The sequence below is a fragment of the Microchirus variegatus genome (genome assembly GCF_963457635.1).
Source record: "Microchirus variegatus genome assembly, chromosome: 4".
Lineage (NCBI taxonomy): Eukaryota > Metazoa > Chordata > Actinopteri > Pleuronectiformes > Soleidae > Microchirus > Microchirus variegatus.
In genome coordinates, this window is record NC_139805.1 from 22,298,685 (window position 1) to 22,370,773 (window position 72,089).

At 41.0% G+C, this 72,089-nt stretch overlaps 4 protein-coding genes across 4 annotated transcripts in view; 2 read left to right on the forward strand and 2 right to left on the reverse strand.

The window, feature by feature from the left end:
* pfas (phosphoribosylformylglycinamidine synthase) overlaps window positions 1-6,864 on the reverse strand; it is a gene marked incomplete at its 5' end in the record, with an annotated part of 13,191 nt that extends 6,327 nt beyond the window's left edge. Inside the window, 14 exons of the mRNA XM_083888485.1 lie at window positions 451-612; window positions 1,426-1,487; window positions 1,576-1,732; window positions 2,351-2,424; window positions 2,513-2,641; window positions 3,305-3,442; window positions 3,540-3,668; window positions 3,757-3,881; window positions 3,961-4,101; window positions 4,218-4,323; window positions 4,975-5,173; window positions 5,262-5,367; window positions 6,526-6,661; window positions 6,744-6,864. Coding sequence (XP_083744611.1) covers window positions 451-612; window positions 1,426-1,487; window positions 1,576-1,732; window positions 2,351-2,424; window positions 2,513-2,641; window positions 3,305-3,442; window positions 3,540-3,668; window positions 3,757-3,881; window positions 3,961-4,101; window positions 4,218-4,323; window positions 4,975-5,173; window positions 5,262-5,367; window positions 6,526-6,661; window positions 6,744-6,864 — 1,785 coding nt within the window. The remainder of the gene's footprint in view (window positions 1-450; window positions 613-1,425; window positions 1,488-1,575; window positions 1,733-2,350; window positions 2,425-2,512; window positions 2,642-3,304; window positions 3,443-3,539; window positions 3,669-3,756; window positions 3,882-3,960; window positions 4,102-4,217; window positions 4,324-4,974; window positions 5,174-5,261; window positions 5,368-6,525; window positions 6,662-6,743) is intronic.
* A 3,659-nt stretch (window positions 6,865-10,523) lies between these two features.
* On the reverse strand, window positions 10,524-40,813 carry LOC310925492 (importin-13-like). The gene is made up of 23 exons (XM_083887460.1): window positions 40,671-40,813; window positions 40,253-40,339; window positions 33,927-34,052; window positions 33,131-33,487; window positions 31,553-31,806; window positions 26,345-26,485; window positions 25,475-25,616; window positions 24,846-25,012; window positions 24,486-24,606; window positions 24,102-24,249; window positions 23,104-23,285; window positions 22,754-22,780; window positions 22,493-22,627; window positions 21,218-21,370; window positions 20,106-20,186; window positions 19,817-19,954; window positions 19,010-19,106; window positions 16,482-16,534; window positions 15,022-15,088; window positions 14,830-14,888; window positions 14,620-14,709; window positions 14,285-14,466; window positions 10,524-13,440 (listed from the first exon to the last, which is right to left on the reverse strand). Exons 1-23 carry the CDS (start codon window positions 40,689-40,691, stop codon window positions 13,344-13,346), a joined length of 2,925 nt encoding a protein of 974 aa, XP_083743586.1. The 5' UTR covers window positions 40,692-40,813; the 3' UTR covers window positions 10,524-13,343.
* A 2,099-nt stretch (window positions 40,814-42,912) lies between these two features.
* LOC310926401 (uncharacterized protein) lies at window positions 42,913-55,425 on the forward strand. The gene is made up of 5 exons (XM_083888522.1): window positions 42,913-43,031; window positions 49,321-49,554; window positions 51,113-51,628; window positions 53,503-53,660; window positions 54,863-55,425. The coding sequence occupies exons 1-5, from the start codon at window positions 42,947-42,949 to the stop codon at window positions 54,899-54,901; spliced, it is 1,032 nt and encodes a 343-aa protein (XP_083744648.1). The 5' UTR covers window positions 42,913-42,946; the 3' UTR covers window positions 54,902-55,425.
* A 13,180-nt stretch (window positions 55,426-68,605) lies between these two features.
* On the forward strand, window positions 68,606-71,389 carry mmachc (metabolism of cobalamin associated C; the record flags this gene model as incomplete). Its single annotated transcript, XM_083888601.1, has 5 exons — window positions 68,606-68,695; window positions 69,306-69,503; window positions 69,730-69,882; window positions 70,103-70,279; window positions 70,716-71,389. 5 exons carry the CDS (start codon window positions 68,606-68,608, stop codon window positions 70,896-70,898), a joined length of 801 nt encoding a protein of 266 aa, XP_083744727.1. The 3' UTR covers window positions 70,899-71,389.
* Between the last annotated feature and the right edge of the window lie 700 nt (window positions 71,390-72,089).

A 72,089-nucleotide genomic window follows, 5' to 3' on the forward strand; every position in this document is an offset into this window, starting at 1 on the left:
CGAATCAGGACAGAACAAATATTACCTAACAAATACAATTGCAGATATCCAGATATTTTTCTACCCCTCAATCACACACACACACTTCCTCATGATGCATTCATATGCTCTGCTCAAGAGAACGTGAAAAACTTCGTCTTCTTTTGATGAGCAAAAAGGACATGAAACAGGGCAAGTGTCCTCTGCTGGACAACAAGGAATTGCAGGCTGTATATTTTGAACTCAAAATGGGTTTTTATGTTCAAGTTTGGACTTCCCCACCTGGAAAGAGTTATGTGTGATATGCAAAGGTTTATAGGTCTGGACAATTTGAGGAAAATATCTAATTGCAATCTTTGTGACTTTTATAATGTGGTGAAGTATTAATACACGATGACACAAACAAAATATGACATCTCTATATTCTAACGATCATAACTTAAAGATGAGCTTGGTAAAAACGAAACGCACCTTGCCATCGCCGGTGATATTTCCCACAAAGTCAACCGGGCACTTCTCCCTCTGACACACCTTCTCCAGGAAAGGCCTGTCTGATGGGTGGAGCAGCAGGGCGTTGCTCTCTTGATACTCTGCTCCCCACAGCTCCAACACACTCAGAGTGGGGTCACCTTTCTACAGAGCAGAGAGGGAAGACAACAGCATAAGTATTTGTGTTCCTCAAGCCAAGATTTCATGTGACCATTTCAATATCGAAGGATCAATATCGTGCATTTCACACCTCATAATGTACCGTCATTGTGTGTTTAGACTACAGGAGTGACTGAGATGGGGGATCATACACACTATTACCGTTTCCATCATGGTACAGTACAGTTTGGTACAGTACGGTATAGCATAAAAGCCCAGAGTCAGACCTGCTCTTTTTTTCCTGCTCGATTTGTCTCAATAAGATGTCAAAGCTTTGTATGAGAATAGACAGTGGGCATTTACTTCAACTTCCATGGGATATTTGCAACCTTTGCCTAATCAGCCAAGTGGGTGGAGCCGATAGACAGGCTTTAAATTAAACAGAAAACAAAACAAATATGTACCGTGCTGCACCAAATTGAACTCGTTGGAAACACAGCATATGTGATCTTTCACAAAAGCCTCAAAAAAATCACAAACACACTCACAAGATGGGACACATTAATGTGTCCCAATGAATTATTCATTAAGCCTGGTTCTGTTTCTACAGGTTGACTGTGGAACTATTATTGAAGCAGTGCCATGCAGTGTGATCTCTGCCATGTTTTGTTCTGATTTGTCGAAGAAGAATGAAAAGGAGTTATTTATGGTCATGTTTTTCAGCCACAGTGACTCCAGCCTGGTCTCTGAATGACTAAGATGCTACACCACAGTGGGTCTCTTCGATTGCATCTTTCACACTTTTCTACTTTCAGAAAATCATTACATGTGATCTAAACCTTAGTGTTCATTCATTACCTTGAATCTGCTGCAGTAGATCACAGCTCCAGCTGGCTCACTCAGCTCCTTGAGCACATTTCCTAAAGAGGACGATAAGTGGTAACACTTAATTTTTTGTCCTTTTCGTTCAAAACAGTGCACTAATAAAGACAGAGTTGTGTTTAGCACCATTTCCTCCTGCCCCCTGATCATGAATACTGCAGACTGGATTCCCACTGCTTCTTTCCAAACATGCTCTGAGGGCGCGATTCATCTTCTGCTCCATCTCGGCATCTCCTCTCTGCACTGCACCCAGATCCCTCTCACTGGAGTTGTCCCCCTGGACCTACAAGAGAAACTTGTGTTGATTTACTCCAAATCAGCCTCACCATGTGGAATCAATGATAGCCTCAGTGTGGCTTAAAGGGACAGCAGGGACATGAGGAAAAACAGACTATAGCCACTCGACTCAAGGCTAAAATACCTTAAATATGTTCTCCACTTTATTTCCATGTTAGAAAGCCTTTTACAGTTAGAAAATAAAGTTTGACAACCACTCACTCTCCATGCATTTTTAAGCGTGGGGACTTCTCTGCTGCTGCCTCGCTTGTTAAATGTATGTCACTTGGATAAATCAGACTGAAGGATTTCAAGAACAGAAGTCACAAAATAACCTTCGTGTGCTGCGATGTAAAATCACAGATTTTCTCTGTGGACTTTGGGGAGAGGTTCGCAAAGCAACGCAGGGCCACTTTCTATTCGTAAAGGGCTTTCTAACAAGTCGCAGACATATTTTAAATAGACTTGAGCAGGTGTGGGCTTCGTTAAGGGAGCCTTTTAAGTGGCTTAAATGTGTTTCTCCTTGCGTCCCTGGTGGCAGCCATGTTCAGTGAGAGCCAGCTTCTGTGCAAAGGCGACACAATAAATGTATACTTCATAAAAACCACACTTTAAAAGCTCCTACTTGTACGGAGGAGGCTGCTCCTCCTCCCACACCGATCCTGTACACCGGTCCTCCAATCTTCACCACTTCCATTCCTGATCGATAGAGTACAGCAGAGTCATTGATCAACGTCTCCAAAAATAGCCTCTGCATTGATTAAACTCATTTTTCACAAAACGTTACCAGTCCGTGCTTCCTCTTTCTTCACGTGTGCGTCTTCGATAGAGCCGAGACCGCCGCTGAACATGATCGGCTTAATCCACTCGCGCCGTTCACCGTTGGCCAGCCGCATGCCAAAAGATCGAGCAAAACCTGAGAGAGGCACAGAAACAGTTAAGCAGTTAATGCAGTTAAGCAGCCAACTAAAATAATCTAACTAATGTAAACATATGATGTGTGTCATTTTACAAATAAAATACATGTTTTCCTTTCATATTCCCTCAATAGTTTGAAATTAAATGAAGTCTAACAAAAAACTCATATAGGGCTTTCACACCGACAGGGCTCTGTGCCGGTTCTGGTTCCCAAACCCAATTTGAACCGGCCAGCACATTCAGAGCCAAAAAATAACTGGTTCGGAAACCGGAAAAGTTGGTTCTTGAGGGAATAAATAAAATACCTGGTTCTTCCCTGCGAACCATGACATCACCAGTGGGCGTGTCATATTCTGGGTTGCGAAGACGAGCGGAAGGTAAAGGAAGTATTGAGATTTTGCCGGTGTTGTGCCGGTGTACTTCTGCCTGAGTAACGCGGATTAACATCCACCCACTTTGGTTCCTCTTAAACTGCTGGTTGTGGTTACTTTGTGGAAATACATTTCTCTGACATAGTATAAGGAGATTCTTTTGCACTATGAGTCAATTCTGTTCACTTGTTTTTAGTACGGTAAATAAAGTGTTGAAGAACTTCAGTATTTTACCCTTGGGTACCAATAAAGAAACCTTGAACCTTGATGTGTGATTCAGGTTGTCATACCTGACAGGACGGGTTCTCCAAACTTGTTGCCGTAGTCTGACGCTCCGTTGCTGGCCTCAATGGCCACTTGAAGAGGAGGAGCGAAGCTGGTGGGATATTCCCAGCCGTCTCCCTCAGACTCCCAGGGAAGAGCGTAACCTGGAGAAAACGACATATGTAGTTCAAAGCGAACTATACAAGGTTTTCTGCCTCACGGACAGCTCAGTCTTGCATGTTGTTGTTTGTTTAGTCTGACCTGGTATATGCAGATTGCCAAAACAGTATCCTGCCGTGCCGGCAATGACATGGCCTCCTTGACCAGCACTCTGGACATCTCTGATACGACCTCCTGTCCCTGTGGTGGCGCCACTGAACGGTGCTACACCTACACATCACATGAGATGGTAAACAAAACGTGACAACAAGAATCCGACACTTCCTTAGCAACTAAGGATAATTTTGTCTGTGCAGACCTGTTGGAAAGTTGTGTGTCTCTGCGGTGAAGATGACATGTCGTAATGAGGGACGCGTCTCATACGGGCTGGCTTGGGATGGATCTTTGGGGTAAACGCAGTCCACTTTCATGCCTTCGATACCACTGGACACACACAAGAACACAGTGAGAGACACACACACACACACACCATCTGTGGTTGCTGTGCTGCTCCCATTACTACCTGCTGTTGTCACAGAACTTGATGACGTTGTTCTGGTTGCTGTTCCGCTGTGTGTCCATTATGAGACTGAAAAGAGTCTCTTTCTGCTCCTGCCCGTCGATCACCATCCGTCCTCTGAAGAACCAGTGACGACTGTGCTCACTGTTGACACCGCGGCAAAGTGTTGAGAGGACAAAAACAAACAGGACGCACAGAGTGACAGGCAAGCACCACAAAGATGTCCTGCTAATACTGCTCGCTGCAGGCAAACCACCCACCTGTTGGACTGTGCCAGGTCAAAACACTCCACGCTGGTGGGGTTCCTTTTAACCCTCTGGAACATCGACGTGTAGTAGTCCAGATCCCAGGAGTCGAAGGCCAGACCTGTGTTCAGCACAATAGACACATGAGATTCGGTAGAACGCTTCTTTTTTTAACAACACCACAGATGTCAGCAACTGCTAAACATTAGCACACAATCAGTATCATACTTTTTTGAGTTGGTAGGAATTACAAATTAACAACTTAAATCCTGGTTCATGCAACATAATTGTCTGCCTCTAGAAGTCAGATTTTAGTTGCCTCAGATAAACAATAATGCAACTGCTTAATTCTCTTCCCGTTTTCATCCCAAAATAAAAGCAATGAGAACATAAAAGCTGAATCCTGACTTACTGACGGACGACACCACACGTCCGATATATCACTTTGATCAGTGTATACAGAAATAGATGGGAGCCTTGGTCTAATTTTGGGTTTCTTTTGGTTTCACAGCACTTCAAATAAACACCATCACAAGGCACATGCGCGCATGTGTGCGATAACGAGCCGCAGCATAGCCGCCTTGTGACATTAATCAGCCAAGTAATAATGTCATTCATCATGTGACATTACTTCCACCCGCTCACACACTGTGTACTCACAGAGAGATGCACGACTGAAAAGAGGCGTAAAGACGGAGGAAGGTAAGTAAGTGTGCAAAGATGGAGAAAAGCTCAGGCTGTGATTTAAGACAATCAAATAAGAGAGAATCACCCAGATCATCGTTTGCCTTCTCCAGCGCTGCACGACCCTTCCCCAGGATGTCCACCTCAAACACTGACTGTGGTTTGGTTTCCACGGCGAAGGAGGTGATGGGATGTTGGTAGATACACTCAGTCATGCTGTCATACAGACATGCAATCAGCTTTTTTAGATCTCCATTGAGCTCAGTGACACTGTCTTCCTTTCTGGGCTGGAGCAGAAAAAGAAGAAGGCAGAAGGTTTAGTGTATTGAAATAAAAAAAACAGGCTTGGGTATCTACCTTCTTGTGTGTGTGTACCTTGATTAGAAACCTGCGGGACAGCTCTACTCGTGTGACATTAGTGAGGCCAGCGCTCTGACAGATGGACACAGTGTTGGTGGACCAAGCAGTGGAGAAGTTCAACCTGAAAAAAAAAATGTAAGCTTTTATTTATCTGTAAAATGTTTCTTAGTTGAATGCATCATAGTCCTGTTCGCCTATTGGACGTTTGACAGATCAAAGAACATTATCTCATTTTGAGGGGACAGATTAATGTGTTTGACTCATAGTAAACACTGTTAGTCCAACTAATGTTATGAAAAATAATATACATATAATTTTTTTTAAAGGTCATAATGGAGACGGCAGCCTCCAGGGGTCAGTAGTGGGACTTCCACTTTGTTATCTGTGCTCACAAAAGTGAAATCTCATGCAGCCATCAATCACATTTGATTTTGATAGCTGCACCAAACTGACAATAACAGATGTGACAGTGACACAAAACCAGGTGTGAATATAGAGATATTTTTTCGAAAATAACTGAAAATAACTACATTATTAAAATATATTACAAAACTGCTTTTAGGGTAAAAGTACTGGAATTGTGTAAAGGATACATCAACAGAATTTAATGATATTTACAATAATGTTTTCATTATTAATTATCACTAGAAAATGAATGAACAGTTGTGTTTCCATTAAACATTTCCAATGATCCCGTTATATTACAAGGATGGAGTCTGCCATGTTGTGCCGCCATGTTTGTAAAGACAAATTTTGAAGAAATTGACAAATCAAACACTGGATCTAGGAAGGTCCTTTAAGAACTGGCAGCCACTGCAGTGTTTTATGTATATTCTGAAGGGAGGCATGAAGGAAACACACTGGTGTATTAAGTTGGATTTCGCATTTGCCTCAAACATTGTCAGTATTTCTGCAGTTGTATTCCAAAAGCCTGGTTTCATCAGGCAGTCCAGTCCAGTTTTTTCCTACTTTCAAAGGGTGACAAAATGCATAGTGTCCCACCCTTCTGTTGGGATACCTAGTAAAATAGTCCAATACCTAAAGGGTTGACAGAATGCCTTTGCAGCAACGGGAACAGGCTACAGGCTACAGGCTGTAGGTCACAAAACCTGATGTAGCTCTTGCCAGCCTACACATCCCAGAGTGGAAACTTAAGCAAGAAGATTTACCATTCCAAACTGTTCAAGCAAAGTTTATGCACAGACCCTGTTATAAAAGTCTCTCTTTATCACCGTTATCACCGTAAAAAAAACTACAGAGTCTCAAGTTGCAACAGTACCTGGGTCCAATCTCCACCAGTTTCTCCCCGCTGCCTTCTTTGAGGTTTGGTTCCTCCGACAGTGGCTCTGCCTGCAGGAGAGGACGAAACAGCCAAAGAAGAACCCCCTTCTGCTCTGTGCTGAGACTCTCACAGCCTGCAGTAGAAAGCACAACCTTATTTTATTTATTTTTTCCTTTTGCCGTCTGCAGCCTCAAATTATGAGCTGGAACACTCACCTGTCAGCTCAACATTGAAGCACAGCTCAGTGGTGATTGACACTTGGGGGTAGAGCTTGGCGGCCCGCTGTAAGGCCCGCCCGTTCACTGCTTCATTACTGTAGAACCGCACCACAGCCATGACTGATGGAGCAAGGGAAAAATTTATTAATTTTCATGACTGAGGAATTAATAAAAATCAATCTCAAAATGTCACAGACAAACCGGTATAGGCGTCATTTGTCAATGAAATTGATCGACTCGGTTTAATGAGTAATGGACGACTCCGTCAGAGATCAAGACGTCAACAAAGGTGATCAATAAAAAGTGAGGACTCGTGAATTTTTTCTATGGTCAAATCAAACCAATAAGCAACCTGTAGGAAATTACCACAGACAATATGTTCAAAACTTCTGACTGAAAACTTAAATTTGTAAACTGTTGACTCCTCCCTTTTAAACGAGTACACAGTGACTGTGTTTGCAAGAACAACATTATGTTTTTAACAAGTCTGACTGTGCAGATGTGTGCGCTGATGGCCAGAAGGGAAGCTACAGTAAATATGCACGATACTACAGTCTAATACAAGAGAAGATATTATGGCTAAAATTCTTTTATTGCTTGTGTCCCCTCTGGCTAGGTTAGTTCTTGGTGACAGCGACAACTTAGGAATAGTCACATAATCACTGAATTAAGTTTAATTATATTATTGTCCAAACAAACAGTTTATGGCTACAAATAACAAATACTTCCACTAACATTTTATACAAACATTACTTTCTTATAATGTATAAGCTGTTTTTACCAACAAAAAAAATTTGGAAAATGTCAACCACTGTTTCCTAGCCACTGTCCTCAAATGCCTTGTAATGTCGACAGGCCAACGATGATCAGTTTACTGTCACTGCAGAGCAAAGAGACTACAAGATACCCACACGTAAGACCGTCAAATCAGATCGTTTTCAACCCTTCAGGCCTAATTCTGTCGTTATAATGACACCCAGTGACAAAATCACCCTAATAACAAACTAAACTAACCTGACCCTAACTATAAATCGTTGAAGTTGTGAAGAAAATCCTCTTCACTCCCTCAAGTTTACTAATCAAAATGAACAGTCTTCATACAATTAGAAGTGCAAGTATTACACACACACACGATCAGGCCCCTGACAATTGGGTCATTGATTGTTTGCATGTTGGAGGTCACACACTGCATGGTCAGGAGCTTTGTGTTAGACCCTAACCACATGAAGACGACTGATGAGACTTATTTGAAAACCCCATGTGCTTCCATTCATTTCAGGACCTAGCCTTAACCTTAACCACAGCTTAAGAAATGTAAAACGAGGTTTGGTTGAATTAGGTCAACGATAATAGAAAATGTGTTGTATTGAATCTGTATTGACTTCCATTCATTTCAATAGCATAAACAAAGAAAGCCTCAATTGTAATATTACAATGATTTTCAAACCCAGCAACAGTTAACCTTTAACTTTAACCAAAGCCTCAGAAGTCTGCTTCATTAGCACCACATGAAGACTCCTGGTCCTGACAGGGTCAGTGTTTACACCTGGTCACAGAAGACGTCACAACAATGCGTAGAATACGCACGCCGGTGCTCGCGCGCACAAACACACGTACACACATTGGCGTGCGGTAAAAAAGTAAAGTACAAAAAGTTAAAAAAAAAAACACTAAGGAAGCAAAATAGTAACTTTGTGTCTAAATAACTTCTACTAAAGTTAGCGCGTTAGCACGCGTCTCCTGCGTCTTCACTCTGAACTGCTTCACACAGAAGACGTCAGTCATGCTAACTTTTACAACACAGATAGATTTAGCAGAAAGTTAGCTAAGTGAATAACATTTGCTAACTTACGGAAGTAAACGTCAGTGACGAACTCGTTGTCGAGGACTGGGGAAGTGGAGCTCTGGGTCCTGGAGAAGCTGCTGTTGCTGCTGCTGTGTGAACTGGAGGAGGTCAGAGGTGGAGGACGGAGGGAAGAAGGATGGTGTTTTACTACTTCTTCACCCACGTGTGAGCGGCGAGCTCCGACTGTATGCGCATGCGCGGGGCCTGCTGCTGCTTATTAGTACACAGTCCTGTGACAGGAGGAAGAAGCCGGAAGAAAAAAGGTCTTAAATAACAGATGAGGAGAATTCTTATGTTTTATTAGGGTGTTTCAAACACACATTTACATCTCTTTTTATTGTATTACAGACACATGTGTATTATTATAATGGTTGTGACACTGATAGTTGATATAATTCAAATGTTATCTCCAGTCTGCATCAAACTAACACATTTGACCTTAAGTTCCAGCTTTACAGCCTGAGGCGAACTAAGCAGCTGTCCTCTGGTCGTCATGGTGCCTGGGTCACAGCCACGGCATGCATCATTAAATACATAAATCCTACTTGACGTGAGGGTCTAAGGATAGAGGGTGTCACTTGCTGTACACACTGTAAAGCCCTTGGAGGCAAACTCTTGTTTGTGATGTATAATTAAAATTGACTTGACTTGGCAGCTGTGCAGGAAGCTTAAAAGTGGGTGAAGAACAGCCAGACTCTGCTACCAGGTGAGGTTGTTGAATAGTTTCACGTCACAGATCATAATCCACGCCATTGTAAGACTGAGTGCAAGAAGGTCTCTTCAGATGGGGTTTCAGGATGTGCTGTTCAAGAAAGAAATGGGCAATGTTGAGGTCTGTAGATGCAGCAGTGGTCAGACAAGGATATTTAATAACCAAGCTTCCTTCCCTTTGAAATTGAAAGATGCCCAGCAGTGCCATCAGCTCGGAACCGCCAGAAAACTGAGGGTGACCCTGGTACATCCATTTACTGCTCAGAGAATACTGGTCAGATGTGGTCATCATGGAAGAAATGCATGAAAACACAAGAACAGCCTGTTCTTGTTGTTAACAAGGGTGTAGACACATGACAGCAGGTTCTGCAGGTACTCTGGACTGATGAGTCACAATCTGAAATAGTTGGCTGGAGCAGAAGGCAGTTTTATGACAAATGTCTGGACTGCAGTCTGGGATTTGGTCAGGATTAATTGTGTCCTTCATGCTGAGGGATACAAGCAGATGCTTTTCCATCATGCAGTACCACCAGGGAGGAGTCTGATCGGCCCCCAAATTTACCCTGCAGCAGGACAACAACTGCAAACAGACAGCCAATGTCTATTTAACTATGAAAAAGAACAAGGAGTCCTGAAAGTACAGAGACCTGATCGCAACATCATAAAGTGTCTGGGAGAACATGAAGGGACAGAAGGATCTTAGCCAAACCTACATATGTTTGCATTTAGACTCATTTAAAAAAAACAGAAAAACAATTATTAGAATTTATATTTATGAAAGCATTCCTTCACACTTGCCCAAAACCTTTGCACAGCGCTGCGCCTGCTACTATCCTGTGCATTTATACATGCATGAACAGCCTTTTTTAAAAATCACCATACCTGTTTTTATTCATCGCTGCAGTTATTCATATATATACGGCCGAGTCATTTAATGATCTCAGGCAGTATCACTTCTCATAAGAGCTTCAGCTCTGCCGACACCAATGGAAAAAGTTCAAACTCATTAAAAAAAAAAAAGTCCTAACTCCTACGCAACCTTTTCTCAATTCCATAATAAAAAGTCCATTTCACAAAATGTATAATATGACAAAACAAATAAGTTTTTAGGTCTCTTCTTGGTCTGTGATAGTCTGCACTATTTCAGGAGCTTGGACAAATTAAATCAGCAAATGTTTAGACAGAACAGACACACAAGACAAGAACCAGGAGGTGCAGTCTTAGATATATTTAATAAATTAAAGCCAAGGTACAAAAAAAAACAATGTACATTTCATATCTCCCTCCCCTCCGACCGCTCCTTTCTTTGACCTGACGAACATTTATTTTATTTCTCACCTCAGAATGAGACCACATTACAGACACAGAGGAGATCAGTGTTGAACAGCCAGTCGTTCATAGTTCAAATCAGACTCTGTGACAGCGCAGCTGAGTTTTTGCCTCCAGTTTTCGTTCAAAAATCATGCCGTTGCAGTGTCTTCCACACTGAATGTTTGTCCCCAGAACCCCTACCCCCTCAAAACACACACATGCTACATGTCTGCAGGCACCTTGGATAAGACAGAAGGATTAGACTGAGATTAAGTTTTTATCAGAGACCACACAGTACGTTTTGATGGTGAGTGTGGTTAGATGTCGCCTGGTCCTGCTACTCCTTTAGACTGCGTTTTTTAACAGCCGTTGCATCACTCCATCAATAATGTCTCCCAGCTTGAGAACAGAATGTTGGTGCCGATTCTTGTTCGGAAATGCCAAATAACTTTCTCAGTGACTAAACTCTAATCCTTCTTGGTCCTCTCCAAAGCAGGGACACAGATAAATAAAAACATTTTGGGTGGCTCGATGACAAAAGCAGGAATATGACCGAGATGATTATCCAGATGAATGGGCGTGTGTGTGAGCGGTGATGAGTAGAAGAGCATCCAGTGAAGTACTGGATATGTGCCTGATCGGCCTGTAACAGTGATGAGTATAGTGTGAGGAAGAGGAAAATGACAAACACAAAATAGGGGTCTTTGTTTAAAAAGATAAGAGGAAGGATGTGTACTGTAGGTCCAATATAAGTGCACTGAACAAGTGAAAAAAGTTACATCTGTGCACACACACAACCTCTCATACAGGTATGAACACACGCATACACTCAAATACAAATAAGTGTTCAGCAATTACTGTTAATATTCACAACTTGATTAATATTTTTGCACGATTACAGTGACTAAGCAGTCCAACGCCAGGATTATTCATCCTCTCGGTTTCAGTCCTGTGCCTTCTTCCAGCTGCCAGCTACTATCGTCCTCACTATAGGCAGTCCTGCTTTACCTAAGGGACCACTGCAAAACAACTACTCTATACAATCCAAGAAGACTGGGCGGGAGTGTGTGAGGTATGGCCCTTTACACACAGAGAGCTGTTTTAGTCCAAGTCATAATCTTAGGTTTGTTTCCGCCAGTCAACCCCCTCCCAGAGAGGCATACATAAAATATGTTCATGATAATTTGGCAATACCAACTTCTTAGTGGTATTCATAGGAGTAAATATTCATATTAAAATGGTACAATATGCAACACTCAGCCTTAAGTCAGGAAACACATTTTACCCATGTATATCTACAGGGCAGTAGAGTCCTGTCCTGTGTGCTCTGGTGTCTTTATCGGGTCAGTTTTGGTAGCTAGGGCGCATGTTGCCTTTAAAAGTCCAGTGTGCAACATTTACTTCTACTGATAAATGTGTTGATGTATGCTGAAATAACAATCTTTTAGTTTTCATAGCTTTTACAAGAGCCTTTTATGTACTTGACGCAAGGGCCAAGTTTTACAGACAACACCATCTTGTGCCACCATGTTTCTACAACCCGAACGGACGGGAATGTTATGTTTTGAAGTGCAAACTTACTACACAAATGAAGAGCAGCGCTGCCCACATAAACCCTACGTATACACCAACAAAGAGTTAAAAAGGAAACGGCAGAGAGCGAATGAGTGGAGAGATGTGAAGATTTGATCTGATCTGCACAGGGGAGGTGACCAGAGTCTTCCGTTTGTTGCAATCTGCAGTATCACCTTTAGATGTCACTAACTCCTACACACCGGACCTTTAAGGACTCCTTGAACCACTGGATTCGTTATGTCTGTGTTTTCTGAAAGGTTTGCATTCAGGCCACCCCAAGCCCTAATAACACAAGTTAACAAATTCCACTTATAGGCAGTAATAGACACTGCAAGTAACAAGCCAAGCGTGAGTGGCAGAAAGTAGTTTGCAGCGTCCAGATGAAGACAACACCCCAGGTTTTTACTACCAAAGAAAGGCCTTCTCTTCTTGGATTCAGTTACTTGATTAATTCATGGTAAATGTTTTGTTTTTGTGTACATGATCACCGTCACTATCAAATTTGTTTCAGTCTGACATGCTGGCTCATCGTTTTGCATTTTGTACCTTTTTTTTTGTTCCTGCAGAATCTCCTCCTAATATTGCTTCTTCTGTCTTCCCATTAGCAGCAGCAGGACTGTCAACCACCTTCTTTCTATATGCGTACATATACATTTATATACTTCATTTGATTCAGCTTTTGAAAAATAATGTCAAGTTGCTACGTACGATACCACTACCATTTCATATGGATGCTAATCACCAGGAAACGACCTAGGGACCACAGGAAGATCTAAAAAGGCAGAACAAGACAGAGAAGGAGGCATGAGGCAGCATGCTGGGCGTGCTGCTCAGAGCTCTTCCAAAAAGAATAAAGGCATTGAAAGAAGGAGAGGAGTAACTATCAACCTCAGAGGAGAAAGCAAAGATCGGGCCAAGAGGTCAGCCTCCCGAAAGCCACCGAAGGTTTAATATTTGTCCGTTAATCTGACGGCAGGTCTGTGCGGGAATGGTTCCATGTCTTGTCTTGTGGCAGGGGCAGGTAAATCTTTACAATCATTTCATGGTTTGCGTCACTGACGGTGTTGGTGAGAACTGTGTTGTTGTGGCATCCAGCTGGTTTGCACTGAGGGCAGAGGTCACGTTTAGGTGAGAGTTCAAGGGCAGGTAGAGTTTCAGTATTCAGCAGCGTACTCCGTCCCGTGGAGCCCTCTGCACAACAGCGTGAACTCCTTCACCATGTCCTTTACCCTCCTTTTATTCACTCGTTCTCTGCATGACAGATGGAGGCAAAGAGGAGAAAATACATACCATTATATAGTATATGTGAAATAATGATGTGGTTGACCAGTTAGACTGACATCTAATCTTCTATAATGCACATGTTCCCACCTGTGGGGCCTGACACCTAATGAGGAGCCTCAAAGCGCCACATGGGGTTGCGAAGCCCTTCTGACTTTGACTTTTATCTTCATGTGTGAAATATATTATAGGTTTATTCATTAAAAACCGTTCAAAAGTTTGGGGTCAGTGAGAAATGTCCTTATTTTTGAAGGAATGAATGAATATAACATTAAATTAATCAGAAATACACTCAAAACTTTGTTAATGTGCTAAACGACTATCCTAGCGGCAAACGTCTCGTTCTTAATGGAATATGTACATAGATGTATAGCGGCCCATTTCCAGCAACCGTCTCTCCAGTGTTCTAATGGTAAATTGTGTTTGCTAATCGTGTTAGAAGGCTATTGGATGATTAGAAAACCCTTGAAAACCCTTGTGCAATGATGTTGGCATAGCTGAAAACAGATTAGCTGGTTCTTTGATCAAAGCAAAGTTATTATTTTGAATAAAAATCATTATTTCTAATCTTGTCAATGTCTAGACTATATTTTTTATTCATTTCGCAACTCTTTTGATGAATAAAGGTGGGACTTTAAATGGAAAACACAAACAAATTGTATCGGTGACCCCAAACATTTGAACGGTAGTGTATAGTATAATGTTTCTCCTGCTCTTAGTAAGTGCAAACGTGTGAGGGGGTCAGCAGGCATCATCAACCATCAAGAAAAAATTATTGGAAACCACTAATCTAACAGAAGGTGCAGCAACATACCGGAGTATCTGCTGTGAGAAGTTGGCCTTCTGTAAAGCTGTGACTCGAGTCGATGGGAAATCTTGAAGCTGCAGCGCCTCCTTCAACCACACGACAAGCAGAGAACAGCAGTGCTTGTTCATAGAAAAGAGCACTTCAGCAAACTGGTCCATCAGACTCCGAGACGCTCCACCACCGATGCCCTGGAGAGAGAGAGAGGAGTGGGCTTTTTACATCAGGGACTTCATTACGACGGCAAAGAAAGCAAAACATTTTGGAGAGCGATTACATGGCAAACTGCAGCGACAGCAAAATGACACATGAACATTTCTGCGGCGTGATGTGGTGCTTCTCACCTCCAACAAGGCCTGCACCAACAGCTTGCCGTCTTCCTGCACCACTCTGGCCAACGGAGGCACATCTGAGCAGCGAGATAACAGCTCAGTCTGACGCAGAAACACAGAGAAATCCGAATGAGTCATTCACATGGCAAGTGGTGATTAATATTTGAATGTCTGCAAGGATTTCACGTGTGTGTGTGTGTGTGGGGGGGGGGGGGCACTCACAAAGAACAAGCACGTCGACTTGACTGTCGGAGATTCAGGGAATTTGAGTGACAGAACTCCTAAAAGGTGGGCGAGGAAGAGACATAAATAGTTTGTCCTTTGTACTGACAGGCACACATTTCACAGGAACTGTAGCAAAACTTAACCAGTACAGTGTGTGTAGGGTGTGCTTGTGTAATCTAACAAACTCACCACAGTGGAACACTGCTTTCACGTCAAGACTCTCAGACAAGAACAAATCGGGCTTCCGTTTGAGGGCCTAAGAGGCAGATAAAGGCATTAAACAGAGCATGTCCTGGATGGCCCAGCCCAGTCGGTACTGCTTCACCACATTCCACTGCATAAGCTCCTTCAGAAAATACTGCTATCAATGATACCAGCTCAGCCTGGTAGCCGGATCTGACAGCAACACAGGACTGAGGCCAGATCTGCCTACCAGGCTGTAAAGTGCTCTCTCCGTCTGTTTATGAAAAATTATATCCAAACTCATACAGAGATCCTCCAATGCAGAACTCAGCAGGTATAAGAAACAAACTGCAAAAAATCAAACTCTGAAATCATTGGAAACTTAAGTCAAACTAAAGACAATGATGGTTTTGTTTTTGTTGAAATCAGGCTAAACTTAAAACATTACTTTTCCCTGTTTTTTTTTTGTTTGTTTCTTTTGGCTGACTGGACTGAATATGCAACAGAAGTGTGTAAGTAATTAACATGTGCAGATAAAGAGAAACACAACTCATTTCATAATAATGAACTCATTCAGGATGGAAGAGAGGAAAGAGGGAGAGAGGGAGAGGGAGAGAGATGAAGGTCAGGTCTATCCAAAGACAGAAAACAAAGGAAGAAGAATGAAGACGGAAGACAAAAATATATCAAAACAGAAGAGCCACTAGCCAATTTGGCAGAGTCGATTAATATTTGATGAATATTAATTCATTTGGGCTTTGGCTCTGAGCTGGAATGACTTTAGGGGAGTGGGTTTCTGAGACTAACCAGTCACCTGATACTGTTACATCAACTTCTGATTGTGTTGAAGGTCTGGTGGGCTAATGTGTTGTGATATTGACTGTGCAGAAAAATGTTGCCAAATTTATATTGTTAATATAGTAGGCGGTGTGTTAATATGCTTTCTGAAGCACGTTCAGCAGTGTAATAAACTATTATTGCAATAAATTGAAAGATGTGATGTGATTTACGAGAGTTTACGCGCATACTGAGAATATTAAACCACACAGAAATCGATTGGCTCATCTCTCAAGAAGATGTAGTTGCTAAACATAATTTTACAGACCATTCAAAAGATTTGCCTGTAATCAATCATTTATAATTTGGCGAGGTCATCAGAAATGTAAATAAAAGCTAAAATAAAACCAGCACAGGAGGTTGGTGCTATGTTTAGTGTGGCACGGTGACTGTTGGAATCAAGAGAGTTTGAGGAGAGACAGGGCATCTCATTTTCAAACATTCCCCTCACGTTTCATTCCACTGCCGCATCTATGTGATGGGACTTCTTCTTGCCCAGTAACAAAGGAGAGAAAGAGACAGAAAGAAAGAGAGAGAAGAGGACAGAAAAGGAGAGGAAGGAGAGAAAAGGAGAGTAAGATAGAGAGAGAGAAACACAAAGTGAATGAAATAAGAAACCAAAAACACACCTGAGCTTGGAGTTGCATAAATGAATCAACAATATCAGGATGATCCCTGGGTCCTAAAATATAATAAAGATGAAACTTAAGAAATCATAAGAGAATAAGAATAATATACAAACAGCAACTGAATAGATTCAACAGTCATGTAGAAATCAAAGAAAACTCAAAAATATCTCATCGAAATAATTCTCAGGTGAATAAGGAACAAAGGGGTGGTGGGGGGGGAGGGCATATGAAGCTTTGGCAGAGTCTTGGAAGAACAGACCAACCAAAAAAAAAAAACGAAAAAACAGGCAGAGGACAAAGACATGGGTCTGTTTGGAGAGAAACAAAGAAGTAACGAGAGAAAAAGAACAAACCTAAAGAAACAAAAGTGGGTTTGGAGTGGGAACCCAGGAGGCACCTCTGTTACTGTTACACTTTTGGAGGAAAAGAGGCACCAAACCTAAATGAATCCCCCCTTCACATCCCCCCATGAGACAATGCTGACATCTTTGTGATCAAACAGCAAACACATTTCCTTTAAGACTGAAATATGTGCCTCAGGGAGAGAGGTGATCATCGAGGGTTCACTCAGAACTGGTCAATAAGAACCTCTTTGTTTATAACCGTCGGTTTGAGTCGCACTTAAATAGGAGATTCTGATATAACCACCTCCCTTATATGCTGGACACAGACTACAAGACTTTAAAATGTGACAGGTTACAAGTTATGCACAATTAAAACACACAATTCTGTTAGAACTTTTTCTGTTACCGAAGAATCTGCATTGAGATTCCTGTCTTTCAAACATTGGTCTAAGTTTGATGTTAGAGCGTCTCCAACAGCAAACTCATAGTCAACCAGAACAAGTGTCCTGTAGTGAGCGCCCAGCGTTAGCTGTTCCCAGACTCCAAACAACTCAATACCCCCCTCCTCCAGCCCTCATCCACAGACACACACAACTCCTTCAGAGAATACAGGTCTTATTCAGAGGGCTGTGACGGGGAAGTGCCACTTCAGTCCAACCACAGCTGTGTGGAACTGGCCTGGACTGAATAGGGCTACATCTATTACCACTATGTTTTTGTTTGAAAACAGCATTTCCAGAAAAGGAGTAATCTGAGCTGATTCTCTCCTGTGCACTCATTTGCTTAGTTAAAATAAAAAAAATACTAGTACTGAGAAAGAAAGATGTAAAACAAGGTCAAGGATTTCTGGTATTACACCGATGATTCAACAATGAGGAGAGGGTGAATCTGAAGCTGATTGTGAAGTTGTGGCCACTAAGAACCAAGCAGGTAATAAGTGCTGGAAATGCATCATCATTAATAAAGGACGACATTTTGCCTCTGAGTTCACAAACTAAAATGGAGACGGCAGCATTCTAAAATACCAAGATAGTTAACAGAAGGTGAAAGCAAGGTTTAGACTAGGCAACACATATTCACCATTAACTAGGTGCTTACTGACATAAGTAGAATACTAGCCCTTTATTAGTAATCATTAAGTGTGTATTAACACCTTATTCTACCTCTATTATGACACAAATTAAGATTTTCCAACATAAGGTGTTAATACGTGCTTAATATTTACTAATAAAGGGCTAGTATGCGACTTATATGCATGTTAGTAAGCGCCTAGTTAATGGTGAATATGTGTTCCCTAATCTAAAGTGTTACCAGTTTATGATTAGTTTAAGATGAAAATGGAGTAGCATGTAGGTTAGCCTAAGGTAGAGGTCTCTGTGCTTAGTGCTGTGACTGATAGTGTCTATAATGAAGGGCACCTGCTCAGAAAAAAAAGAGTTTAGAGAGGTAGGAAGGAGAAGCAGCCATCACTTAATCAGTCAAAGCAGGAAAGGAAGAGAGGAAAAATGGGACAACACAAAAGGAAAGGAGGGGAGGGGATGGGAGGGAAGGGAAGGCAGACGATCCCGATACAAGAGCTACATAAGCCAGGTGTTGTAAATTAAAATGTGTCATCTTCTTGATGTCCATCTTGTGTTAGTTTGGCGGACGGAAGACATTTTCATGCAACAGTAAATTCATCCACATCACTGTCCAAATAAAATAAAATAAATAATTGGTATAAGCAAAAACTAGGCTGATCAAGATAGTAAACATGTCATTGTAAACGTTTAAAGTCAAACCGAAATGGGCTTAAAATGATTTAATCAATGATCACTGATGAAATTATCATGAGACTTTGTCTTCTCAACACACCGAGCAGACAAGACCACTGTGTGTGTGTGTGTGTCCACCTACATTAAACAGTAACAAGAGCAAAGGTTTAAAGGTTGAATGGACAGCAGAGTTCAATGACCTCTAACCTTTGCCTGTTTGTTGCCTCCAGGCTGAGCTGATTTATTAACTGAAAACGCTGCAGCACTTCAGCTAATTGGAGTATATCCCACTGTCATACACATAAAACACACAGAGTCACGCTGCAGTCGAAACATCAAGTTCAGACCCTGAGAAATCAAATATGATCAGAAGTATTTCAACCACCGACTTCAACAGAAAACACAGCCCCACCACTGCTGGACCCCCTACCTTGCTGGAAGATGGACAGCGTTACCGAGGTAACCAGCTCAAACAGAGCTTTGATGGGCGGGAAGTGGTCTGTCTCACTAGCAAATATATGCACCATCTGAAACAGCAGGACATCATATCAGACACTCAGTATGTGAGCATGCACACACATGGCATCAGGTTATTATGGACTGTGGCGCGAAATCAGAGAATGGCTTCACATGAACAGCGTTAGTCTAAAGACACTGTGAAACAGTTGTGTACGTACAGCTGGTCAAATCCAGAATTCTCTACTGAATGTTTTCTTTGTGGTAATCGACTAGATATTTTACTAAAAATCATTAAGCCTTAGTGGAAATTGATTTATTTACAGTTATACTTTGGTCTCCTCACACTACTGACAGAGCTTCCTGGCTTAAGATGTTGTCATGTACATCCTAAAAGTCCTTGCTTGGTTGAGTGCTTGGTCTAGACTCAAATAGCACAAACTTGTAATTTATTAGTTTTATCTATTTGACTTTGGTGCAATTAGCAAGTTGGCTAAATTATTATCATCAGTGAGGGGAAAAAAGCCAGAGTCAAATTTTATATCTGAGTGATAGAAAAAAACCTAACTTGAATTTTAATTAAAGTTTTAATGAGTTTATGCGTCTAATCTATTTAAGTGAATGCTTAAAAACCAAGTCATGAACTAAAGCCATACAGAACTCCTTATTAACCTTGGATTCATTGGTGCACAGCTCATGAGTTCATATTGCATCCTTTCTTCCAAAGCCCTTCAAATCTCTCTTCATCTATGAACACACCACAGAATCCTGACGCGTGTACCTGTCGTGTGAGGTCGAGGGCCGGAGCCTGGGGAATGGTGCTGTACATCTGCCCGAGCATCTCACTGAGCTGAGAAACCATAGGAGCAAAGTCATGGAGCAGAGTCTTCACTGACTTCTCAAAGATGGCACACACAGCCTGAGGAGAAACATGACATCAGTTTCACTTGAATGTCGTCAATGTCGTCGTCGTCGTCGTCGTCGTCATCGTCATCATCATCATCATCATCTCTGTGTATGATTCATGTACAGAAGCATGTGTGGATGTGATCCATGTATTGACAACTCACCTCTACAACCTGCGAGTCATTGAGCCACTTGCTGAGGACAGTCTGTATGAGAGCGAAAACCTGCTGCAAGACCACCACCACCTGACACACACACACACACACACACAAACTTCATTTAACTTCAATAAAACAAACAGAACATACTAGTAATTAACAAAAAGTAGCATTAAATATTAGCATGTTACACATGTCTAATAGCAGAATCAGCAATTACTAAGCTTTTAAAGTGAATGTTTTTTTTGGTTTTTTTAATAATGGCCAATCTCTCTCACTCATAATAACCATAGCTTTCTAGGTGTGAATCTTTCAGAATCTTGTGATTTGTTTAGATTCTGATTCCTTGGGTCACGATTCAATCAAAAATGGAATTTCAGCTCAAAATGATTTCCGAAAAATTGATGAAGCTTGAAGTTGTGATCATTAAATCAGAATTAAGTGCTTGCAAAATTAGGTAGGTTAATATTTGGAATAGGGTACCATAAACAAGCAAATCCAAGAAAAACTAATTACATTCATTATATTAAGCATCCTGGGTATAACCTGAAAAGTTTGTTGTTTCAATTATAATGATAAAAGTGAAGCCTTTGTTTTCTATAATGCTGTAAGGTAAATGCAGGTGTTTTGAAATAAAACCAAAGCAATGTTTAAAAAAACAAATCTATTTTTGAAAGTTTTGAATCATCTTAGAATCTTTGAGGATAAGAATCATGATTTTATACGTTAATCTTTTTCCCAACTCTGGAGATACTCCATATTATGATATTATTACTCCAGTGCAGTATGTGTGAATGCAGATGATGACAGCAGAACTCGTTCTACAGACTCTCTGGAAACTCCCCTGCTGCCTGGTTTAAGTGAGCTCACAGCAGGAGAGACACTGGAGGATACACATTGAGTAAATGGGCAAGCATCAGACGTCGCCCTCTGGAGATTCTCCTGCTGTTGCGAACGTGCCTCACGCAGACAATCTCCTGCTGCCTTTGTCACATATGATAAGCAAACTATAAAGAATGTCCCAATTGAAATCTCTGAACATTGCCTTGAGTCCATGTCTGATAGCTAAAATCGCTAATAGTCTGTGTATAGCCCGACCCGAGTGTGCAGAGACTGACCGGGTTTGGTCCTGGTGGAGGCGGGGCTGTTTTGACAGGTGGCGCTGATCCTTCTGCCGTCTCATCGTCCTGCTTGCTGATGTCAAGTGTCGTGAACAGGTTGGACAACAGCCCCAATATGTGAATGATTGCTAATTTGTTCGAGGGATTAGGCTGAAAGAAGAAAAACAAACAGACAAAATAAGATTCATTATTATAAGTAGCTGGCAAATTAAAAAATTCATTGCCATTATTCATAGAAAAAATTTAATACTAATACTTAATCAACTAAAAATATGAAACAACACAATGGGTTGGTGTTGAAGCAGAGAGAACACAATGACTAATTTTTCTACCAGTGGCATCATCACACACTCACACCTCCCAAAGGTAATATCATTAATTAGGTTTTCTCTAGCAATACGTAATTATTTCTTTGTCTCCATGGTGATGAAACAAAGCTCAACTACTGTGAAGAGGACAAAGACGCTGCCACACCCTCTTCCAGCCACATCTGTCATATCAAATCTATTACCTTCATCACATTAAAGACACTATTACTAAAAACAGCATGTTGCGACTCCAGCAGCTTTTTTTTTGTCAACCCCCATCAAACATCACAGTCGCTCACACCCCAATGTCATGTAACCTGAAGGTCTCCCCACTAGGTGCCACTATTTGTTCTGCCCGAAACAAAACTCATGATTTCTTAGTCTGATGTAATGCTGACACATCAAAAAGCGAGACACAAAACAAGGAGCAGGACAGGGAAGAAGACATTAAAGAATGGATGACACAATGTGTGACTGTGAGTGTAGAACAGACACAGACAGATCTATGAGAAGCAAGGTCTTCATGGAGTACAGTACAAGGGATCAGGAGAAATTCTCTGATTCTCCAACTTCAATAAATATCAGTTTATTTTTAGATATGCTCAGATCCACATTTAAACTATCGACTGTGACAATCAAGCTCCAGGCTCCATTAGATCTGACATTTTAACAGGCACAATTATATTGTGTGCGCGCGTGTGTGTGTAGGCACTTTTTCATTATCTGAATGATTCATTTGTCTTGCTGCGGTGTGTGTGTGTGTTTGCATGAGGGGCAGACTGTGAGTCACTAGCCCATGGTGTGGAGTCGGATCCAATCTGGTCCCACAGAGAAATGTTCCACTGCAGTGACACCACACAGAAACACGTTCCTATTGGCCAGAGTACAACCCCCCCCAACCCCTTCCCCCCGTGCTTTTGTTGGTATAAAGTTAAGGTCACACATTGGTACTTTGCGCACATACCGTCTCATCCGCTAGCTTCTCCAGCTGCTGAATGTATGGCGTGATGAGAGAGTGAAGGTTTCTTAAGATGTCCTCGACGGGGAGAGCGGAGAGCAGGAAGCCCAGAGCCTGCATCAGCCACATGCACTGACTCGTCTGCAGGAAGAGACAATCCATACATAATGTGTCAGGCTACAAACAAGTTACATAATTTCCCCCTGCTTTTGTTATTAAATTGTGTCAAAACGGACAGAGAATGAATGTGAGAAGACAAAAACTGACCTTGTGGATTTGCTTTATAAGCACCTCCTTTAGAGAAAAAGAGAATTTGAGTGATAGGTCCATTATTATCCATTGTAAGTACAAGAAAAACAGATGTCCAAACATAACAGATAATAGAATAATTCAGCTGAAGCGATTTCAAAGAGTAAAAGCTGTTTTTTTGTAGAAAAGGAACATCATAAAAATCTAGTAAGTAAAAAAACTACAATTGTACAGTGGCCAGGAGAGCTCAACAAATCAAGAAAAACTAATTTCAGTATTTAATTGTTTTCTAAGTATTTGGTGTGCATTCAAAATGATAAATAGGTGCATATTTTTATTTATTTATTTATTTTTAAAGACAGACAAACCTGAGAGACAGCTACAATGTTGGTCGCGTATGGTGGCAGGTCATATTTGCATTCTCGACAGATCTTCTTCAGCGTAGAGACAGAGGACACAGAGAGGTCTGGGTTCCCTAAAGCCTGAAGAACCAACGGCAAAACGCTGCTGAGCATCACCGGGTGATCTGCCAGCCATTCAGCCAGAGCACCTATAGGGAGAACAGTTCAGATACCGACTGAGAAACCAGCTGTGTGTGTGTCACTGGACTCAAACACCGTCAATTGTACCTGAATTTCAACTGACAGAGAGTGAAAAGACCTGGCCCATGTTATTATGAGAAATGTACATTGCTTCATTTCAATTCTGTAACAGCCCACCACTGTCAAGCTGCTGTCAGTAAAACATTCAAGATATAGGGAATTCTAACGTAACTGTAACAGTATAGTATGCTGCCGTTTTCATGATCCAGCACTAACTGACAATATGGAATGAAAAAAACATAGTTCTGTTTCAGTCTATGATATCTTAGAAAATATGTTCATTTTATGGTTATAAACTGAAGTTTATTAACTGCTCACTCTCAGCTTCTGCAACCAAGTCCATTTAGATAATTAGCCATTTCACATTATGACAGTCAGGAGTTATTAACTCAGTGCTGCCTCCATCAGTAAGTGTATGTGCTATTTTGTGAATTTGATATTTACACCATGGGCTAAAAATGCTGATCTTATCAATGGAATATGGAGCAGTTTCCTGCCAGAAATGGCCTTCTAATGGTGTAATAACACATATTCTTCAGATAACGTAGACTTAAGTAAGAGTATATTTTATTAGGTGAGCCTTTTGCTTAAGGGCCATTGCTGACAGCATCTGTAATGAGAAACACTAGCCACAACTGGGCATCAGGTTCAAAGCACAAATCTTCCTTCTTTGAGGCGATGGTGCCCTGTGCCAACCCTACGTTCCACTTTTCTACACTTATAAATAGCACTTTATCTGTTAGGATAACCAGTATTTGTCTTACCTATTGTAAACATCACCGTGTCTGCTAACTGGACGTTGTTGATGTTGATTCTGGGGATGAGTCCTATTAGGCCTGGGATGACGTCAGAGTAGTTCACATCTATCGTCTCCGCTATGGACTGGAAGCCGTACAGCAAAGCTTCTGTGTGCTGGAGGAGGAGGAGAGTGTGTGTTAGTGTGTGGTGCAAACAATTAAGAAAAGCTGTTGTAAAAACAACAATCACAAGTGAGAAGTATCTAAAATCAGCATGAAAAACGATAAGATCATTTTTGTATACAGTCAGTATGATAATCTGAAAAATGCACTTCAATGCCCCTCAAAAGCTTCATTCATAAAACGGTTGTTATTTTTTTAAGTGCTGGATCTTGTGTGCTTCTCACCCACCTGCCATGACGTGGGCTGCTCTGCGTTTGTCAACAGTCGTCCCAGTTTATCATACAGGTTACTCAGCAGCTCTGCTCCAAGCATCTCATACACGTACATGAGAGTGTCTGAGATATCCACCCTGAACGACAGAGATTTGAAGGGTCACACAATCAAGAAAAAATAATCGTTCAGACCAGTGAGATTGTATTGCAGAAAATACACACACTCATTTTCTGACCTATCATCCTGTCACTGAGTCATTTCTGAAACACTCTGGCTGTCACTGAATCATGCACGGAACAGTGTGCAGCAGAAATTGTTGTACACATCAGGAATATACAGTTTCAGCCTTACAAACGCACACAGAACTACACACACCTGTAGATCCTGAACTGCTCTTTCTCATCCGAGGACCAGGATGCATACTCCTGGTCAGATGGGAACTGGGCTTTGTGTAGCAAAACGTCCACCAACTGGAAATACACCGGCCTGTAGACCTGCAGATAAACTGCCTGCTTATCCGACTCAAACGACATGATTTCATCCTGAGGAGGGAGAAGAAGAGAAGAAGAGTCTTACTCTTAGCATCTGTGATGTTTCCCAAACAAGGCTTGTAACTACACACTTCATTAAATTCTTCATTTTTCTTTAAAAACAACAACACTAGAATCATTAAAACATCTTTAAATTCACATTACCGGCTCACATTAACCAAGAAGCTGTTTGTGTTGCTTAACAGTAGATGTTTTCAGATATGCAGCTGCAATTTATTACTTTTAAAAGAAAGACAAATGCCAGGATTATTTTTAGACCATGAAAAAATGCATTCAAAACCTAAATTAAACTAAAAAACTATAATGATCATGTATATTAAGCTCTTAAACTGTGACATTTTACCATAATGAGCAAAGCTTATTTTGAGCCTAGCAAAATGAGTCAGAATTTTTTTGTCCAACTAGCACCTTGATATTAAGCAAGGGGAAATCTTGATTTTTAACATTCCTTACTTGAAGCGTGTACCAAAAGGTAAGTGTCAGGGAGCTAGTGGTTTCGTTGACTGGATAGTGGCCAGGAATTCCTGTACAAAACATGATCATGTTGACTAAAGCCAGGAAGCTTTGCCAGTGATCCACCTGCTCCAACAGAGTCCTGGAGAAAGAGGTGAGTGAAAGAGAGAGAAAACATTTTATACAACAGTCTGAAGTCTGCACACAGAGATGGTTGTTGTTAGGTCATTTTGGTGAGAGTGTTCTGTTACAGGATTGGGTAAAACAGTTTTTACATTCACTCCTTTTAATATAACTGAAATTAAGAACATAAGAATACCACCAAAGACTGATCAATACTTGATTTGAAAAATAGGGCTCAATTATAACTATAAAGCAAATTAGACACCAATCGCAGCCCTTGCCATCTCCGTTGTACCTTGACGGAGTGACAGACACTTAAAAAATATTTCGTGCAGCTGGAGACGACAGAGAGGCGACGCAGAGGGCTCTCCGTAACCGACGTAGAGCACTTAACGCAGGAGTATAAATTGGGCTTTTGTCTCTATTTGGGCCTGTGATGGACTGGTGACCTGTCCAGGGTGTACTCTGCCTTTGGCCCTATGTCAGCTGGGATTGGCACAGCACCCGCTGCAACCCTCATGTGGAGGATAAAGTGGTAGCAGATGAATGAATGAATATTATTTTCCTTTTTATTATTACTTTAGCAAACAAAGTCACATCTTCTGATACATTTTCTTTTGTGATTGGACAGTGTTCTGTAAGTTTTCTGAAGTTCTGCACCATTATATTTTGAAACCATAATCCAGTGAATATTCAGATAAGACTCGACTTAGGTAGTTTTCCAAAATTAAAATGATGTGCACTCACCTGGAGTGGTTCTCTCCTAGTGTAACAGCGATCCGGCAGATACCATGACAGGTCTCCATGTCTCCATTCTGAACAGCCTCTCTGAGCTGCTCCTGGAGGGCCAGCACTTGAGGCACCAGTTTCAGCAAAGTGTTCACATATCTAAAAGATCCACAGATGCACAAACACAGACAGAAGAACACCACAACTGACAGTTTAGAGTTCAGTTCATTTCAAGAAAATGTGTTGGAACCAGTGGTATGGTAAACATAAATCTGACTCACACTGCTCATAGCTATGTCGAAGTATTTATTGCTCCCTCTCAAGACAATAAGTGTTTATTTCACATCAAATCACAGTCTGTCAGTCTAACCTCTGATCCAGCACACCCACCCCTAAAAATCCCCACATCTTCTGAGGAACCAAAAAATTCAGAGCTGCTGCTCAGAGCTGCACTGCCTGTCAGATGTTATTCTGTCTTCCTCCCGCTGTCTCAGCCATCTTTATTAGCTCCAGCTAAAACACACACACACTAGAGTGCACACCCTTCAAAGCAGGCTCAGATCTAGTCATATGCCAGCATCCTCTCGTCGCCCTTAATGACGCTTAGTGAAGGGATGACATTTGGAGATGAAGGTCGCGCGAGCATGTGCGCCTGAAAGTCACAGAGGACACCGTGTGCATACACGAGTGATGTGAATTGTAAACAGTATGTGTGTGTAAGTCCCAGGGGGTTTTGTGGTATGGAAGTGGTGCTTTATGTTTTATGAGCACATCAATAATGACGCGAATCCACATTGATGAATATTCATCAATGACATTGCAAGGTTGTAAAATAGAAACTACTGCAAAGCCTCTTTATCACAAAAAAACACAAACACCTGCTAATCTCTCGTCTACAATGGGAAACAATATAATTGGCTTTCAATTCCAGGTAATACACAGGTTTTTATCTGCTACAGAACCCATCAGCAGTGAGCAGACTAATTGTATTCTCTCCTACTTTATTTTGGATGTCTAGTCACAGAGTCTCCACCTTTTCAAGCATGACATTACATATACAAGTGTTTAGAGTAATGTCATGTCCCCTAATTTTGTTCAGTTTGAAAGAGGAACTTTCCTCATTGGCAAAAAGGTCACTCCCTTATTTAAAAATAAATAAATAAACAAAACATACGCCTGCTGGTTTTTGTGCAAAACACATCTTTCCTCTGCAGTGAATTGTATTGTTTTAGTCATCAAAGTAGCAGGGGAAAAAGAACAGTCCACTTTTCAACTGTTCTACTCAATTGTTTCAGCGTTAATATAATCCCTTATTAAACAATGGTAGGTTAAAAAAAAAGAGGCTAGAAATAATGACGCAGATGTGCGTCCTCTGCTCTGTAGGTTAAATGCATCTCTTCCCACAGAACTTGGAAGCATTTATTACTCTAATTTCCCTCAGGTCCTCTTTTGAGCCGGGAAGCAGGATTTATGGCGCTGCCTTATGAAGCCCAGTCCCCCTGCTCAGCAGTCCATGCTGATTCAGCCTCCTCTGGAGAGAGCTCCACCCTGCTGAGATGTGTCTGCCCTCCATCTAATAATCCTGGACCTGTGTCTGTGCTGGCCTACATCCTCTGTGTCCTGCTGGGGGGGGGGGGAGCGACTATGGGGGAGCTACACAGACACTGACTGTCCTTACTGTAACTCAGAACGAGCATGTGTGAGTGTGTGTTCAATGAAAGACTGCTCTCCTGCACTCAGTGGATCATTCATTTTTAACAAGGATGTTTTGCAGATGCAGGTCATGCTCTCTTCGCTCTCGAAAAGAGGATTCTGTGTTGTAGAGGATATGATTATAAGCCGAGAAAAGATGTGTACGCGTTCCTCCGCTGCCCTCATAAACAGTGACATTCTGGTTGTTCAGACTGCAGTCTCCTCCTTTCTAACCCCCTTTTACTCCCTTGTCCTGCTCTTGTACGCGTTCTCCCTCCATCGTGCCTCCTCCTCCTTTCTTGCCTCTGCCCGCCACACCACCCCCCCCCCCCAATCCCCTCTGCAATTACTGCAACACTCTGAGACAGGGGAAATGGGTTGCCTGGCAACAGGATGCAGCTGGACCAATAGCATCCCCCCAAATGAGTTGATTGTAATGTGTTTAAACATAGGGAGAGAACAAGCGACAGGGAGGGGGGGATTAGTACTGATGGTTAGAAGAAGAGAGAGGGGAAAGGCAGAGTCCAAAGAAAAGATAAACAACATAAATAAACAACAAAGCAGGAAAAACAAAGCGGTGAGATATGACTGTAGAAAAAGGAAGTAGCGCTGGAAGATATGGACTAAACACCACACCCTGCAGACAACACCAGAGTGTCTGACTGTACAGATGTGCCCACTGCCCAATGTGTGTGGAAGTATGTGTATGTATCTGTCTGCGGGAGTGACAGGGAGAGAGAGTGAGAAAAAAAAACAGTCATGAGGAGCAGAATAAATCTAAGTTCTACTGCTCACATTACAAAAAGAAATCTTATCAGTTAACACTGTGCCACAAAGTGGGGTAAATAAATCTAGAAATTGATTACTGTAAAAACCACTTCCTCTTCCTCGCATATGCTTCAAACGCTGTTGTGCGCGATAATGGAGCAAGAGAGTCGGACAGGGGAAGAAATAAAGTGCTGCTCTTTTGAATTTTATTTGGAAAATCCAAAATAAAATCCTGAGTTTGCTCTTTATAAATATGCTATTGCATGTATCCTCTGCACTAATCTCATGAGACTTGACTGCGATAGTCTTGCATGGCCACAAACCGTTAGCTCAGGTGAAGCTAACTTTTGTGAATGACTTAATCATCTATGGTGTAGAACCACAAGGGCTTCCATGTACCACTTTTTCCAGATGCTTTGGGGTTGCGATTGTTGATCAGGAGAACAGTTAAGTTTGCTTGTGTCCACCATTGTCACCTCCAAACATAACACCACTGTTGTCTAAGTCAGAGGAGCTAAGAGGGCACGGATGCAGGCCAATCTGTGCTCACAGCACCCTCTGTTGGACAACCTGTGAATTCCATTAAAATGTCTGATGAATTTGTAAGCTGAATATTTTGAACTTGAACAGGTGTTTAATGTTTGAGTTTGAAAAATCACCTACGACTGTAATATTAGGTTGCACTGTGTGGTCATATTAAATGAAAGTGAATCAGTGTCACTACTTTGTGGTCAAATTATATTAATATTTAATACAGCACGAGATTAGAGACAAACATTTTATACAATTAGCAGCATTGGTTCTGTGAAATCTTCATAACCAAGCAACATTGATATGGAAACTGAAATATCTATAAATTAATCAATATTTAATTTTTATTTTCAAATCAAATTGAAAATTTAAAATCCCAGTCCAAAAACATGCAGATTTGGGGATTAGGCATATTGGACACTCTAAATTGACCATAGGTGTGAGAGTGAATGGTTGTTTGTCTCTATTGGCGTTTTTCCACTACATGGTACCGCCCTGCCTCGCCTCACCACGGCACGACTCGACTCTATTTAATTAACAGAGTCTATATCATTAGGCTCCGTTAATTGAAAATGCTTGTTTACAGGATCGTTCAGGACTTCCTGCATAACTAATTCACTGAAATACAGCAGCAGTGTTTGTGTTGCGGCTCACTGCTGGCAATCGCTGGCTTTCAGCAGTGCTGCCGCTAAATACTCATCAGTTAAATATTTAGATTTTATGCATTTCCTTTGCTAAATGTTGGTAGATTAACGCACATTTTGTTTATCGAGTCGTTTTAATTGATCTACAGTTAAGCTTTGTTCCGTTTGATTCTGACCAATCAGTGGCCGGCCGTCTGACGACGTCACACATAGTATCGGCTAAGCTCGCTTGGAACCTCACCAAGGCAGGTACTAAAAAAAGGACCATGTACGAGGAACTATCGCTAATGGAAAATCAAAAAAGCCATGCCGAGGCGAGTCACGCCATGCTGGGACCATGTAGTGGAAATGCAGCATATGTGGCACTGTGATTGACTATCTGGCGACCTGTCCAGGATGTGCCCTTTATAAAAAGCTGTGATACAGTGGTAGAAGATGGATGGACTCAAATCAGGAGCTTGTGAATTGGAACATCAATTAAGGCACCCAGCAGCAATACCCAGCCCTAATGCTCAAGCTATTACTTCCACGCCAACATCAAATATCCTTCAGCATTTGCTCCCATTCACTCCCCTCTCCCTAATAGGAGACCTTCATACACCTCTTCTCTCTGAAAAGCTGCAAAAGTAAGCACATCACACTATATAAAGATAATTTAAAAACTCTTGTTTTCTTAGGGATTTATTTACCTTGAAGCAAAAAAAATAATCAAATATACTATGTCTACTCACACGTAAGGCCACGAGTCACACAGTGCACTAACAAACAGAGGCCAAGTGTGTCTCAGGAGACTCCACTAATAAGGCAGTCGAGACGTTTGGGAGGATCTGACAAATGCACTGGGAAACATGCACACGATAGAGACCTGTGATCAGTTCTACACAAATGACACAAAAATAAATAAAAAGAAGAAATCAGATGTAGTGCAGTGTGTCCTATTAGCTCAGCAACTGGGTGAGGATGTTCTACCTGTAACTCCACCATCCATTAATCTTCCCAAAACCTGCTTGTTTGACACGACATCAGTGTTTAAAGTCACTTGTCAGCAGCTGTGCAGAGGTATGGAGGATTCACACCTTCCCCAACGTCCTACCTCCGTCTCTTTACATCATCCCGTCACCCCCCCCCCCCTCTCTCTTTCTCTTTCTACCGTTTTCTCGAGAGGAGGAGTAATGGGTGCATGCCGTGTCTGAATCAGCCAGGGTATGATGACATCTCTCCCCGGCTCTGTTACCATAGTAACACCAGCCAACCGAGAAATGCTGCGCTCTTCCCCCTGGCTGTCAACTTGCCCTGTATCAATTCCTCCTTCCTTCTCTCCATCCCTCCCAAACCGTCCTCCAATGCCTGTCTGTTTTCCTGCTGTTAGCTAATGTATATTTTTTTTAAACAGTCTTCTCCTGCTCAGTCATCTCCTGAACGTAACTTCTACATGTCACAGTATTATTACTATTACTTTCTTCTGCATTTTACTTTGGTGGATGCCACTATGAGGACCCAGTGACACACATTTGTGCAGTAAAAGCAGTACAGTGATTTGTTAGTTTATACATGAGGTTATTTAATGCAATTTCCATGACAGCACACGCACCTTTGGGAGTCGGGCTGTGAGATGGCATTGACTATTGCCTCCACTGCTGTGTCGAAGAGCTCAGGGTCAGGAAGTGCAGCGAAGCAGTCATGCACCAGGGCTTCACTCTCGCTGAGGGGAACATCCAGCAGCACCCAGGAAGACAGGCAGCGCAGCACACGAGCTTTCACTGCCCCGGGACTGTCCGTCTGCCTCAGCAGTTGCTGCAGTAAGGGACACACTGACCCCCACTCTTGACCCAAGGCGCACCGAACCTAGAGGGAGGATGACAACATGAGTTGGACTGCAAGTGTCTTTCTCACATGATGATACACTGTCTGTGTGTATGATGAGGAGACCTGTCCTGGGTATCAAGTTTTCAACGTTGGTGCCAATGAGCCTTTGTCAGAACAATATGAAACACTTTTTTACACCGTTCTTTTGAGAATTTAGCTTTCAAAACCTTGGAAAAACAGTACAGTACTAACATGGGAAACTATAATATCCATCCATCCATCCATTATCTACCGCTTTTTCCTCCACCAGAGTGTCGCGGGGGTGCTGTGCCTATCTCAGCAGACATTGGCCGATAGGCGGGGTACACCCTGGACAGTTCGCCAGTCCATCACAGGGCCACATATAGAGACAAACAACCATTCACTCACACACTCAAATTATTATCATACTGTTCACCACAACAATTACCGTGTTATTACTGTGTTCTAACGTAAAATGTTGCAATATAAACATATAATCCCATGCTCAATCTGTGTTTATAATGTAAATACCTAGTCCTTACCGTATATATTCTAGAAATTGTCTATAATGCACACGATACATTCTATTTCAATTTTTTTATAGTCTCAGTATTAATATCTTTTTATAAATATCTTTTTATATTGTACTTTTTTGAGAATGCACGTTTATTATTTATTATCCTTATCTTTACTGTCTTGCTGCAGTAATGGTGTAAATTTTCCCACTGCGGGACAAATATCTTATTCAAACTTTTTATCAAGTTGAGTTTTAGTTAATTTAAATATCAAGATAAAGATACCTATAATGGTCTGTATTTATAGAGCAACATTGGGTTCAAGTAATTTAGACTTGCAAAGCCAGGCATCCAACCCGTAACCTTCAAGTAGAAAGACAACACACTGTGCCACGGACCACCCATGATATTCATAAATGAGATAAAATATAATTTATGAACAAAGGTTTTCCAATAATATTGAAAACTAACCTAAAACTGGTCAAATTATGATTTGTATTTTTTGAGATTGATTACTTTATACAATATAAAGGACATTTATGGACCTTAAGCAGCAAATGCTCAACACACAGACACATGACAGGTTAGACACAGACATCACAATATAAGTAAGAATTTCAAAATATACAGATAATCATAACCAGGAAACAAGACTATAACTGGAACCAAGTATATGCTGCTAATTTGTGCGTTTTGGCCATAAGACGTGGCTGAGTAAGGTCTCAAAATGCTTTAAAGTTTAAAGGATTCAAGTAAAAATAAGGTATCCAAAGCTTAATCTGTGAATACTGCACAGGTGTGGGAGAAGCTGTTCCCTGCATACATACCTGTCCCTTTCTGTACTGTGGCAGGCGGCTGGTCTGGAATTCTTCAGGCAGGACGGTGAGAAGCTCCAGCAGCGCCAGGCAGCGTGCCCGCCCATCCACGCCACCCCCCTCCTCCTGGAACACCCGCACCATCTCTGCCACTGCGCCCGGCCAGGCCTCGGGCATTGTGTTGAGTGCCAGAGAGGCCAGGGCCACACAGAGGCGAGTGAGCACCATCTTGGAGCCAGAGGAGAAGCAGGCAATCTGGGAGAACAGCTGGGTCTTCAGGGAGTCATACTGGTCTGAGGGTATGTCTGACCAATAACGAGAGATCTTGGTGTGAAGCGCACTAGCACCAAAATACTGGATTTCAGGCACCTGTGAGAGATGGAACAGAAGGAATGCAGATAATGCAAAAATTGTTTTTCAATACAGATATATACGGAAAATAGCATGTACTCTTTAACAAAATAAAGCTCAAGCAGTGTGTTATACTCCTCAGAAAAACTTCATTCACGTGATTAGGGCTGTAGAAATCAATCAATCATTAGTCAGCTACTAAATCGTCCAGAAACAAATCTCAGATTTGTGAGTGTGATGTGAATACCTTTTGATTTCTTTGAATAAAGATATATTTTTTCTCAATAACATGAATAGCTAAAAAGCTATTGTCATTCTGAGGTTTTGGAAACACTGATAAAGTAAAGAAAAATAAATAGTGTAAATGTAAGTATTGGACATAAGCAGGTGCCCGAAGGACTCAGATCACAATGGACACAGAAAGGTGTGTGTGCATGTGTGTTTATATTCACTGTACCTTATCTGGGCTCAGCAGGACCCAGCAAAACTGCCAGGCCTGAGGCGAGACCTGAGCCTGCATTAGCCATTTTTGGGCCAGATTCTTGTTCTCTATATTGGGATCATAGTACAACTGGTGGAGGGCCTAAGAAGACAGGAGAAAAACAACAATACAAGTGTGAGTCAACAGTAACTAATAGACGGTTGAACATATTTGTACAAAGAATTGGTTACCTTGCAAAAACAGTATTTTTTCTCACTCGCTAACAGAGCAAGCACACAGACACACAGCAGTTTATTGTGACGTTAACCTGGACAATGGGGAAAGCAATGACCTGAAAATAGCTCTCTCTTTGGAGTACAGCAGTGAGTAATTTGAGAACTTGAATACAAGGAGAGCAAGAAGGAGAGAACCAAAGAGAAAGGAGATTATGTACGAATGCAAGTGGGGGGAAATAAAAGGAGGGAAAAATGCAGGAAAACATAAAATTAATTAAACAGACATCTAATCCCGCCAGTGCCAGAGGAGTTAGGCTCTGCACTGCAAAACAATCTTACACACACATATACATAATGGTCACTGAACTGAAACCACTAGCAGCCAGTGTCTGACAGGCAACGCTGGGAAAAGCTTCTGATCCTTGTCTTTCACGCAGTGAAGCCTGCTCACATCAATACATTCTCCAACATCAACCACTCTCTCCTTCTTTCTACCTCCTCCTCCCAGCCCGTCAAACTGCAGCATCCTTCTTGTTCTTAAATGTATTTGTCACCTCTTCTTATTTGCTCATTATAGATGTTTAGGCAGTTTAACCGCAGAGGACATGAGTGATGCAATAAAGAAACCATTAACACAAAAAAACACAAGGCATAGAAAGGCAAATCATGTACTCTTTGATTAAATTATTATCACCTGATATATATACACAAGGTGTGTGTGTATGTATACATATATATGTACACACACATATGGTGTGTGTGTACATATAAATACACACATATATACAAATACACATATGGTGTGTGTATGTGTATATGTATATATATATATACACACACATATATATATATAAATACACACACACACTTATACATACATTTACATATATATATATGTATATGTATGTACTTATGTGTGTATGTATATATATTATATATACATACACACATAAGTACATACATATACACACATATATACATGCTGCATATATATATCATGATTATATATCATTCATCCATCCAAGACAATTCACACAATTTTCAATGATTTAATAATTGCTCCCTACAAAATTCTACACATTGGACCTTTAACGGGAATGATATTCATGTAAGGAAAAAAGTACCGTCGGCAGCCAACAAACCACTTGGTTTATTGATCGACTGACAAACGTTTTCTAAATCATGTTCACAAGCAATGGGGATGGACTCAACATAGTCTATGATAACTGTCAGCCATCAGTGATTTCCAGGCCGACCCCACAGCAGAATCATCTACGTCTCTCCATATTGTACAAGACTCTGAGCATGGCTGGCAGTGAGTTAATGAGCAGACTGTTTGCAGAGTGTTGACAGGCGTTTGTATATGTGTGAGAGGGAGCTATAGGTGCCAGCTGAGCATCGCAGATACTGTATAGATCATCACCATCTTAGCTGTAAGGTCTCAGTGCTCCGCGAACATCTAACGTGTTTATGGTATTGAAAAATAAACGGATTACTACGTGATTAAATATTTAAGTGCTGTGATTTGTCCAAGTCTTTCTGTGAATCATTATCTTGCTTACGCTCTAAAATGCATTAACATTTTTGTGTTTTTCTTCGTCAGCTCAATTCTGCCTTTTCTCTAAATTAGCCTTTGATAGTGAACTTCCAAGCCACAGCAGATCATTACCACGGCCCACTGTGTGATCCCAGACCAGACATCTCCTTATTCAAAACAGCAACCCCGCCTGTGTCTGAGCATGTCCGTTTCCTTCTTGGTTTGTTATCAAAGCAAAGGCAGTCTCTTCATTTTGCTGCTTTAATCTTCTCACAAAGAACCACTGCCTTGAGCCTCCCGGAAATCATGCCAGACAAGCAGCAGTTAGCTCCACTTTATCATTCATTTTGTCTTTAAAAAAAGTGTAAATAATTTTTGAATGTATGTAAATGTGAATAAACATTTTTTTATTTGCAGCTGAGGCAGTATCAACCTGCCTGAACCACCTGGCTTCACCTGAGGATGGCACGCTCTTGGCAGACCCTGCCGAAGGTCGTTAGCCTGCTCTCCTGTCCTCTTCCAAAACGAGGAGGAAGGGGAGAGAGGAGTGCAAGTGAAAAAACATGGCTCAACGACAGAGAGCTTCACCATCTGCTCTGACAAATAACAACAGATTTACTATAGCTGATAGATGCTCACACCCAAACTCGCAGAGAAAAAAACAGAGTGAGTCGTCGTAGTTTAATGTAGTCGTAATATTGTCCCTAAAGGAATAAGTTTGCTCAAATGATGCGGTGTGTTTTTTTTTAAACTAAGCTTTGAAATGTCAATGAATTAAATGATTGGACGTGACCAGACATCTGAATTATGCAGTGAAAAAGGTTATTTGCACTGGTAGTGCTCAAGTGTAATTGCTTTGGCATGCGCTGAGATTTTATCACTGTGGGCAACATTATATTCTTAATTTCTGTCTTGGCCGTCTGCTGTCAACAACCACCCGCGCGCACTCACTCACTCAAACTGTTCTTCTTTGTTCTCACATTAACCGTCATTCTTCAGCACGTCTTTGATTCTCACAGTCATAACAGTGTCATGGTGGGCTAGTGGTGTGTGATGCTGCTGTCTGCAACACAGCACCAGCTCACCACTCTCTCTCTCACCACTGCAATGACTCCAAGTGTGACACTGCAAAGAACAGATGGCTCGGAAACAAAGTGAACCTACAGCAGGTGTAGGTGGCGTTACCTCCTGTGCGAGTGTTTGAGCCTTTCAAACCCATCTACATATTCTGCGTGAAATTACTGCATATATTATTATTGCAATATAAATGTTTTCAAAGGCAATAACAAAAGTTTAATACATATCAAGATGCTGAAATGTAAAAAAAGAAACACAAGAGATAAACTATGCAAAACACAAGAGATAAACTAAAAAAAACTTGTGAATGTGATGTGAAATGTACTTGTTCCTTCAATTTTCACCCAAGAACAAATAGCAATGCTTAATAATCTGACATATATCATAAGGTTTTCAGCCATAACCCTCATCAATATGATTTCTTTCTAAAACATCGTCTCTCATGCCAGCAACAAACTGCTCAATAAATATAAGCCAATAACAGTAGGCACCCGAGGTATTGATACTGGACGTGGAAAAAGTGGTGTATTCCATCCATCTACCCATTATTTACCGCTTTATCCTCCACCAGAGGGTCGCGGGGGTGCTGTGCGTATCTCAGCTGACGTTGGGCGATAGGCGGAGTACCCCCTGGACAGTTCGCCAGTCCATCGCAGGGCCACATAATAGAGACAAACAGCCAATCACTCACACTCTCACACCTATGGTCAATTTAGAGTGACCAATTCACCTAATCCCCATATCGCATGCTTTTGGACTGTCGGAGGAAGCCGGAGAACCTGGAGAAAACCCCCCCACACAAGGGGAGAACATGCAAACTCCTTGCAGAAAGGCCCTTGTTCCGAAAAGTAGTATATTCCTGTGTCTGATTACTGTGTCTCTGCTATGTTCTGTGACATCTAGCCACCTGGCAATGAGAATCGTCCTTTTTTAAATACTAAACATCATTTAATATGAATGAAAACTTCAGATGAAGACAGTTTCCAAATGGCAGATGTTAAACCAAGCCTTCGATGGACAGCAGCATCCTGTGTGATTAATGGGCCGACTAGACGATCACAGATAATTATGGTGACATAAAGCTGTCACTGACTGAGTGCCCTTAAGCAAGAAGTTGACCCACTGCAGTGTTGCGCTTCTTCTTTCTGATGGTAGAGCAGTTGTTACACGCCCTTTAACAGCACAGTACTGGTGAAATTTCACTACAATTCAATTGCTTGGCAGACAGCAATTAATCCTAAATCTAAAGATAGTCAAACAAGTAAGGCAATATATAAAACCATTCATTCTATACGTAAAATTATTGACAATGTGGTTCTTTGTTTCACAGACCCCAAGACTGAACAAAGACCTTTCTATTGGACACGTACAAACACTGGGACAGGAACCATCATCTCCACCACAGCCCGCTATACAAAAGTGTCAATTCTGCACTTCTTCTCTCTCTGGTCTTTTTTCCACACTTGCTTAGATATTGAGGCTGCTCTTGTAGATGCATGATTTCTTCTTCTGTTGATGTCCTCAGATGAGCACAACAATGTTATGTCTGTTGTGGGTGTAAGTCTACAGTTGTCTGCTGCTGAGACTGTTTGGCAGTGAAAAAAAAAAAAGCAATATCTCAGATTTGCCTGAGCTGGTGTTGTGATTTCAGGTGGACATAAAGACTCGAAGGAAACCTTTTGATTTGCTCAAATTTCACTGAAACTAACCAAGTCCATAATTACGTGTAAAGAGTCATCAAAGGCAAATTAATAATCAAGCTTTTAAATATGGCTGCATTTTAGAAAAACATCTCATGACTTTTGAAATGCAACGTGGAGTCCAAACTTGGCTTGGTTTCATCCATTCATCCATTTGTAATCAGAAAAGTGCTCATAGCCATTGTGGGGAATGATGCTTCAGATGCTTTCTGTCATGTTTTAACAGCTAATGAGATTGCAGATTGTGCTGTAGCACTCGAAGCAAATTAATGGGAACTAAAACATTCAAACATAAACCCTCAAAAATGGATGAATTGGGACATTATGGCCAGCTTCTCCCTGCTGTTACTGCACAATCTTGGCATATGTGAAAACAGAATGCATTCTTGACATTTGACTATGAGGTCATTTATTAGAGGAATATCACTCCATCCACTATTTTTGCTTGTAAGAATACCTCACTGACTAAAAACAGTGCATGTGTAATGCTACATATTTATCTAGGTATAAATAGAATGTGTATTACTTGTGTTTTCTCCCACTTAAGATTTTTTTTTTGAGATATTTAATTATTTTTCCTTCACCCCAGAATGTCATAAAACATGACAAACAAATGAAAATAGATTTTGTCCAAAGGGAGCCAGGATCTTGCTCGCGTTTGTCATTGGTCCTCTCATTATTGAACCAGAAACCAAGGTATCAAACTGAGCCATTTCCCCTGCCGGAATGTGCTTCTCTCCCACAAACCTGCCTCTAATCATGTCTGTCGCATGACAAACCCTCGTCTCTGCCCCTCCTCCTTTACTGGCACTGTCACATATATCCACCCTGTCTGACCCGACCCTCCCCCCAAGCCATCTCATCACATCAGATCTGCTCCTCCAATGGAGCACCTTCCTTCCCCGCTCTCTCTTGTCTCCCCCCACCCATACGCTCTCGTCCAAGTTAGCGGCCACCCAGAAGGGAGATTGATCACAGCAACTTGGCAGCCAAAGTCTGCACAGCCAAGCAACCAGGTGTGCACACCAGGACTGCAACTAAGGATTATTCCCGTAATCATACATCCAGTCTACTACCACAGAGATGCAAAGAAACCACAAAGTATATTCATATTAAGAATCTGTGCATCACACATTATTATATTTCATAAAAACAAACACCTACTAGAAGTTCATTTAGTCATAGATTAATAATCATTTAGTTGAGTTGTAGTTGCAGCCCTAAGGCACACACACATTAATAAATAATCAAAAATAGAACAAAAAATACCCAAAAGGATTTCAAAACATGGGAAAGCACTGGATAACTACACCCTGTTATTTTGCTCTTATCGATCCAGTCAACCAGAATATTGGCCATTCAGTAAAGTGCATTAAAAGACACAAAAACAAGTGTAATTGGGGATAAATAAGTTGAATCCAAAATACAGATATAAACATATATAAAAGATGGTTACTAAGCGAATTCGGCCATAGTGCTTTGTTTCTACAGCTGTGTTTTAGATTAGATCCCACACCGGGATTATCCACGTGTTACAGCAGCAAAAGGTCAGAGGTAAACAAGTGTTATAAATAAAAAATGAATAGAGTAAGATACGTTAGAAATATGCACATTTCACTATGGCAAGTAAGTGAGAAACACAGGATTATTGTACGGTTGTACAAAATAGATGTATTGAATACAGGCGGGATATTTGATTGCAAGGATGTGAGAAATAGTGCCGCAAATACAATTGAGTGATTTGAGAGATTTATATTTGAAACCATAAACGACTGTGTTGTGTAAGCGGACAGGCTTGCAGATAAAACTCACCTTCTCCACGTTTTCGACCGTGAAGTCCAGGGCATTTGGTGTGGCTGCTATCCTCCCCGGTGTCTCCATATCTCCGCTGACACGAAGCTGTCAAACAGGGAGCAACATGTTCAGAAGCTATCGGCCAACCTTAAACTTCTCTTCAATACTGTGTCGACCCCGCAACAATCCCAACAACAGCAACCGGAGCACACACTGCACGCTCTCAAAAGCGTTATAACGATCATATCAGAAGCCAGTCGGCAAGCTAACATTAGCTCATTTAACGAGCTAGCTGGCGCAAACCTCCACTATGGGAAACACTACTATAGCAACCACTAGCGGTACTATGCTAACGCCAGACTAGCTAACGAAGCAAAGCATGTAAGTGAACGCTACAGTGGTGTCAAATGGCGCCAAGCGAGACGGGTAAACTAACATGTTCAGGGTGTGACAGCATTATCACAACAGCGCCGTCTCCGTGTTTTGTCTCCGCGACGTCGAAAGGACCGATATTTCACACCTTTCTGTGTGAGACGATGATGGAGCAGCTCCCCGCCTCTGCTCTGCCTGTGCTCTGCCTCCAAACACCCTGTCACCGCGGAGAGGAGAGCGCCTCCTTCGGACACTTCTTCTTTGTTTTCTTTGGCATTCGTCGGGAGACTGGCAACCAGTTTGAAGGCGCATTACCGCCACCTACCGGACTGGAGTGTATGGCGGGTTTTAACATTGAATCGATAGACAGCATTATTCACGAACTGCAACGTCATTTTTACCAGTCAAAACTAGTTTCACATTATCTGCAATTACAGTTTTACTAGTTAAAATGACGTCACGCTTGACATTCATTGTGTATAGGGTGTGCCATTATAGATATTGCTGTTTACTCGTTTCAGACGACGTTATTATGACTAGTCACAATCCAAGTTCGAGATATATTTAATTATTCTCAATTGAATATATCTACATTGTGCTTTTTTAGACATATTGATGTCTTATTTTAAGTTTTAGATAGTCGGTATGCTGTTGTAGAATTTCTAGAGATCTAAAACTGGAATAAGATATATCTACGTTATAATAATCTATAATGTCAAACCCCATACACATGAGTGGCAACAGTGACGTCATTCCGACGAGTAAAAACTGAATTGCGGATTTATAAAACTGCAGTTTTGACTCGGGTTGCGTCTGTTTATGTGGGTAAAAACACACGAATGTGCGAAAATCACATTTTTTTCCCGGAATTTCCATCGATGAACGTTTAAATACGGCCATATTTATCATTTCTATACGACGTATATGTCAACACCAGACATGTTGTCGTCATTTACAGGATTCATCATCCGTGGAAAATGAAATAACCACGACTGGTGGGGGAGAATAATCTCACTGGAGCAAACATCGTCTAAAAATAGAGTGTATTGTACATAATACTCCAGAGTGTAAATGACTGCGATGTTATCAAATCAAAGGTTTGTGGGGGGGTTTATTCCTCACGAGGAGGTTTTCAGCTGAAGAACAACAGTGCCACCGTGTGGGACAAGGCAGTCATTACAGTACAGTCAAACACCACATAACACAGTACAACACACACATTCATGCAAATAAATACGCTGTTAAAAATCTATCTATCTATCTATCTATCTATCTATCTATCTATCTATCTATCTATCTATCTATCTATCTATCTATCTATCTATCTATCTATCTATCTATCTATCTATCTATCTATCTATCTATCTATCCACTGCACCTTTTCTCTTTCACCAGGTAAGGGGCCTTATTTGAAAAAACATTTTCTAATCATTTATTTTTCTGTTCTTTTGGCCTATGGCAGCAGTTCTCGAATAAAAGTATTTTTTAATTTTTTTAATTCATTAATTTATCCAAAATTATAAATAATATTATACATATATATATAGTATAATTTAATTTGTATGTTTTTAACAGACAGGTCCTTTTTCATATAGTCATTTTATTGAAACTTGTTGAGCAGGCCTATTAAACTGCATGTGTGTATGGTTGTTTAATTAATGAATTAATAAATGTATCTATTTATTTATTAAATGGTAGACAGACATTTCAGGGATAGTAATTAAGTAATTGGAAAAAAAGTTAAAGAAGCCAATGTTTTATTATATTTTATTTTATTTTTTATTTATTTTATTAATTAAGTAATGAATTAATCAAATAAATGAAAATAAAATAAAACATTGGCTTTGCTAACATTTTTTTCCAATTACTTAATTACTATCCCTGAAATGTCTGTGTCTACCATTGTTCAGAACATTAACTATTAAATAAATAAATAAATACATAATAATAATAATAATTATTATTATTATGTATTACTATTATTGCTGTTGTTGTTATTGGTGTTGTTAGACTAGTTAAAGTCTTATTTGATGTGCACTGATTTTGTTTGTGTGTGTGTGTAATTTGCATTGATGCTACTGTAGGTGTCAGTCTTTGAGCTGAATGTGCGCCATGGCACAGAGTCAGAGCCAACAGGGAACACGTGGCACAGAGAGAGAGAGAGAGTGAGAGAGAGAGACGGGACTCTCACCCTCCTCCTCCTTCAGTCTCTTTAGCTCCAGCCACGCATACACTCACAGAGACAGAGAGAGAGCGAGCAGCTGTCTGCTGTGGTCACACTTCACAGATCTGCCTTGGATTTCTGGACTTCTCTGGACATTTCCTTACTGTGTTGTGGTGATGATGATGATGATGATGATGGAGACCAAACTCTGGACTGTCCTTTGTGCGCTGCTGCTCATCAACATGGGATCAGCTGACCATGGTAGGAAGTGTTAGTTTGACTTTGTTGTTGTGTTGGACATGCTGTGTTTGGGCTGGTGTTCTACAGTGAATGTATTTATTTATTTATTTATTCATATGGGGGAGGGCTTCTGTCATGACTTCAGATGACATCACTTTGATTATCATTATTGTTGGATGTTGGCACACTGTAGTCAATGGCCTGATTGTTCGATAGTCTCCCTGAAAAGAAAAACAAGAACACAACTCACAAATAAAATATTACAATTCCAATAATAAGAGCAGACACAATATTAGTAAGAGCAAGTATGCAAGTAGTAGTGTACATGAAGCAACAGCAGCAGCAGCAGCAGCAGCAGCAGTCTACTTATGCCCGACTGTATCTTCACCACAGAAACACATCTATAGGGAGCACGTCTCTATAGTGTGACTGCATAAACATATCTGAATCTCCAAAACAGGCAACCACAATCACACCTCACCTGCCGTGATTTATTTACTGGATAGATAGATAGATAGATAGATAGATAGATAGATAGATAGATAGATAGATAGATAGATAGATAGATAGATTTGAGTTCCCCGTGTCTGTTTGTCACCCACAGCAAGCCCACGACTCTTTGAGTTTGTTTCTTTTTTGTTTATTGTTTCAACAATTGCCTCACAATTAATCTCTTACATCACTTCCTCCTCCTCCTCCCCTTTCCCTCAGTGCAACATTTACACACCTCACACACACACACACACACACACACACACACACACACACACACACACACACACACACACACACACACACACACACACACACACACACACACACACACACACATCCTGTATTTCACCCTCCCTGCCCCTCCTCTCTCTCTCCCTCCTCCTTCAACACCTCTCATATTATAAAAGTCAAATGAGACTAAACTGACTGAACTGAATTGGAAGAAGAAGAAGAAAAAAAGAACTCTCGATCTCATCGAGCCGAGACTCAGAGGAACAGAGAAGAGGGAACTGATGCTGGAGGACGGTTAATGGCAGGAGAAGTTACAGCGTGATAAATGACTGTGTGCAGCAGCAGCAGGACAGTCATTTCACTGCCTTCATGCTAATTGACTTTCCTCCACGGTTGGCAAATTTAAAATCAGTGCAAAGCCCAGTGTAGCACCTTCAGTTGTTGCTGTGCATCACTGTATTATTGTTCCTATACAGACATGAAAGAATATATACATTTAATATTTATCAGATATGAGTTTTCTGTAGTCAGTATCACGTGAGCTTTAGGAAACATGCGATGTAACACTTTATTAACATTCTCCATTAACATTTATTTTAGTTTTATGTCCAGATATTTGTTTGTTTACATTTACATGTCCTCTATGTATTATGGGCAAAACCACTCATGACTTTTTTCTGACTTAGAAACTATGATCATTTTGGGTCATACACCAAAACAGACATTTAATCACAAGGTTTAAAGGTGCATTATGTAATAAATCTAAAGCAACTGGCCATAAAATCCTCCTAATATGTCACAGACACTCAGGAATAATGTTCATACAACAAACTGAACTGAATGTTTATGTTTTGCGCCACCTACCGCCGTCTACCAATCATTGCAGTCAGTAGAGTCTCAGCTGCCGAGCAACCACGGGTTGCCAGTTACGTCAGAAAATGAAACCTAAAAGACCTCGGTATTTTGAATTTGAATGTATTTTTCATTTTTGGCCACATTCTTACATATGGCACCTTTAACTATACAATAACCAAAAAACACAAAAAGAAAACTTTCATAAAAACACAAAACAACTTGTACTACATGTAGCTTAATGTGACCTAGACTGGAAAAGAGGATAAGAGGCTAGAAGACATGCTGCCAGTAAACATCTGAAATGAACACGGGAAAACAAGGCCATTTCAGTCCTCTGCTCTTTTCAAATCCAGTTAAAAGTAAAAATACTTCAAATCTACAACAACAACACCAACTATGTTCCCTATCACATGCTGTGAAAGCGGCGTTCTATGTGTTTTCACAGAAGCGTTTGCACAGAGGTGTTATTACTCATTACTGATACCGCCGCTGCCAGCAGACATCTGCTTGCAGAGAAACGGTTGGCTGTTCCTCTCACTGGCAGAAGGGTCAAGGAGTGAGCAAGAGCTATTTCCCCCAGGTACAAGCCACTCTGAGGAAAGAGAAAGAAAAACCAGGCTGTCAGAGCCTCCTCCATGTGTGGAGAGTTGTAACAGTGGAAACAGTGGCTGTATTGTACGACACAAAAATAAGACACACGACTTCAACATTTGACCTGTGTGGAGCTCAGGAACAAGGCCAGTATTATTTAACCAAACACCTCTGTCTATTTATCTGTGTCTATTTCTGTATCACGTCTGTGTGTGTGTGTGTGTGCTGATTAGCCGTGTGAGTAATTACATCGGTAATGAAAGGCATCACCACAGCGGGCTAAACTGATCAGTAATGACATTACATGACATTAGTTCTCTGGTCTTCATCAAAAGAAAGCAGGAAGAGAAGAAGTCTGGTGCACAGCATTAAAGAGGCAGAAATATGGAAGGTCTTCATTAAAGTGATATTACTTCAAAGACCCCAGAAAAATGACGTTACTGTACATCTCATGTGGCCTGAGAGTCAGTGCCACGCAAAGTAAAAAGTTAAAGTTAGTCCTCCTTCATCTAATGTGGTCGTCTGAGATGATGTTTTACGTTAATGTGGCCGTGTGTTTTGAGTTATTGCAAATTTCCACAAGCTTTTTTAGCTCAGAGGCTCCAAATCTCTGGACCTCACAGAGAGAGACTCCATCCAATACTTTTTGGCTGATTTCAGGTCTGTGCTGACGTTTGACTTTAGTTGTTGCGTCTGTCCCTTCCAGTACATTTCCATACAAAGTTATAAACTTTTCAGATTTTTCTGCTTCTTTAAAGGTGCCATATGCAAGATTGTGGCCAAAAACGGTTACTACATTCAAATTCAAAATACCGAGGTCTTTTAGGTTTCGTTTTCTGACGTAACTGGCAACCCGTGGTTGCTCGGCAGCTGAGTCTCTACTGACTGCAATGATTGGTGGGCGGCGGTAGGAGGCGCCACATGCCAAAACATGATTTCAAAACATAAACATGATTTGCAGTCTGCAAAATATTTTTCATGCAAATATTTTTTTGTCTGTACTGTTGTTGTTGGTGAGTTCAGTTTGTTATATGAACATTATTCCTGAGTCTCTGTGACATATTAGGAGGATTTTATGGCCAGTTGCTTTATTTATTACATAATGCACCTTTAAACGTGAATATTCTTGGGATTATTTGCTCCATATAACAAAGACAAAACAAGACATAATTTCCCTGATGATCCACCTTTTCTGACATTAACTGTGTAGCCGGGGCCCTGATGTGAAGTCATTAAAATAACTTTCTCTTGTAAAAGTAAAATACGCCTATAAAATCTGTGTGTTTGGATAAGCACTGGCTTGTCTTGACTCATGTTCTACGCACTTTTTGAGACTATACGCACGAGCATCTCAAGAGATTTAAGAGCCCCCCGAGGCAAAAAAAAAAGAAAAAAAAGGGACGCGTGCACTCGCCCTATATAGAATCAAACCACAGCAAACTTGTGGCATCGGGCCTAATAAGGGCGTTTCAAACCGTGATGTCATTACAGCTTATCATAAAACGTGTGGACATTTTCATAAGAATTATTGTTGGCCATTAGGGCAATGTGTGTGCAGCACTTTGTTTTCCCTTTATCCAACTGTCTGCTGGTAAGGAGTGTAATGCACACATGTTGAACGTACATGCTGGTTGTTGATGTGGTGTCTGTGAGTGTAACTCTGTACCAACTGAGGCACTATTGTCTCCCATTGCTGTCGGCGGCATGTCCCTGGCCCTAAGGGTCCTTGGCCCCTTGACATGACAACTGCTCGTCCACAAAAATGACACAACTGACACTTGGCTTCCTAAGGTCCACAGCTGCCAAGTATGGATTAGAGCTGGTTGAGTCCTGACTCAATCGGATCTTTCACCCGTGTCTTTAAATTAAAACATGAGTCTCGAGTCTCTAGCATCATTAACCCAGATCAGTTGAGTCCTACTACAATTTCATTAAAACAGGGCCACACACAAACATCTTGCAACATTAGCTACTAGTCCTAGCCATCTTAGCTGCCAAAAGTTGTATAACTTACAACTTCGTCCACAAGTCAACTCAAGTCCGAGATAGGAACTTCCTGTGGACCGGAAACAGAGCTCTTGAGTCAGTCGAGTCGCGACTCGCGCGAATGAGCCGGCTACGTTGTCATGAGTGGATCTGTTTCCTAGCAGACGAGAGTAGGCTATTTTTCCACGAGTCAGTTTGAACAGCAAATCCACAACAAAAGCCATACTTTCACTACTGAAATAGAAAGCTTATAGGTTATAGGCCTAGGTTTGGTGTATAGATATAAAAGTTATGTCGGTCGAGTCGACTGGTCTGATCATGCTGCTGCGCTCTACAGGAAGGGTCAGAGCAGACTCTACCTGTTGAGGAAACTAAGGTCTTTTGGAGTTCAGGGAGAACTCCTGAAGACCTTCTACGACTCAGTAGTGGCATCAGCCATTTTTTACGCAGTGGTCTGCTGGGGCAGTGGCATCACAGCCGCAGACAGGAAGAGGCTGGACAGGCTGATTAAGAAAGCCAGCTCTGTCCTTGGATGTCCCCTGGAACCAGTGGAGGTGGTGGGAGAGAGGAGAATGGCTACCAAGCTATCATCTCTGATGGACAACCTCTCCCACCCCCTGCAGAACACCATCGCAGCACTGGGCAGCTCCTTCAGTCACAGACTAAAACATCCAAAATGTCTGAAGGAGCGTTATCGCAGGTCGTTCCTCCCTGCAGCTGTTAGACTGTACAACAAGTACTGCTCTAAGTAGACCCCACACACACACACACACACACACACACACACACACACACACACACACACACACACACACACACACACACACACACACACACACACACACACACACACACACACACACTCCTCTCTCCATGTGCAATATACTGTTAATTCTCATTGGTGTAATATACTGTATATATTTTTTCATAATGTAAACTTTTTTTTGAAGTGCAATATATTGTCATTTTTCATACTGTCAAATCTTTTATACTGTAGTTTTCTCATCAGTGCAATATCCTTATCCTTATTTATTATCCTTATTTAATAGCTCAGCCTTGTTTCCGTACACTATAAATACCATGTGCATACTGTGTATATTCTGCAGACCGGTTGTAATGTACATTCTATTTTTAAACCTATTTTTATAGTCAGTGTTAATATCTTTATATATTGTACTTTATAGATTCTATTTCTTTTTGGTAATGCATGTTTATTATTTATTATCCTTACCCTTACTGTCTTGCTGCTGTAACACTGTAAATTTCCCCACTGCGGGACGAATAAAGGACTTCTTATCTTATTGTTAAATAGCCTAATAATAGTAATAATAATTATAATAATAATAATAGCTTAATACAGGGTCTCTGCAGGTTTTAACAAGGCAAATTTAAGACTTTTTAAAGACCATAATGAATACAATTTAAGACCCATTTCACATCCATACTGCCAAAGAAGTACAAAAGACATGAAGCAAAATTGCTTGAACACAAACCGTTGAACTTGCACTTACCCATCTTACCCGGCTTAGCTGTGGGCTTTCGCTAAGTTTTCTCCACCGCTATGCTAAGCTGTAACACACCGCGGCGCGCGCACAGCGCACTAGCTAGTGCCGCTCGATAAATTCTCACTGGGGAGCACAGGTGGCCTACTTTAGTTCCGTCTCTCAAAAATCAAAACATTTCAAAGCGAGACTGAAGTTTATGCATGTTTTTAAATAAAAGTCACGTTAATAGATTTTTAAGACCTTTCAAAATTGTATTTAAGAAGTTTTATGAGATTTTAGGAGAATTTTAGACATTTTAAGGCCTTAAATTCAAATTACTGGATTTAAGACTTTTTAAGATCCCGCGGATACCCTAGGACTGAGTTTTCTTGGCGATTTAGCAATACTGACTCAAGTGACTCACAATAACCCGGATCCTTAAAAAATAATCTAGTTGGCCAGGCCTAGTATGGATCATTTTCCAGAAAATACAAGGAGACAATTTCAGATTGAAAGATAGAGATTTCTATTAGAATATATAGAGATAGAGTCGGTCTATTCACTAATGTTTGGTTTCCATAATGAGCTACTAAATTGATGACTCTGGAGATTAGGAATCAGCAGGCACAGGCCATTAACCCGCTTTGGCGCTGTCCTCTCCTCATTAGGTAATGACCATACTGCTGCCTCACAAAGTGCTCCTGGAGCTGCTGCAGCCACCGAGGCCCCAGCTGCAGTCAACGCGTCTGTGCCGGACCTGCAGCCAACCAGGCATCCTGCTCTGGTGCTGAACGGCTCTGATGCAAATGCGACGTCCAGCGGCAACAGCAGTTTGAGCAACAATGCGACGACTAAAGACGTGGAAAGCACCTCTCAGTCGCCTGAACCAAAGAAAGATAATGGTAATTATTGTTTTTCATATTCAAGATATTACATCAAACGTGGGTGAAGTGTGTTGTTTATTATTTCTGTCTATTCTGAGGTTTGTCAGCGTGGAAGTTAAGTCGTACTTCAGAAGAATGAAGTAGGAAGCCCAGCAGCAGGTGGCTCAGAGTTTAGGAGCTATATTTAACCTTCTAGTCCTTATCTGTGCTCTCCATGGTCCACAGAGTGAGTGTCACTGTTTTAAAATGCTGAAAACCGTGCCAGTGTCACAGCACAACACCACACTGCGGCCTTAGTAAAGACTGTACAGTTGAGCTGATTAAAAGAGGGTTATCATTTGCGGGAAGAGCACGAGAACACACTTGCAGGGAGGTGTGCTCTGAGCAGTGGCGTCGAGGAGAGAAGTGATTTAATGCTGTGTGACTTTTCACAAAGCGGTGAGAAGGTAAAAGTGAAATTCACCTCCAGACACAGACACTATTCTCCCCCTCCTCTCTCCCTGTCATCCGAACGCCTGTGCTGGTTCACACACTCGACTCAAGCAGAGACTTTTTAAATACAATTTAAATTGCTGTTATATCTGTGGTGTCAAGCTCTTCAGACGACCATGGGTTTGTTAATTTAAGCTCCAGTCTTCTCACTCCATCTCAATATAATGATGATTTTATATGTGGTTGGTATAGCATTAACATATTTTTAGAGTCCACTCCACAGTCCTGCTAGTTCGGCTTTGAGCTAAATGCTAACACCAGCCAGCAAACATGACCACATCTTCAGTGCTAATTAGCATGCCAACGTGCCCGTTAGCTAGAGGAGTCAAGCATGTTAGCATGCTAATATTTGCTAATTAGCGCTGAATATAAAGTACAGCAATAGCTGAACAGTTCTGGTCAAAATTTTCTAAAGTATTATTTATGGTAAAACGTCAGGCAAACATGAATGTTGAATATATTATAAATATATATAACATAGGGGTCAACTGTTTGTTTTGAAAGGATTTTAGATGTGGTGCCATTACAGTAGTGTGTTAGTAGTGTGTGTGGTGAGGGATTAGGGTGAACTGACCCTTTAATTCCTCACATCCCTTTATCAGATAATTCAACACATTGAATATAAAAACATACATATATGTATATGTATATATATATTTTTTATATGTGCATTATGTAATAAATCTAAAGCAACTGGCCATAAAATCCTCCTAATATGTCACAGAGACTCTGGAATAATGTTCATATAACAAACTGAACCCACCAACAACAACAGTACAGACAAAATATTTGCATTAAAAAAAATCTTTTGCAGACTGCAAATCATGTTTATGTTTTGAAATCCTGTTTTTGCATGTGGCGCCACCGACTGCCGTCTACCAATCATTGCAGTCAGTAGAGTCTCAGCTGCCGAGCAACCATGGGCTGCCAGTTACGTCAGAAAACGAAACCTAAAAGATCTCGGCATTTTGAATTTGAATGTAGTAACCGTTTTTGGCCACATTCTTACATATGGCACCTTTAATATTTTTAACATTTTATAATTTTATATATATATTTTAACACTGTTTTTCTCTTTACGTAGATACCTTCACCACCTCCCCTGTTGCACCTGCTGTCCCAGAAACCCATTCAAACCTAACTGAAGAAATTACATCACAACCTCCTATACTTCCTACTGAGAGCCACACCACCACCACTCACATCACCTCCACCTCCACCACCACCACCACCACCACAACGACAAGCCCCCCGCACACACCTCTCAACGCCTCTGTAGACACAACAACCACCAACACATCCAGCCATCCTTTACCGCTTCCTCCTGACTCCATCTCCACCTCAAAGCAGCCCGACGAACCCAAAACACACTCAGCCACTGCTGCCCCACAGCCTGAAACTACCACCACAGCTGCTACCAGCACCCAGTCTGGTTCTCCATCCAGCACCAGCTCCACGCAGAAGCCCATATCCACACCCACGTCACAGTCTGTTGCACCCCAAGAAAAAGAAAAGTCCACCAACGCCCTGCCGAGCAGCCCAGCCGCGCAGGCTGAAGCCCACGCCGACACCCCTTCCCAACTCAACGTGGGTGGTGACAGTAAGTGCATAGCATCTTCTGTACTGGTATATAAATGTGTTGTGGACTATTCACTGGGTTTATATTGACAGAGTGAGAAGTAAATTGGCTTTACAACAAAGGAGATTTTGTGCTTTGTTTTTCAGCACAAGTCTGTCCTCTCTTCTACACACACACACACACACACACACACACACACACACACACACACACACACACACACACACACACACACACACACACACACACACACACACACACACACACACTTCCACATCAACATCTTCCACAAGCACTGTCACCACCAAGCACTCGACAATTATGGCTCTGTTTGGGAACAGGACAGAGAGAGTCATGGGACTCAGGCCTTGAGAATGTTCTGTTTTCTTTTTCCTTCTGTCTCTCTCCCTCTTTGTCCAACTGCTAAATGATTCTGAGATCTACTCTCGCTGTTTGCTCTACTGTTTGCAGCCTGAGGCTGTCGTCATTTAAGAAGAAGAAGAAACTTTTCTAATATGACCAGCAAGCCAAAAAAATCTCTCACTCTGTTCGGTTTTATAAGGCCACACTTGGCATCTGGCCTTTTTCCATTAGCCGGAGGAACAGTGAGCATTCACTGCTCTGCGGTTGTTGTTGTTACATTCGACCAGAGGATATAAAAACCAGCTAATGTTTACAAAACTAAGTGCACAGTCAGCATCTCACATAATATGTGATCATCTATATTATAGATGATTGTTCCGGACACTGAACCTGCATGAGACACGCCAGCATGCTGCTACACTCTTATAAATAAGGGTTCCAAAAGGGTTCTTCTACAAAGGCTGAGGTTCCACCTGGAACTATTTGCTTCTGAAATACCCTTTCCAGAAGGAAATGGGTTATAAAGGGTTCTCTGGATCAAAATGGTTCTTACTGGAGCCATTAGTGTTACCAAGAACCTTTGAAAAACAAACGATTCCAGGTAGAACCTCAGCCCTTGTAGAAGAACACTTTTGGAACCCTTATTTATAAGAGTGTATGAGAAAGTAGACTGAAGTGCACTGCAACATGTGCATCATAGGGCTGAGGTGGGACAAACAAATCAAATAGCCAACAGACTAAAGGACACATGAACATCACAACATAAATAACATACACAACAATGTACTCTCATACGACACATTCACATTTGCTTTGTGAGCCAGGAGTCTCAGGAAGCTCAATCTGAGGATAAACATGAGCAAACATTTTAAAACAAACAAACAATAAACCCTTAGACTAGCGGTTTAATTCACTTAGATGAACCAACTCAACCCAATTATCCCTTACATTGCAAACAAAAAACAAATTGAAAACATTTTAGTATGATTGAAAATCCTGTCTCAAATACAACCTTTTAAAAATTGCCGGCAGAGAAAAAAATCAATCCACTTCATATGAACCCAAAAGGCTGATGTACAAAGACATATTTTAGCTACAATTAGTTAGTTTTGTAAACACACAATTCAGTTTCACTTGGTTATTGTGTTTTTTTAAACTGTAAAACCTGATCAATACATTTAAGCAGCACTTTATACTATGTCGTGTGCATATATGCCACATATACAGTACGTCCTGTTTCTAAACCCTGAAGTGATGCCCCATAAATATAGTATTCTACTGTGAGCTCAAGTGCCGCACAGGCAAGGTTAACATCAACATACTGTGTTTGACATTTCTGTCCACAGCTGCATGATGAACTCTCAAGTTCCACTTGCTGCTGCTGTAGCTTCTATATTTAGATCCAGTCCCGGCATCAAATGGACGTTTAACAACCTGTAATTCAGCTATTTTCACCATGTGAAGTCAAATCCAACCTGTTCATGTGCGCTCTCGCTCAACAATGCCCTCGCCTTGTTTTCTGTTCTGTTCAGCTATGATGGTCCACGAGGCCCCCACATTAGACCCTCTGCTGGCCGGCCTGGTGACAGCCTTCATCATCACTGCCGTCATCATCACTCTGCTCCTCTTCCTCAAGCTGCGCCGAAGAGACAACCGGCCAGAGTTCCGCAGGCTGCAGGATTTACCCATGGTGAGCATGTAAATGAAATAAGATCATAAGATTCACTGATAAAAAAACAAATCTTCACCACTCTCTAGTAAGGAAGTGATTTTTTTGTACATAAGCTGTAACTAATGGCTTTCAGGTTTATTAATCAGACAAAATACTGATGCTCTACACTCTTAGAAATAAGGGTTCCAAAAGGGTCCTTCGAAAAGGGCTGAGGTTCTAACTGGAACAATTTGCTTCTGAAAAACCCTTTCCAGAAGAAAGGGTTAACAATAATGGTTCCAGTAAGAACTCTTTAAAACCACTTTCCTGAATAAAGAGTTTTAAAAGGGTTCCTGGTGAAACCTTTATAAAAAGGTTCTACCTGGAGCAAAAAAAGGTTCTCCTATGAGGGCAAGCCCAAGAACATATGGTTTGACTTGCCACTTTTATTTCTAAGAGTGTATACTATTAGAATTGATTATTTCTGCACACACAAACACACCAATTAGTGAGAGTGAATTTGACCTATGCATTTAACTCATCCTTATTTCACACCAGTAGTGAACACATACACAAACTGGGCACAGGAGCCTTCGGTAGCATTTACACTCTTAGAAATAAAAGTGCCAATTAGAATTATATGGTTCTTCAGGTTGTCCTCATAGGAGAAACCGTTTTGGTTCCAGGTAGAACCTTTCATAAAGATTCCACCTGGAACCCTTTTAAAATCCTTTATTCAGGAAAGAGGTTTTCAAGGGTTCTCTGTATCAATGGTTACTGGAACCATTAGTGTAACCAAGAACCCTTGATTTTTTCAGAAGCAAATGGTTCCAGGTAGAACCCCAGCCCTTGTAGAAGGACCCTTTTGGAACCCTTATTTCTAAGAGTGTAGCTGTGCCCAGGGAACAACAGGGGATTGAGCGCCTTGCTCATGGGCATCCCAGCCTTTAACCCATCCTGGAATTTGAATCGGCAACCCTCCACTTACAAGCACTGGACCAGGATTGAGAAATCCTGATATAGACTGTTGTATCAGTAGTGAACAATAGCTAATAAATTACTTTGTTTCTTTTTAACCTTTTCTGGCAGGTTTAGGCTAAGTAAGCTAAGCTAAATGATTGTCAGTTTCTCAGAAAACTGTTTCTTTAAAGCCTTGAGAATGACACTGTAATGGTTCTAATGAAGTTAGTAACCTTTAACAAGGCTGATTCACTGAAAGTCATATATTATGTTCCCTGCAGGACGACATGATGGAGGACACGCCTTTGTACAGCTACTGATGACTGAAAACACCTGCACTTTCCTCCTTCAAACCAAAACACGTGCTGCAGCGTTTTTTTGCCTTAATCTGCACCCGAACAGAACGAGGTCTGAGTAGGTGCAAGCAAATGGCCGACTTGCTTTCATTTACTCAGATCGTGTGTTTAAGAAGACTTTGACTGAAGTGGTAATGGACAATGAAGACATAACCCCCCCCCCCCATGGCAGCATCCTTATAAAGAAAGTCTATTTTAATGCCTGTGATTACAAATTAGGTGAAGGCCTCTGTTCAATACTGTACTGGTTGATGATGTTTTCCAGCTCATTTGTTTGGGGAAGGTGTAGATGTGAAGATCGTCAGTTGTCATCCATCTGTGTGACACAGATTCAGACAGTCCTGCCAGACTTTGACCGGGAGACTCTAGCATCATTTCCTTTTTCCACTTAAAGCTTCAGTAGGCAGAATTGCTTGAGTTTCATCTGCAGGTCTCGTCTCACAGAGGACCAGAGGCGATCTCTGCATCTCTGAAACCTCTTACCGTTAATTGACACACATTATATTGCTTGACTCTCATTCTCTTTGAAGGGTTGCTGTGTCAAGAACTGCATTGTGGGTCTGTTGTGCTGCTTTAATGCCTCCTAAACGGCGCTCTCAGACATGACTGTACCCACATTGTGGCTGCCGTTTATTTAGCAACATTAGTCATAACAGACAACTGCTGTGCTAACTCAACGGCTGCCTCCAGCACCAGACAACAGGCACATCCAAAGTGAGTTGATCGACCGAGTCTTGTCTTTAGAGCACAGGAAGTTGTTGCCACCGTAAAGGTGGATATCTACCGGGTGCGTTACGGCAGCGCAGCGGTGCCTTGGGAGCCAGCGGTATTCACGGAAGATCACGCGATAATCCTGAACGGACACGAGTTTGCGAGATCCCGCGATAGACTGTGTGTAAAGGGAACAAAAACAACACAGCTTCTTTCATTCTCCAACATGGAAGAACTGTTGATCTGGTTTCTCCACATCAACAATCAGTCTCTCGTTGTACATTACGACTCTCCGAGACGCTCTGATTAATTGACTGTTGACCTGGTAGCACCGGTGACGACGTAATGTTGATGTGAAGTTGCGATAGGCTATATGACCTGCGTATTGTGTTTTATTTTGAAAGGGGGCGGAAGTGTTTTACTTTTGGTTCTGTGTCGGACTTGCTGTCTGGTGCGATCTGCTCTGTTGAGCGTCTGTAACGCGTCCAGTGGAAATCCGCCTTTAGGATCTACTTTCTCGTCAAACCGCCCCGCGATTGGTCAAACCCTTGCTACAGATTCCGTCGTGAGGCTGCAGTAAACAGAACCCAGAGGAGGTCCAGACGTATTGTTCTCTCTCTCTCTCTCGGATCATTTAAATTCCCATTATGCCTGAAAGGTTAATGCGGGAATTATCGATCAAGATGCCCAAACAAATCCTGCCTACTGTAACTTTAATGTTTTAGAGTCTGGCGGTAGACAAACACTCTAATGTTCAGACAGAGAGGTCGGAGAAAAGAACAAGACGATGACAAATGGCCTAATTGTAGAGTTAATGAGGTTGCACTTTACTTTCAGGAGTGGAAAAAAAAGTGGACAAATATTTTCTGTGTATGAGAGGGAAAAAAATGAGATTTATGTGCATATGTTGTGCTTTTATGTGTGTGTGGGTGTGTGTGCATGATGGGTGAGGATGTTAAGTTGTTAATTTTTTTTTTTTTTTTTTAAAGGCATGGCTGAATATATTTAAGTATTTTTTTTTAATGTGTGTGTGTGTGTGTGTGTGTGATAAAATCCTGCTGCCTTTATGCTCAAGTTGAATTATGTTCTTTTGTTTCATTCTTAGCGTCTTGGACCTTATACAGTATATAAGGTCAGCTTTTTCCTGCAATTCTCTATTTATACTGCAGCCAACTAACTCGCAGATTTGCAAGTCTTTTCCAGTATTTTGTGTGATTTTCTTTTTTAACAACCACACACACACTGATGGCCCGGTAGCTGCTCAGACTTGCCTGTTTGTAGCCTTGAGCGTGTTCCACATGAGGCACTCATTCAGACGATGACAGTTGCAGACCGAGTTTGGCCTTTTTTTTTTTACACAATGTTAGCATTGTCCTGTGCTTTTGTAAATACTACTGATGACTGTACTGTGCAAAGACGACAACGAGACTTTTGCTCCTTAACAATGTACTAAAAATCCATCAAAAACGTTGACGTTAAGACGGACTGAAATGACACAGCACCTTGTTCCCAGCAGGCAGGTTCCAGAAATTGATTTATTTTTTTATTTTTTATGCATTATGTGAGACATGCAGGAAATAAAATAATGATCCCTATCAATACAAAACAGTGACATGAATCTGAAGCATGCACTAGGGCTAAAAGTTGTTTTTTAAAAAAGCCAGTAATTCTTAGAAAACCCAGAGACAATAGTGCCTTATGAAAGCATCAAGCCCCCAGAAGAGCTTCAGTGCTAATTGACACAGATAATTCTCGTCTATGGCTGCGATCACACTATACGTCTGCTGCCCACATTTTAAGAGTCTGCTGGCTCTGTTGTAGTTTGAAAGCTTTCAGTCTGGACGAGCAGAAACAAAGACCTTCGAAAAACAATGACGCAGTTTCCCACATTCACTTCCCGATCGACTTGTTTTGTGTTTTGACGATGGAAGAGGGGAGTGCTGTCTTGGGGGTTGAGATCTGGTGAAGGCTTATTGTAGCACACGTGACGTGAACATCCAGTATTAAACGAAGACACTTTAGATTCCTAATTGAGGGACAAAGATGTCTTTGTTCAGTTCCTGTATTAATCTTTAAGTGTCAAAAGTATTCCGACTGCAAAGCGGAGCTTTTGCTGCCAAATGTGGATAACGGACGGTTGTTTTTGTTGTACCAGTAAAGGTATTTTGAAACAATGCTGTGCGTTTCCTTGTTCCCTTTCTCACATCGGTTACAACATGGTGTTTGTTTGACCTCAGCACCCAGCAAACACACACTGTACTGATCATAACCACAGAAAGTCAAGCTCTTCTCCTTGACTTTTAACACAGACTTTTATTGTTGGAGACAAAACATTTCATTAACAGTCTCTTTCTCTTCTACACAAGATCTGGCAAACGCTACAAAGTGCAGTCTCGTTTGTTGCCATTTCATATAAAACGCCTATTATACGACACAGTAACAGCTATGCTTGTTTAAACACTGTCGGGTACTGACTGCTCTGTGTCATTTACCCTCTTCTGTTGCTCACTGTTGACAAATGAGATCATTCGTCTTGTCCGTGTCAGTTGTCACTTGCCTCCACACACACACACACACATATATATATATACACACACACACACACACATATATATATACACACACACCCTGCTGAACACCTAACCTCGCCCATCAGCTTCCCTGTGTCTCTGCACTTTGGTGTTGGATCCTGGATGGAGGGGGTGTCTGGATGCCAAATTATTTAACAGCTACACACCAAAGCCTGGTACTGTGTTAGACGAGAGCATTAAGGGACTTTAAAGGGAAAAAAAACTGTGAACATACAGTACATAAAGATGAGATGGAGGTGAAGAGGTGCTGGCGCATCCATAATGGTTTTTTGATTCCTCACTTTCAGGCTGCATTACCGGGAAACAAAAGCCCATCCCTCATCAGATTCCTTCAGGATTTAAGAGTGCATCATGTCGGGGGGGAAAGTCATTAAATATCCATTACTCCGCTACAGTGAGCAGTGTAGCATTTCACAGTGAGCCTCTTACTGTTGTTATACAACTGTAAATGAAGTGATAATCCTGTAAAAGTCAAAGATCATTACTTTATAAACCTGATTTATTATGAATCAAATTGAGAAATACTGACTTCTGTTAGCCCTTACTTTATTTATTTGAAAAAAAACAACCAAAAAAATCAGTGGCACAGTGAAAGGTGGCATCCTCATCGATCCAACTGCACTTACGGGTCCGGATGAAAATCCTGTCCAAACCCAAACCACATAAAATCTGTACCTAACCCCGACAATCTGTAATCATAACAAACTGGAGCAGAAACTATTTTAACCTCATACAGACCTAAAAAAAAACAAGCTCCTGGTTTAACGGGCCAATCCAATCACAGTGAGTCTCTCCTTCCATTTAGCGCAACCCATAATTTATCATCAGTGATGCGGAACATGAGCGCAAAGAGTGTGTTTGCTTCTCTGCTGACACAAAGAAAGCCCTGGCTGCCTGTCCACCACCATGAAAGGAGAACTTTTCTGAATGAAACTCGAAGCGGTTTGTTCCCACCCAGTCTGCTTATCGGTCACTACATGTGGACACAGTTAGGGCAAATGATTCCGAGAGACTGGAACGGTCCTTGGCCTCCAGATTATTGAAATCACTGATGTTTTGGGATCACAGTTGTTGCTACTCAGCTTCTCACAATTTAACAGATGAAGAGTGTCTTTCTTGAACCCCTTTTTCAGGTTTCCTTAGGCACGTACACTCAGCTGCTAGAAGATATAACGTATTTCTGCATTAAAGATGCCATATGTAAGAACGGTTACTACATTCAAATTCAAAATACCGAGGTCTTTTAGGTTTCCTTTTCTGACGTAACTGGCAACCCGTGGTTGCTCGGCAGCTGAGACTCTACTGACTGCAATGATTGGCAGACTGCCGTAGGTGGCGCCACATGCCAAAACATGATTTAAAAACACAAACATGATTTGCAGTCTGCAAAAGATTTTTTTTAATGCAAATATTTTGGCTGTACTGTTGTTGTTGTTGAGTTCAGTTTGTTATATGAACATTATTCCTGAGTCTCTGTGACATATTAGGAGGATTTTATGGCCAGTTGCTTTAGGTTGATTACATAATGCACCTTTAAAACATCTAAAACGATAAGGCTAACGGACTATAGGTGACTGGACTTAGGGTTAGGGTTATGATGACATTGTCCGCTTCACCCGTCACCTGCTATGACTTGCCCTTGAGTCGTGTTGATAGATGCTGCTTCTCGATGTCATCAAACTAGGTCATTTGCTATTGTTTTGATTGTGAGAAGTTCACACGAGTCTTGCGTTTGCACTGCATCATCTTTCACCAGGAGCTCCACACAGAATGTCTAGTCACAAAAACCATGTGAGAAGTGACATGGGGGAATACATGCATTAATTTTGCTTTCGTTTTATTTCTTTAGGTCACCTTTAAATATTGTATTTCTCTTCCCCCCCCCACTGTTGAACTGCGCTTGTATTCCTGTTTGGGTTCCAGCCATCGTCACCTTGTCCTGGTCTCTGGTCGGTTAGATTTATCACGGACCCTAATCTCATTTCCAGCAAGCTTGAAATTTTTACTGCAGTCTGGTTGGCATTCACGGGCCTCCACATATCGAGTCTCCACAGTATTTCACTCTGCGACTGCAGATCACATGCTGATTAGGGGTATTTTGCCGCAAGTTGCAGAAATGTTTGGTGACCAGATTATTGGGCTCTTACAAACGCCAAGCCTGTAAACGGAGCCCAGAAGAGAAGCAGACGTCTAGTTCTCTTTTCAGATCGCTTGATTTTCATTATGCGGAGAGGTTATTATGGGATTATTGGTTAATAACACCAAACATATGCCGCCTACTCCATTTTTAACTAGACTGAGGTAACGCAAAGCTTTGATTAATACTGTTTTAAACAGAGACTTGATCAAGTTAGCATTTGTTAAAGCTTGTGGTGGTTTGTTGCAGCACACTGTGGTTGATTTCTCAAGGGAGGACAGGATTTCAACAGCAGTGAGTCACGGTGGAGGCAGAAAATAAAAACATTCAAAGTAGTTTGATAGAGTGCAATGTTTCTCTAAACAAATCTGCCATTCTCACAAATGATTGCTTATAAATAGAATTTGAGAATTTCCCACGCTGAAAGAAAATGTCCCCACTGTTATCAACAAACATCACGCGTCATATTCACGTAGGTCATTCTGACAGCAGTTACAGCGTCACGTTGGATGAAATGAATATGTATCTGTGCAGCTCTGATGCCAAACCAAATCTGCTGCTACCGCCTCTCTTTTAATGTGTTCCTCCCTCAGGAAAACAAAGGAAATACGCCACATGGGCTGGTTGTGTTTTTTCTATTTCTATTTTTGAAGTTTGGCGTTTTGCAACAGAGATTAAATCAAAAAAAAAAAATCATTAAAAATACACTTTTAAAGTATTAATACATGTCAGGAAATTCACCTTGAAACAGGTCAGAGGTCATTAAGACTTAGGTCAGACCCTAAATCTGGGTTCAAGTCATCATCATCATCATCCAGGAGACAATTTCTGTCATCATTATCATCATCGCCATCATCATCATCAACGTCTTCCAGATCAGATCCTGGACCAGCAAAGTCACTGCGTCTGGACTGGACACTCAGACGTACACGTGGCTTCTGATGGAGAGCTGGTGAAGAGCAGAGGAGGAGCAGTTAACTGTGTGTGTGTGTGTGTGTGTGTGTGTTCTTTGAGCCCAAATCACTCTGGGAACCATTTAGGGCAGAGATCATAATCTCTTCCGGGAACGTCAACCCTCTCCCAGAGTCTCAGGGGTGAACAGCTCACGCAACGCAACACAAGACATGCACACACACTAATGAGATTATGAAGCTAAGACATGTTTTGTACCGACTTCCATTCATTTGCATAGCCTAAACAAAGCGTAACCAATTAGTGCCTAACATGTTAACATACCCAACGACAATTCAAATCTGAGTCCTAAACTTAACCAGTTCCTCAGAGATGAGGTCCTGCTTCATTAGGACCATGTTTTGGTCTCCATGAGAACCACTGGTCCTGACAAGATCGGTGTTTGTTTATTCTAGAAAAGGTGACAAGTAAAAGCACACACAACGCACACGTTTTGCTCGAAACAGCTGGATTTGCAATGAGATACGAAGAGGAAATGCTGGAAATGGAAATGGTGCTTTATCTGCAGACAGAGGAACAAAGTAGGACTACAAATGTGTTTTACTGTTCAGATTGTCACCAAGATCCACAAGTTATAGATTAAATAAGAATGGAAATGAAGGAATAGCTTCAAGGGAAAACTGTGCATTCATTCGCTTTCTTGCGGAGAAGTAGGCGAGGAGGTCATAGTATGTCTGCGAGGCAAACATAAATCTACATTAGCAAGCAGAGTGATCTGTTCAAGAGTAACAAAGCCACGCCTCCCTGAAGCTTTAAAGCTTAATAGTTCACGCTTTTGATCTTGTTTTGTTTTATCTGTAATGTACAAGGGCATCAGATTGTTTGATGGGCACAATTTGAGTACCTTTCTCCTGAGGAACAGTTATAGTTATAAGCTGCACTTGTGCTGTCACCCTGAAGTTACAAGTTACATAGATTCCACAACATATATGAATATTTCTCATGTAAATCAAAAAAGTATACTTCTTAAAAATGATTTTTCCATTAACGAACTCTATGCTGAAACAGTGACACACAGTGATTTCAAGCTACGTGGATGAGTCAGAGCAAAGGTTGAGCCAGATGTGTGGGGGAGGGAAAGTACAGAAGGAAAGTACACGTCCCATCTTGCTAAAACCCTCATCAGTGTTTCGTGGTGCCCATTTCTGTTGAGTGTGATCCTATTGTAGGAACACTGTAGCTGTTGCACAAGAAAACCTCCACACTGTTGTCTCTGTTTTTTTTTTCTTCCCCCCATTCATCCTCACCTGAGTCTTTGTCATCCAGCCACGACAGATCGTCTGAGCTGATCTCTGCCAGACTCGGTGTCGGACTGAAGTCCTCCGAGTCAGAGTCCGGTGCTTCAACTCTGACTCCCTGACGATGGCCATGAGGGAGTGGAAAAGGTGACGTCCCTACATATCAACGGGGGCAAATCTATTTCACAAGGGTGTCATATGTGCATATATGAGAGACAGAGAGAGAGAGAGACTTGCCTGGTATATGTGCAGACAGTAAAGGTGTTGGTTCACCTTCTCGAAGAATAAGACTCTTGACCTCGTCTGTCAGTTCTGACACAGCTGTTCTGTTAACAGAGATCAAACACAGGAGAACATACTTTTGTATTGTTGTTAATTTATTATAATTTTCCCAATTAATATTATCCTTAAATTCATACTTTTCCAGACTCTGATTTGCTTTATTTATTTTATCACTTTGTTGCTATTTTGGTTATTTAAAGGTCCGGTATGTACGAATTAGTGACATCTAGTGGTGAGATTGCAGAATGTAAAAATGGTTATGTTTTATATTAATTATTATTTTTAGTTCTAACATAGCCTTCAAGACATTTCTCATTGAAATCTTCACCTTTTCTCGTATTAATGATTTGCCAGTCACCTTTAAAGCACGTTGATTGACCCTAACCTGTGGAAAAGGTACTATAAACAATAACATTTGATTGGTTAATATATAATTTACATAAATATTAGATAAAAAACCCCAGGAACACACATTTTTGTGCACACGCTCACACGTTTACCTGATCTGGCGGACCTCTTGCTGCGTGTGTGAATACTGCGACATGGTCTTTGACAGATCAGTGCTGTGAGTTCTGTAGCTTTCTGTTAGCTCCTCCATTGTCTGAACACGGCACACAAAGGAAAGGTTAAAAGATCTGAAAGACGGCAAAATCACAAAAGCAAACACAGCCTACATGAAATGCTGTGTGTGTGTGTGTGTGTGTGTGCACCTTGCAGCTGCGTTCATACTGCCTCCTCGTCTCTCTGACCTCTGTCTGCTGGAGGAACATGTCCTCCTCTTGCCTTCCTGTCAAAAGATGAGAAGAAAGAGCCGACACTGTGACAAGACTGCGCTCGCCTTTTACTCGACAGGCCAGAAACTGGGCTCAGGACATGTGCAGTCCTGCAGAATCGATGTATGCCCATGATATATGGTTGTTTGCAAGTGTGACTCACTTAACCGTGTTTTCAGTTGGTCCACCTCTCTGCGCAAATGATCCAGCTCCTCTCTGCGGAGCTTGGAGCTGAGACTGGGGGAGGGAATGAAAGAAAAGGTGATAAAACTGATATGCCATCCCCTCTCTTTTATACATGCTTTTTCCAAAAGAGTCTACAGTTATGCCACCACAGGCCTAACCCCCCCCGAGTGCACCTGTCCTCCAGGTTGCCTAGCGATGTAGCTCTGGTGACGTGTCCCCGCAGACTGCTCAGCTCCCGCTCGACCTCTCTCCTCCACTGCTCCATCCGTCTCTCTGCCGCTGGACTTTGTGCCCTCCTTGATTCGCCCCGGTCCCTTTCACTCTCCCTCAGCGACTCACGCAGCCTGTGAACCTCCTCTGTAGAAAGAAGACAGTTTTTCACAGATTTTTCCCTTTCTTTTGCAGCCTGAGGGACAATTCCTTATTAAAATCTCTCATCATAAATGAACCTCCCTTCTATCTCTAGTGTATTTTGCTTTTTCACACAAGAAAGAGGCTTAAGTCTTAGACCTTGAGACAGTGGTGAGACAATATTTTCACAAATAAATATATAATTATCCATTTACAGACTCATGTATTCATTTAATCATATTACCATAACATGGATGTTGTTGGACTGTCTATTAAAAAAAATATTTCTGTGTAATTCAGAGATTTTGCAAAAGGTTTCTTTTGAGGCACAGAGTAGTGGAAATGCAATTAGATGAAGTGATTAATGCACATTAGATATGCAAGTATTTTTTCCTAACCAAGAATAATTGCTTCATATGCAGAAGTTCAGACTAAAATATTTAGCCAGCCCTGATCATGAGGCTTTTTTTTTTTTTTACAAACCGTGAAGCTTAAAGCCAATAACGACGCTTTTCCACTACATGGTACCGCCTCGCCTCGGTTCAACTCGACGTCTACGAGAAACCTTTTAACAGTTGCTATCGTTTGAAGAAGAAACGATAGCAGTTCAAACAACTATGTTTACCAGTTGAATAAATAACATTATCACACATTTAACTGTAACAAACCGCTACAAACGTGCATTTCAACAGTCATCTAGTTATGCTTAATGTATTCATAATTAATGTAGCAGGAGGTTTAACATCTTAGCTGTCTCTGTTTAGTTTTCATATACACTACCGTTCAAAAGTTTGGGGTCACCTATACATATTTTTTGTGTTGTTTTCCATTAAAAGTCACACTTTTATACATCAAAAGAGTTGCAGGATGAATAGAAAATATAGTCAAGACATTGACAAGATGAGAAATAATGATTTTTATTCAAAATAATAATTTTGCCCTTCGAGCTTTGCTTTGGTCAAAGAACCAGCAAAACTGTTTGCAGCTGTGCTAACATCATTGCACAAGTGTTTTCAAGGGTTTTCAAATCATCCAATAGCCTTCTAACGCAATTAACACAATGTAACATTGGAACACTGGAGAGATGGTTGCTGGAAATGGGCCTCTATACACCTATGTACATATTCCATTAAAAACCAGATGTTTGCAGCTAGAATAGTCGTTTACCACATTACCAATGTATAGGGTGGATTTCTGATTCATTTAATGTTATATTCATTGAAAAAAAAGTGCTTTTTCTTAAAAAATAAGGACATTTCTAAGTGAGCCCAAACTTTTGAACGGTAGTGTACAACCTGTCAACTTACAGTAGTTTGGGCGTGACCAGATGAAACAGCGTGTGAAAAGAACTTTCCTTTCTTCGAGCAGACAATAACAGCAGTCAGGTGTTTTTCTTACCCAGTACCATCAGTCACAGTAAAGAGTTACCTTGTAGTGTCTGGATGTGACATTGTTGTGACTGCCTCTCTCGCTCCATGTCGTGAAGTTTCTGGTTGAGAGACTCAATCGCCTTTGCAAGGACATTAGAAAAGGGACAAGTGGATTTATGTCAAGCCTACAACACGGTAACATATCACAAAGATCTTGCTTGACTTGAACAAAGGAAAGAGGAAATCACACACTTGGCACTGCATCTGCAGCTGTGACTGGAGAGAAGCGAGGTCCGTCCACTGAACACCGGGACTCAGAGACGGGGAAGGATGTGTAGGAAGTGGAGCTCGAGGTGGAAGAGCAGGAGGATTCATATCTGAAGAATGAATCCTTTCCCTCATTGGAAACACATCTGGAGAGGAAGAGGAATGTTTGGGAACAAAAAATCTAATTAAATGAGTCTGAACCAGTGTCTGCAAGTCGTGATCTACAATAATGATAATGATAACAATGTGAAATAATCATTTGTGCTGGTGACTTCCTTCCTGGCTATGCTCAACACTGTATGACACACTCACCTTTTCTATTCTATGAAAAAAAAAGAAAAAAAAGAAAGAAACACATGCTAAATCTGAGGCAAGACTTAATAGCAGTTATATATGGTGTGTTTGCACAGTGCATAAGCATTATATCAATATATATTTAACCTTTTTTTATTGATATTGAAAGAAATAGATCAATCACTATTGTTATTTAAATTATTGCTGAGCTCTAATGGTACATAATATCTATGCTTATTTTATTGTTTAGTTCTTATTTTTGTAATTATTGTTTTTTTTCCCTACCATTAGTTATTTGAACTGTGCTTTTAAATGATCACTTTAAAATATATATATATTTTATTGCTTGGAGATTTCAATTTTTATATGGGATTTTCACTACAAACCAGTGAACAGTACAGTGTTGATGCTTATGATGTCATGTGGTAATGTTGTTTTATATTTAAAACTTAGACAATATTGTACTGAAGCTTGACACAAATCAAATCACAAAAACTTCAGCCATGTGTAATTTCCAACATTTCACCTACCTTCTCCTCCTTTGGAGAATTTCCGAGGTGAGGCAAGTCTCTCCTGTGGACGAAAACATTTATCAGGGTTTTTCCAAACTCTCAGCACCAGATACACTGTTAAATATTTAGTGTAGCATTGCTGCCATCTATAGAATATTGAAATAATGACAAGTGACCACAATGTCTGATGAAATAAATATGCATGTGTACAGTTGGAGAATAAACTCTTTCAATCTATTTCAATCTATACTACAACACCAGTACATTAAAAGAAGGATATGTGCATATACTCACTCTCATCTTTGCAACACTGCCATCTGCTACAGACAGGATAGAATTCAGCTGATTGTCCCAGTTCATGTCTGCGCTGGCCTAAAAAAAAGAAGAAAAAAAAAGTAAAAGCATCAAATAAAGTTGTCAAAATCATCCTACACCATCATCAGCACGACTCTTGATTCACGGTGCAAAAACCTCCCTGCAGTGAAACTACAGAGTTGTGTGACCCGTCAGTGATCTTACACCAAACACCAGTAACTTAAGACGTGGTTTGTTTTGAGGCTGGTTGGTGAGGTGACAGGACAGCTGAGAAGAGATCTCCAACACTTTCAGGGAGATTGAATTGCAGAGGCCTGAGTGTTTCCCTGTAATCAGTCGGGCTGTAATGATTAAGCAATTATCAAATCAACTACTTCATGAATCGCCAAATTTTTTGATGATCAGTTTAATTGGTTTGCGTTTTATTTTTCATAACTTAAATGTTTTCTTTTCCATGGTAACATTCGAGGTACATATTTTTTTTTTTTAAAGCTGAATAGCTTTAGTTTATAGAGAGAATGTTTGTAAAGAGAATGTTGTCATTTTAAGTTTTGGGAAATACCAATAGTCCTTTTATGTATTTCTTAACCATTTTCTGACAAACAAACAAGTAATTAATTGATCAACAAAATAATTAGCAAGATTTTACTTTGAAACCTTAATGAGCAACTTCCCTGAATGTAGGTTAGTTTGAAAATACAATCAGTAGCAGCAACAAAAAAGAATTGTGACTGTTGTTCCTTTAGGTCTACCTCAGTGGTGACACTAATTAGACTTTTTTATTGAACTGTTATTATTATTATTATGAATTACTGAATGGATCAAATATACTATAGGGTAGTCATCCCCTGAGATGTGTGGTCCTGCAGCTGTCACCTATATTGTGTTGATTGCTTGCTCTGCTAATTTAAATGTATTTAAAATAAAATAAAGTTAGTTGAAAGGTAAATTGATCACTCGTGAACCATGAGCTGCTGCTGCCACTCCTCCTGCCCTGTGAGCACTGAGATCCGATTAATAAAAGTCTCAAGTCCTGTGAAACATGTCATTATTATGTTTTCAGGAGCAGATACAGAGACAGAACCTCAATTTTAGCCCGAGTATCGTCACATAAAGACGCAGCAAAACGTACACAAGGTAACGTCAAGGTAGCATGCAACAACGATAACGAAGCGCACATTAGACAGCCACTCTTCTCCAAACCGAGGCGTATTTTTGTTACGCTGGAATATATACACATTAAAAAAATTGACATAAAACATGTAGCTGTAAACAAACTGCAGTAATTCAATCAAATGTCTATATATTTGTTACAGTTAGCTAAACAGGCTACTCACAAAAAACCTGAAGAGCTGTAACTCCCCCTTTTTTTAAATCCAGGAGCCCATAACAGCGACGTGATTGAGTGTGACGTCATAACAAAAGCATTCTGGGTATTGTTGTCGTCGATGACTCAACTCGCTGTTCTTCAGTCACACACATTTACAACACCACATGTACTGCAGCACAATTTCTAAAAACAACACGCCAACACCCATTGTTTTCGAATCGCGTTTTACTTTTTAAATGGTTTAGTAAAAAGGTTCCGTGTCAAGCCTGGGATTCTAACACATGAGCCGCAGAACAACTACGTATCCCACAATTCCACAGTTTGTGTTGACATGCAGCAATGGCAGCCGCCACTCTGAACGTGGAAAATGTTACTGGGATTTTAGAGGACCCTTTATCAAAACTTGGATTAGAAGTTTACCCTCTGAAGGTACTGCGTTAAATTAACTTATCTGTAATGTGTCTTTTGTGTTGGTTTGGGCAACGCGGACTTAATTTTGACTCGCATCACTAGCACTAGCCAAAAGCTAGGTACATTACAGGTGTGATAACATACTTTTTTTTTGCATTAAATCCGAGTAAACGTAAATGGTGAAGATGGTGTGTTACATGTTAAAGTTAGACAGACTTTTGTTATTAATGTACAGGGATAATATTGGGTGGCTGTCCTTTTGAGTGAAATAGGAGAATATGAAACATGCATAATATATTCAGGGCTACAACTAACAATTATGTCGGTTATTTTCTCGATTAATGAAGTACTTGTTTAATTCATGAAACGTCAGAAAATTTTAAAGGATATTGGTCAGTGTACCAAAGTTATTCACTTTTAATGACTTCTCTGTTGTATGGTGCAAAGAAACCAGAAAATATACACATTAAAGACGCTGAAAAATCTCAAAGCTTGTTTTAATTATTTACCGACTCAAACCAATTGATTGATTATAAAAATAGTTGACAATTCGTTTAGTAATCAATGTCAACCTCTCTCATCACACTGCTGTCACTTTAAACAGAATTGTGTTGCACCATGTCCACAGGTCGGTTGGTACAACTCGTTGCTGCCTGCTTCACTCCGCCTGAGTTACCCAGATGACAGCCTGGCTGTGGTGGTGCTCAGCACTCCTACCATGTTTGAACTGGCCTTCCTGCCATTCATAGAGGAGCAGCGCTTCCAGGGACTGAGGGACCCCATAGACCAGTGTGTCAAACACTGCGTCTCTGGTGCTGTCTCACAGGTGACGGCTACACACGGTTTTGCTCCAGTAGTTATACAATATACTACAGTGTTAAATGTTATGGTAAAATCTCTATTGGGTTGACAAAGTTATATTTGCTCCCCTGTCATATGTCATTGTTCAAACTTTGTTCGAGATAGGTTTGCAACCATTACTATTTTATTTATTATTATTATTATTATCTGGTGACACCTGAATATTTCCATGTTCTCCTCCTGCCCTGCAGTGTTTTCCTGGACAGAAGGTGGATGTGAGGTATGACTACGAGCTGCTGCCCAGCAGGAAGCCAAAATTCTTGGCACAGACTGCGGCTCATGTGTCTGGAGCAGCTTTCTACTACCAGCAGTCCGACGTCACAGATCAACCCTGGGTTGACAGAGTAACACTTTGGATTTTTTCAAGTGTCCTCAAATACAAAGCATAACACATAATATGACAAATGTGTTTCATTATATGATTTCAACATAATCAGTGATGAGGAAATAAAAGCTGCCGAAATTGTCTTTATTTTGGAGAGTGAAACAATTAATTGACCTTTATAACATTCTAAGACTTACTGAATGTCAATGTTTTGTGTATGTCTTTGTGTGTTTTTACAGAAGATGTTTGGGGTGTGCGTGCATCCAAGGTTAGGTGGCTGGTTTGCCATCCGAGCTCTGCTGGTGTTTGAAGATGTGACGATGGGCCCAGAGACGGTGCAGCCGCTTCCTCCTGACTGTGTACCGACCCGAGACGGCAGGATACAACTGCTGGAGGCTTTCAACTTTCGCTGGCAGGTAGGTACATCACCTCAGCGCCATCAGTTACACACACACACCACTGTCAATAAACACCAGGGATATTTAAGTGTTCAATGTCAAAGAACACCAGACGGATGACCTTTTGGATAAAAGACCATCCATGTCTTGAGTTTTGGTGAACCTTAGGCCTCCCCTCTGAGAAGATTTCACTTTTCTGTTCTCTTTGTTCTGTGCTGGAGGTGAGATAAGATCTTTTATCGGGACATAAAATAATAAGAATGTTCTTATCTACACACAGAACATGTTTGAACTAAAATATAAGATATAAGTCTGGTTGTTTTTTTGCTTTTTTTTACCCTCTACGGAGCTCCCCCTACGGTTTTTAACATCACCTTAAATATCCATCCATCCACTGTCTGCGACTGAGCCTTTAATGTAAATCAGTGTGTCATTTAAATGTTCTGTTTCTCAGGACTGGAGCTACAGGGACATCGTCCGTCCAGTCCAGACGTACTCGCAGAAACAGAGGGACTACTTCTCCACTCCTCCTGCTCAGCGCTTTGCTCTGCTCAGGACATGGGGCTTCCTGCCAAGCGAAGAACATCAGCCTGAAACCAACTCAGATGCGCAGAGCGAGGTGAGCGGACACGGCTAAGAGCGAGGAGCAACTGCAGTGTGACAAATTAAAGGGAAAAACCTGGAAATTATGTGAAGAAATTACCCAACATTCAAAAAGCAATGGGGATCACTGGAGAGAGGGACATATCCAGAGACTTGCAGCATCGATGCCATGGGTCACTTAAGTTCTGGCAGCTTGTGGTGGCCCAACACTTGACAGAGATACTGTATGTTGGTTTTTCCTTTTATTTGCCTCCTGTATGATCTGTGTTATCCCTCCACTCTGAGCACAAACTCCTCTCTGTGTCAGACTTTTATTTAAATTGTGATTTAACTGACAAACCTTTCTGGAATTTGAGGGAAAGTTCACTGCTTTGTGGCTGTGACTACTTACATTACTTTAAACACTACGTTATATTTGCTTTGGTAAAAGAAAACTCCTTTTATTTTGTCATCTTACATGATGGATGACTGTACTCGTACATATTGTATGATAGCATTGGTAAGGACTGTTCGAGGCCATTTAGCTGTCGCCTAAAAAGACGACAAAAGACTAAAAAATAAAACCAGTTCTTGTCCAGACTCTTCAAATGACACTTTTCTCCACTTTTTTCATGACTTTTCCCTTAATAACACGTTTTATTTTATATTGCACTTCTCAAGCACATACAGAATAATACAATTATAACAAGTGTAGGATAATGACAAAAATTAACAAAAACAAAATATAATAATAATTAAAATGACACAGTAAAAGTGGCAACAAAAAGAAAATGCAAAAATAAAGACATATAAAAGATAATGTGCTATAGAGGATGCTTGGTAAGAAGATGCTTGGCTGGTAAGAAATGATCACTGTTGGCTCCAGGAAATGTGTGATGAAAGGATGTCATATCTCAGAGTGTCTTATCTTTCACCTTCTCTCTTTTACATTGATGAATTGCAGATTATTATTGCAATTGATTCACGAATGGAAGAACAGTCATTACACAATCACTTTTATGATCTTATCCCTGGATGCAATAGTTCTCCAAGTTTAATGTTTTCCATAATATATGTAAAGTATTTCTGTTGTCCATCTATTTTATCCATCTCCAGTATTTATAGGTGCGTTGTCCTCGTCTGCACTTAAACTGACTCACGATTTGATGCATTATAGATGTGAGCTGCCTGGTTGTAACTGTCACCTGCTGTGCGTCAACACGCTACTCCTAAACTCTGTCTTCCT

What these genes read in the sequence shown, in the direction of transcription:
- LOC310925492 (XM_083887460.1), bottom strand. Translation starts at nt 40,691, where the DNA reads ATGCTGTCACACCCTGAACAT. An exon ending in TCACAGCCCGACTCCCAAAG is followed by an intron (nt 26,486 to 31,552) that starts GTGCGTGTGCTG and finishes TGGATCTTTTAG; the next exon opens with ATATGTGAACACTTTGCTGA. An exon ending in GAGCAGTTCAGGATCTACAG is followed by an intron (nt 24,607 to 24,845) that starts GTGTGTGTAGTT and finishes TCTGTCGTTCAG; the next exon opens with GGTGGATATCTCAGACACTC.
- LOC310926401 (XM_083888522.1), top strand. Translation starts at nt 42,947, where the DNA reads ATGATGATGATGATGATGATGGAGACCAAACTCTGGACTGTCCTTTGT. An exon ending in TGAACCAAAGAAAGATAATG is followed by an intron (nt 49,555 to 51,112) that starts GTAATTATTGTT and finishes CTCTTTACGTAG; the next exon opens with ATACCTTCACCACCTCCCCT. An exon ending in ACTCAACGTGGGTGGTGACA is followed by an intron (nt 51,629 to 53,502) that starts GTAAGTGCATAG and finishes TGTTCTGTTCAG; the next exon opens with CTATGATGGTCCACGAGGCC.